General features: G+C 50.0%; 1 protein-coding gene and 1 long non-coding RNA gene across 2 annotated transcripts in view; one reads left to right on the forward strand and one right to left on the reverse strand.

The window, feature by feature from the left end:
- The first annotated feature begins 3,789 nt into the window (after window positions 1-3,789).
- Window positions 3,790-35,350, forward strand: LOC140403647 (acyl-CoA desaturase-like). Its single transcript, XM_072491796.1, has 5 exons — window positions 3,790-4,579; window positions 5,465-5,595; window positions 14,924-15,129; window positions 22,771-23,003; window positions 28,872-35,350. Exons 1-5 carry the CDS (start codon window positions 4,324-4,326, stop codon window positions 29,069-29,071), a joined length of 1,026 nt encoding a protein of 341 aa, XP_072347897.1. The 5' UTR covers window positions 3,790-4,323; the 3' UTR covers window positions 29,072-35,350.
- A 34,287-nt stretch (window positions 35,351-69,637) lies between these two features.
- LOC140403648 (uncharacterized) overlaps window positions 69,638-71,223 on the reverse strand; it is a 4,826-nt gene continuing 3,240 nt past the window's right edge. The window contains exon 3 of the long non-coding RNA XR_011938370.1: window positions 69,638-69,910. This is a non-coding gene — a long non-coding RNA (uncharacterized lncRNA). The remainder of the gene's footprint in view (window positions 69,911-71,223) is intronic.

Below are 71,223 nucleotides of genomic sequence, written 5' to 3' on the forward strand. Positions count from 1 at the left end.
GAGATAGAGAACCAAGTGACGTGGTGTAACGACAACAATCAACATCAGCAAAACTAAAGAGCTGGTCATTAACTTGGGAAGTGAAGTGTTGTACACACCCCTGTCAACATCAACGGGGCCGAAGTGGAGATGGTTGACAGCTTCAAATTCCTAGGGGTGCACATCATCAACAATCTGTCCTGGTCCACCCACATCAACGCTACCACCAAGAAAGTACAACAGCGCCTATACTTCCAAAATTCGGAATATCCACATTGATTCTTACCAATTTTTAAGATGCACCACAAAACGCATCCTATTTGGCTGCATCACAGCCTGTTATGGCAACAGCTCGGCCCAAGACCTTAAGAAACTACAGAGAGTTGGGAACACAGCCCAGTCCATCATGCGAACCCACCTCCCATCCATTGACTCTGTCTACACCTCCCACTGCCTTGGGAAAGGGGGCAGCATAATCAAAGACCCCTCCCACACGGGTTATTCTCTCTTCCAACTTCTTCCATCAGGCAGGAGATACAAAAGTCTGAGAACACGCATTAACAGGTTCAAAAACAGCTTCTTCCCCGCTGTTACCAGACTCCTGAATGACCTTTCTATGGACTGAACTGATCTCTTCACACATCTTCTCTACTGTGTAGTACTAAATCCGCATGCTCGCCCGATGCCTGTACCCATGTATTTACATTGTGTATTTATGTATGTTCTATGTTTTTTTGTGTATTGAATGATCTGACTGGACTGTACGCAGAACAATACTTTTCACCATACCTCGGTACACGTGACAATAAATCAAATCCAAATCCGGTAGTAGTAAACAGAATCTAGAGGGGCGTTCAAGGGAAGGACACTGGAATAGACATTCAGCAACATTTAGTGCTGAAGTAGAGGCTCTAAGGGAGCGAGCTGATTGGTATCAGTAGTGGGTAAGATTTTTTTTCTCCAATTTGAAGCTACATTAAGGAAAAGCAAGAGTTCTAGCTTTTTTAAAATAACTCAAATAATTATTCTACCTGGAATAAATTTAACGTAAGCATTTTTTAACTTAAAGTGTGACTGGGGAGCTCAGTGCCTTGTTTTGCATGGCCTGCAGTATGTGGGAAATCTTAGACGCTCTGTGCTGTCTGGATGACCTCATATGCAGAAAATGCCACTGGTTTGACCAGTTTGAGAGCCGGGTTTTGGGGTTTGAGCTGGAGGCACAGCGGTGCATCCCCGCGGTGCTGAGAGTTTCGTGGATAACACGTTTTCATGTGCGGTCACCCCACAGTTTATGGAAATGCAGCCAGAGAGGGAATGGGAGACTATCAGTCAGAAGAGTTTGGGAGCAGGTAGCTGGTCAGGAGTGCATCTCGCTCAAGAACTGTTTTTCCGTGTTGGGAAATGCTGAGAATGACGGTTTCTCTGGGGAGCGCATCAAGAGCCAGGTTCACGGCACTGTGAGTGGCTCAGCTGAGCAAGGGGGAAGGGTAAGACTGGAAGAGCAACAGTGGTAGGAGACTCGATAGTGAGGGGGCAGACAGGCCTTTCTATGGCCGCTGACGTAACTCCAGGACGGTGTGTTGCCTCCCTGATGCCAGGGTCCAGGATGTCACTGAATGGCTGCAGGGCATTCTGAAGGGGGAGAGTGAACAGTCAGGGGTCGTGGTTCACATTGGTACCAAAGCATAGGCAGAATGAGGGATGAGGTCCTACATCAAGAATTTATGGAGCTGCACGACACAGTTGCACAGTGGTTAGCATTGCTGCCCAACAGCGCCAGGGACTTTCCTCCGGGTGCTCAGGTTTCCTCCCACAGTCCAAAGATGTGTAGGTTAGGTGGATTGGCTGTGCTAAATTGCCCCTTAAAAAGTTTATGGAGCTGGTAGCAGATTGAAAAGCAGGACCTCAAAGGTTGTAATCTCTGGATTACTTCCAGTGCCACATGCTGGGGAGTACAGGAATAGGAGGACAGAGCAGACCAATGTGTGGCTGAAGAGATGGTGTAGGAGGGAGGCCTTTAGTTTCCTGGGTCACTGAGTCCTTTTCTGAGGAAGGTGGGACCTGTACAAGTCGGACACATGACCAATTCACCTATCCTGCACATCTTTGGGTTGTGGGAGTGATACCCACACAGACACGGGGAGAATGTGCAAACTCCACATGGACAGTGACCCGGGGCCGGGATCGAACCTGGGTCCTTGGCGGCGTGTGGAACTGCGGCGCCACCGTGCCACCCTTAAACGATCAACGAAGCAGCAAAGCGTTTGAAATTTCGGGAGAGCTGACACCCATTCAGATCCACCCCTTAGAATCTCAATTTAAGGGAATCAAAGTTTATCGAGGGGTAGGCGGGGAATGTGGAGATGAGATTACAATTGCATAAAGCCACAACCTTATCGAATGGCGGAGCAGACTAGATGGGCCAGATGGCCTACTCCTGTTTCTAATTCCTTTGTCCATACCTTTGTTAAATGTGTGGTATAAATGTAAGTCGTCAGTGTTTACAATCTGTGGAGGGGAGGGGGTTTAAATCATTTTTAGCTACCACATCCACAGGTTTCGAAGTCACACAGCAAGGTACACAATGATTCCAACAAACAACCCGTTTCCGCTGTACCCCTGAGATTAGATTACCAGCATTTTCCAGGGACAAAACAGCAAGAGCTGTCAACATTGGAGATCAAGGTTAGCACAAGAGGTTTAGCTCTTTAAAAAGAGGGAGGGAGGGCTGAATATGCATCCATTTGAAACACTGAGATCTGGGGTTTTTTAAAGTGTAAGGGGGTGCTTGAAAAATCAGAGGCTTTTCCTTTAATAAGCAAGACGTGACAATGATCAAGTTTTCTCTCTCCCTCGTTTTAGCTTCCCTGCAGGAAGGGAAGTCCCGCCCCAGATGATCTTATGACGAATGAATGAAGGGGTTACTGTCGGGCAAGCAGGAGTTAGCTTTAGCTAAATGCAGGAACTCAGGGAGAACAATCTGGCTTTTGATTGCAAAAGATCAAAGTGAATGGGAGGACGTTGCTCCCTTCCATCTTGTCAGTACATATCATTAAACCCCCTCACTACTCCAGGGTTACATGTTCATTAATGTTCACAGCTTTGGGGAATATTCAGATTCATACACTGAAGTGCATTGAATCACGTAGCTTTCATTAACTGGCTGAGAAATTAGCTCTTTGTACAGTAGGAAACATTAGAGTATGTGTTTTCCCAGACAATTCCACTCATTATAATGTGCCCAAACTTAAATGTATCGAATTCTTGGCATTGGAAAATAGCCCCTTGCTCTCTTTTCCTCCCTATTTAATAACTTTGGAGTTTCTGAGAGTCGGTTCGAATTCCCAATTTTTAATTCTCATTACAGTGGGACCAACTCTCAAAACCAGTCAATTTAAAACCTGTCTGATTTTGGGGTATAGCAAAAAGAATGTATCCGGTTAAAACAACCGGGCTGAAAAAGTTGAGGTTTCAATCTTATATCCTGGGTGTTTGTTTGCATGATCGAATTTCGGGGTTAAGGGTGAAATAAAGAACCAATATTTTTTTTTAAAGACAAGGGGGTGAAATGGACTATTTTGACGCCCACCCCGAAACGAAACCCTTTTAAAATTGCAACTTAAAAATCACAGGTTGCTGAATTGGTGAGCGCTAGGACCTGCAGGAAATCCTGGCACAATGACCTACATTTCCTTGGGTTTACTGCAGGCCATTGACTTCTCTTAAAGTACAGTAATGAGATGTTAACTTGCCTGGAAGAGTCGGGTTGCCTTAGAGGTGGGTAGGGGAAGGGCTAGAGAGGGGGCAGTAGCATTGAGGGAAATTGCAGCCTCCCAGAGTCAGATATGCTGCATTTATTTTCCTTACTAAATTGACGGCAGTGGATTTTTTATTTCCTCCCCCCCCCCAAAAAAAAAAGCAGCAAGGCATGGATTGAAAATTTGAATTAATTCCACCCTCCCATGTCTTGCGTTGCGCATATATTAGACTAAAATGTATGTGTGAGAGTGTTGCAAGTGTAACATGCCACCGTGTAGAACCAATCAGGGCTAGGGTGTGGTGGTACTAAACCCAGCAAGACCAATGAAATGCAATGCAGTTCTGTCTTCCGAAAAGTAACAGCTCAGTTGCTTTATTGATCATCTTGCTATATTTCTTCTGCTTTATTTATCCAGCCCTCTCGATTTTCTTCCTTTTCACCAACAGCATAGCCAGGAGAGAATTGCAATTACTCGAGCGTGGTCTGGTGCTTTTTAAAAACATTTTTGTTGGTTAGTTGGGGGAAGGAAAGAGCTGCAGATTTGCAGCTTTTTTTTGTGTGTGCCTGTGTGTGTCTATGGGTGTATGCCCATTCCTTTCCCCTCTGTGTGCAACATGCCCAGCGACCCCAGCAGCACCGAGCCCGCCGCCTCGCCGCCCGAGTTCGTGGATGAGCGGCCGGTGGACGACTTCTTCGATACCACCTACAAGGAGAAGCTCGGGGCCAAGCCGCCCATGAAGCTGGTCTGGCGGAATATCATCCTGATGGGAGCTCTTCACTTCGCCGCCTTCTACTCCCTCGTCTTGGTACCTTTCGTTAAACCTCTAACCTGGCTCTGGGGTAAGATCGCCTCCTCCAGTTGATTCTCCCTCCCCCAAATTTGGATTCACTTTCCAAACCCCCTCCTATTTTTTAAAAATGCAACGTATCACAAAATGCAATTGTGTGTGTGTGTATTCTTCAACTGTTTAAAAAAAAACTGCAATTGCATTTCTTAAACTAAATACAATTGCATTTCCTTCAAAAGAGGGGAGGGGGGCTGCAATTTTAACTCTCTCAAATTAAACAATTGTATTTTTGTTTAATTCCATTTTTAAATTGCAATTGCTTTCCCCCTTATTTAAATTGAAAGCATTTCCCCCCCTCTATCCCTTGTTTGAGATGACTGCAATGTATTTGTTTTCTCTTCCCCCCCCCCCCCCGTATCCCCTTAAGATAAATGCAATTTCTGTTTGTACCCCCCCCCCCATCCCTTATTTAAGATAAATGCAATTTCTGTTGTTTCCCCCCCCCCCAAAAAAAAAGAGAAATCCTGTAAAAATGATGCATCCTATAAACATTGGCTCTCTCTTTTTAAAAATAAATGCAGAGCTAACACTTGACCGTTGAATATGTATTCAGTAGGAAGTCTCAGAAATGAGGCTGCTGCTTTACAGAGAGAGAAGGCTGTGTTTCAGTCTGATCTGTGCAGCTTCCTCAATGGCGCATGCTTTTCATATTTTTGCTGCGTATTCCGAGAGCCTTCGCTTTTGTTCTCTCTTAAAGGGATGGGAATGGCCTGCTGCAGGCTGTCGAGACAAAATGGTTGCATGTTTGCACGAAGCTTTAACCTGTGTTTTTTTGCACATTGCTCCATTTTTTTTCCCCCTCCCTCCAAAATTAAAATAAAATGTAATTTGTGTGTTTCTTTCCCCTCTCTCTCTCTCTCTCTCATTCCCTGTGCAGCCGCCGGTTGTTTCTTGATTAGTGCCCTTGGAGTAACAGCTGGAGCTCATCGACTATGGAGCCACCGGTCCTATACAGCCTCCACACCTCTCAGGGTGTTCCTGGCCATTGCTAACTCGATGGCTTTCCAGGTAATAGACCCCGGGGATGTGGCCTGCTTGCTTTAGTTACAATGCATGAGAGGGGGGGGGGGCAGTCTCCTGGTTAATAAGATTTGAGTATTGGGGGGGAATATAAACCACTGCCCCAAAAATAATTAAATGTGTGGGGTTGGGGTTGGGGTTGGGGTTGGGGGGGGGGGGGGGGGGGGGGGGGTGAAACTCTCCTCCCACTGGCAGTTGCTGTTTCTGAGAGTAACCTTGATAAAAAGAACTCTGTATGCTGCAGAATGTGCAATGAAGGGCTTCAAATGCAAAACAAAAGTTCCATTCCCCACGTTATCTGCTGTTCGATGTTAGATAACGCATAATTTAAATGCAATTGATAAATCTGGAATTATGAAGCTAATCTCAGTAATGGTGACCATGACAACTTTGTGGGCAGCACGGTAGCATAGTTATTAGCACAATTGCTTCACCACTCCAGGGTCCCAGGTTCGATTCCCAGCTTGGGTCACTGACTGTGCGGAGTCTGCACGTTCTCCCCGTGTCTGCGTGGGTTTCCTCCGGGTGCTCCGGTTTCCTCCCGCAGTCCAAAGATGTGCAGATTAGGTGGATTGGCCATGCTAAATTGTCCTTGGTGTCTAAAATTGCCCACGAGTGTTGGGTGGGATTACTGGGTTATGGGGATAGGGTGGAGGTGTGGGCTTGGGTAGGGTGCTCTTTCCAAGAGCTGGTGCAGACTCGATGGGTTTAATGGCCTCCTTCTGCACTGTAAATTCTATGATAATCGCAATCTGATTCCTGTGTTCACTTCCCACACAGCAGACACTGGTAAACATTCCCACTATTTTATGTTTATCAGTAACTTCCACCCCATCGTCGCACCTGGATTCCTGAAACCCCTCGTGCTCGCTCGTCTTCTAAACCCTACAGGGGCTGGAAGCGATTCCGAGATGGTTTACCAGATTAATCCCTGGATTGGGCGGGTTGTTTTATGAGGAATGGTTGGACAGGTTGGGTGTGTATCTGCTACGCCGAGGTCCCAGGTTCTATCCGGGCTCTGGGTCACTGTCCATGTGGAGTTTGCACATTCTTCCCCCTGTCTGCGTAGGTTTCGCCCCCACAACCCAAAGATGTGCAGGCTAGGTGGATTGGCCACGCTAAATTGCCCCTTAATTGGAAAAATGAATTGGGTATTCTACATTTTTTCTAAAAAGGTTTGTATATGCTAGAGTTTAGATGAGTTAAGAGGCGACTTGATCAAAACTTTTTAAGATACTGAGGGTTTTTGGCAGGGTGGGTGCGGAGAGGATGTTTTCTCCTGTGGGAGAATCTAGAACTGGCGGGCGGGGGGGGGGGGGGGGTTTATGAGGTGAAATCTTTTCTTGAGGGTTTGACGTTCTTTGGGTCGCTCATCCTGAAAAGGTGATGGAAGTAGAGCTTCTGAAGGAAGAAGTGGACAGATTCTTGGTGTGCAAGGGGGTGAAAGGTTACAGGGGATAGGCTGGATGGAGATTGGAGGTTACTATCCGATCAGCCTGAGCTTGTCGAATGGCAGAGCAGGCTTGAGGGGCTGAATGGCCCCAGCTCCATGTTCACCCTATCACTTGCTCCAGCCCCCTCCGATCTGTGTCCCTCTGATCCTGATAGCTTGCGCACGCGTGCACACCACCTTTTCTTTGCTCCTCTGCCAGCCGTCTCAAAGTTCTGGAATTGTCTCAAATGGCACCTTAAATCCCCCCCCCCCCCCCCCCCCCCGAGCTTTTGCTATCTCCTGTTTTTGTTTCAATACCTTGTGTGCTTCTACATGAATGCAAGTTCCATGAATAATCCGCCGTGTTGTGGCTGAGGTGCTTGGCTGGCTTGTGCACCTTGGCAACTGCGAGTCGCGTGGGGACCCCCCCCCCCCCCACCCCCCTTTCGATGGGCCCAGCATTAGTGCAGATCATTATCTGATTGGTCCGCAGCCTAGGCTGCAAAAATATTTTTTCAATTTTTCCAAAACTGTTGGGGTGGGACAAATCTGACATCCTGTGTTATCAACATCATGCATGTGATGGGGGGGGGGGGCAATTGGAGGGGGACGGTGTGTGTGTGGCGGTTGGAGGGGGGGTAGGAGTGTGGCAGTTGGAGGGAGGGTGTAGGAGTGTGTGATGGTTGGAGGAGGGTGTAGGAGTGTGTGATGGTTGGTGGGTGTGTGATGGTTGGTGAGAGGGTGTAGGAGTGTGTGGCAGTTGGAGGGAGGATGTAGGAGTGTGTGACGGTTGGAGGGGGGTGTAGGAGTGTGTGACGGTTGGAGGGGGGTGTAGGAGTGTGACGGTTGGAGGGGGGTGTAGGAGTGTGACGGTTGGAGGGGGGTGTAGGAGTGTGACGGTTGGAGGGGGGTGTAGGAGTGTGACGGTTGGAGGGGGGTGTAGGAGTGTGACGGTTGGAGGGGGGTGTAGGAGTGTGACGGTTGGAGGGGGGTGTAGGAGTGTGACGGTTGGAGGGGGGTGTAGGAGTGTGACGGTTGGAGGGAGGGTGTAGGAGTGTGTGGCGGTTGGAGGGGGCGTGTAGGAGTGTGGTGGTTGGAGGGGGGTGTAGGAGAGTGTGACGGTTGGGGGGGTGTAGGAGTGTGTGGCGGTTGGTGGGGAGTAAGGAGAGTGACGGTTGGAGGGGGGTGTAGGATAGTGACGATTGGAGGGGGCATGAAGTGTGTGGAGGTTGGAGGGGGGGTGTAGGAGAGTGACGGTTGGAGGGAGTGTGGAGGTGAGGGTGTAGGAGTGTGTGGAGATTGGAGGGGGGGTGTAGGAGAGTGTGACGGTTGGAGGGAGTGTGGAGGTGAGGGTGTAGGAGTGTGTGGCGGTTGGAGGGGGGTAGGAGAGTGTGACGGTTGGATGGAGTGTGGAGGTGAGGGTGTAGGAGTGTGACGGTTGGAGGGGGGTGTAGGAGAGTGTGGCGGTTGGAGGGAGGGTGTGAGAGTGGCGGTTGGAGGGAGGGTGTAGGAGTGTGGCGGTTGGAGGGAGGGTGTAGGAGTGGGATGGTTGGAGGGGGGTGTAGGAGTGGGATGGTTGGAGGGGGGTGTAGGAGTGTGGTGGTTGGAGGGGGGTGTAGAAGTGTGGTGGTTGAAGGGGGGTGTAGGAGTGTGTGATGGTTGGAAGGGGGTGTAGGAGTGTGGTGGTTGGAGGGGGGTGTAGGAGTGTGTGGTGGTTGGAGGGAGGGTGTAGGAGTGTGTGGTGGTTGGAGGGAGGGTGTAGGAGTGTGTGGTGGTTGGAGGGGGGTGTAGGAGTGTGGTGGTTGGAGGGGGGTGTAGGAGTGTGGTGGTTGGAGGGGGGTGTAGGAGTGTGGTGGTTGGAGGGGGGTGTAGGAGTGTGTGATGGTTGGAAGGGGGTGTAGGAGTGTGGTGGTTGGAGGGGGGTGTAGGAGTGTGTGGTGGTTGGAGGGAGGGTGTAGGAGTGTGTGGTGGTTGGAGGGGGGTGTAGGAGTGTGTGGTGGTTGGAGGGGGGGTAGGAGTGTGTGACGGTTGGAGGGAGGGGGCAGGAGTGTGTGACGGTTGGAGGGGGGGTTTACGAGTGTGTGACGGATGGAGGGGGGGGTTTAGGAGTGTGAGACGGTTGGAGGGAGGGGGCAGGAGCGTGTGACGGTTGGAGGGAGGGGGCAGGAGCGTGTGGCGGCGGGAGGGAGGGGGTAGGAGCGTGTGACGGTTGGAGGGAGGGGGCAGGAGCGTGTGGCGGTTGGAGGGAGGGGGCAGGAGCGTGTGACGGTTGGAGGGAGGGGGCAGGAGCGTGTGGCGGTTGGAGGGAGGGGGCAGGAGCGTGTGGCGGTTGGAGGGAGGGGGCAGGAGCGTGTGGCGGTTGGAGGGAGGGGGCAGGAGCGTGTGGCGGTTGGAGGGAGGGGGCAGGAGCGTGTGGCGGAGGGGGCAGGAGCGTGTGGCGGTTGGAGGGAGGGGGGCAGGAGCGTGTGGCGGCTGGAGGGAGGGGGGTAGGAGCGTGTGGCGGTTGGAGGGGGGTGTAGGAGTGTGTGGCGGTTGGAGGGGGGGGATGTAGGAGTGTGTGACGGTTGGTTGGAGTGTGTGGCAGTTGAAGGGAGGGTGTAGGAGTGTGTGGCAGTTGGAGGGAGGGTGAACGAGTGTGGCGGTTGGAGGGGGGTAGTAGTGTGGCGGTTGGAGGGGGGTAGTAGTGTGGCGGTTGGAGGGGGGTAGGAGTGTGGCGGTTGGAGGGGGGTAGGAGTGTGGCGGTTGGAGGGGGGTAGGAGTGTGGCGCGGTTGGAGGGGGGGTAGGAGAGTGGCGGTTGGAGGGGGGATGTAGGAGTGTGTGGCGGTTGGAGGGGGGATGTAGGAGTGTGTGGCGGTTGGAGGGGGGATGTAGGAGTGTGGCGGTTGGAGGGGGGATGTAGGAGTGTGGCGGTTGGAGGGGGGATGTAGGAATGTGTGGCGGTTGGTGGGAGTGTGTGGCAGTTGGGGGGAGGGTGAAGGAGTGTGGCGGTTGGAGCGAGGGTGTAGGAGTGTGTGGCGGTTGGAGGGGCGTGTAGGAGCGTGTGGCGGTCGGAGGGGGGTAGGAGTGTGGCGGTCGGAGGGGAGGGTGTAGGAGTGTGTGGCGGTTGGAGGGGGGTGTAGGAGTGTGTGGCGGTTGGAGTGGCGTGTAGGAGCGTGTGGCGGTCGGAGGGGGGTAGGAGTGTGGCGGTCGGAGGGGAGGGTGTAGGAGTGTGTGGCGGTTGGAGCGAGGGTGTAGGAGTGTGTGGCGGTTGGAGGGGCGTGTAGGAGCGTGTGGCGGTCGGAGGGGGGTAGGAGTGTGGCGGTCGGAGGGGGCGTGTAGGAGTGTGTGACGGTTGGAGGGGGGTGTAGGAGTGTGACGGTTGGAGGGGGGTGTAGGAGTGTGACGGTTGGAGGGGGGTGTAGGAGTGTGTGGCGGTTGGGGGGGATGTAGGAGTGTGGGGGGTGTAGGAGAGTGTGGCTGTTGGAGGGAGGGTGAAGGAGTGTGTGGCGGTTGGAGGGGGGGTGTAGGAGTGGGTGGCGGTTGGAGGGGGGGTGTAGGAGTGTGTGGCGGTTGGAGGGGGGGGTGTAGGAGTGTGTGGCGGTTGGAGGTGGGTAGGAGTGTGGCGGTTGGAGGTGGGTAGGAGTGTGGCGGTTGGAGGTGGGTAGGAGTGTGGCGGTTGGAGGTGGGTAGGAGTGTGGCGGTTGGAGGTGGGTAGGAGTGTGGCGGTTGGAGGTGGGTAGGAGTGTGGCAGTTGGAGGTGGGTAGGAGTGTGGCGGTTGGAGGTGGGTAGGAGTGTGGCGGTTGGAGGTGGGTAGGAGTGTGGCGGTTGGAGGTGGGTAGGAGTGTGGCGGTTGGAGGTGGGTAGGAGTGTGGCGGTTGGAGGTGGGTAGGAGTGTGGCGGTTGGAGGTGGGTAGGAGTGTGGCGGTTGGAGGTGGGTAGGAGTGTGGCGGTTGGAGGTGGGTAGGAGTGTGGCGGTTGGAGGTGGGTAGGAGTGTGGCGGTTGGAGGTGGGTAGGAGTGTGGCGGTTGGAGGTGGGTAGGAGTGTGGCGGTTGGAGGTGGGTAGGAGTGTGGCGGTTGGAGGTGGGTAGGAGTGTGGCGGTTGGAGGTGGGTAGGAGTGTGGCGGTTGGAGGTGGGTAGGAGTGTGGCGGTTGGAGGTGGGTAGGAGTGTGGCGGTTGGAGGTGGGTAGGAGTGTGGCGGTTGGAGGTGGGTAGGAGTGTGGCGGTTGGAGGTGGGGGGTAGGAGTGTGGCGGTTGGAGGTGGGGGGTAGGAGTGTGGGGCGGTTGGAGGTGGGGGGTAGGAGTGTGGGGCGGTTGGAGGTGGGGTGTAGGAGTGTGGGGCGGTTGGAGGTGGGGTGTAGGAGTGTGGGGCGGTTGGAGGTGGGGTGTAGGAGTGTGGGGCGGTTGGAGGTGGGGTGTAGGAGTGTGGGGCGGTTGGAGGTGGGGTGTAGGAGTGTGGGGCGGTTGGAGGTGGGGTGTAGGAGTGTGGGGCGGTTGGAGGTGGGGTGTAGGAGTGTGGGGCGGTTGGAGGTGGGGTGTAGGAGTGTGGGGCGGTTGGAGGTGGGGTGTAGGAGTGTGGGGCGGTTGGAGGTGGGGTGTAGGAGTGTGGGGCGGTTGGAGGTGGGGTGTAGGAGTGTGGGGCGGTTGGAGGTGGGGTGTAGGAGTGTGGGGCGGTTGGAGGTGGGGTGTAGGAGTGTGGGGCGGTTGGAGGTGGGGTGTAGGAGTGTGGGGCGGTTGGAGGTGGGGTGTAGGAGTGTGGGGCGGTTGGAGGTGGGGTGTAGGAGTGTGGGGCGGTTGGAGGTGGGGTGTAGGAGTGTGGGGCGGTTGGAGGTGGGGTGTAGGAGTGTGGGGCGGTTGGAGGTGGGGTGTAGGAGTGTGGGGCGGTTGGAGGTGGGGTGTAGGAGTGTGGGGCGGTTGGAGGTGGGGTGTAGGAGTGTGGGGCGGTTGGAGGTGGGGTGTAGGAGTGTGGGGCGGTTGGAGGTGGGGTGTAGGAGTGTGGGGCGGTTGGAGGTGGGGTGTAGGAGTGTGGGGCGGTTGGAGGTGGGGTGTAGGAGTGTGGGGCGGTTGGAGGTGGGGTGTAGGAGTGTGGGGCGGTTGGAGGTGGGGTGTAGGAGTGTGGGGCGGTTGGAGGGAGTGTGGCAGTTAGAGGGAGGGTGTAGAAGTGTGTGGCGGTTGGAGGGGGGTGTAGGAGTGTGTGGCGGTTGGAGGGGGGTGTAGCAGTGTGTGGCGGTTGGAGGTGGGTAGGAGTGTGGCGGTTGGAGGGAGGGTGTAGGAGTGTGGCGGTTGGAGGGAGGGTGTAGGAGTGTGGCGGTTGGAGGGAGGGTGTAGGAGTGTGGCGGTTGGAGGGAGGGTGTAGGAGTGTGGCGGTTGGAGGGAGGGTGTAGGAGTGTGGCGGTTGGAGGGAGGGTGTAGGAGTGTGGCGGTTGGAGGGTGAGTTTAGGAGTGTGTGGCGGTTGGAGGGGGGTGTAGGAGTGTGTGGCGGTTGGAGGGGGGTGTAGCAGTGTGTGGCGGTTGGAGGGGGGTGTAGCAGTGTGTGGCGGTTGGGGGGTAGGAGTGTGGCGGTTGGAGGTGGTTAGGAGTGTGGCGGTTGGAGGGGGGTTGGAGAGTGGCGGTTGGAGGGGGGTAGGAGAGTGGCGGTTGGAGAGAGGGTAGAAGTGTGTGGCGGTTGGAGGGGGGATAGGAGTGTGTGGCGGTTGGAGGGGGGTAGGAGTGTGTGGCGGTTGGAGGGGGGTAGGAGTGTGTGGCGGTTGGAGGGGGGTAGGAGTGTGTGGCGGTTGGAGGGGGGGTAGGAGAATGTGATGGTTCGGGGGGGGGGATAAGTGTGTTTTTGTGGCAACAGTTCCCTGTGAAATATACACCAGATGATGTACTGCCTGTAAAAGGTGGACATGATGTTCTCTGGGACGTTGTACAGGAGCCTGATGTAAACAGGCATGGCCCCTCCATCTTGTACAGTGCCTCATATTGTGTCCTATATAAATAGATTGTGGTACTGCAACCTAGCAACAAAAAGTGCGGCATACATGTAAAATCTATGCAATCTGCAGTACTCTTGTATCGGTAAGGCCCTTGGGTTTATAAATGTAATTCAAGTTTGATGTAGACAAATTGCAGTGTTATATTTTAAATTTTATGGGATCTACAGGGAGACTGGTGCAGATTGTGATCGAGACATGGCACCTTTATACCATCAACCTATGTAAACTCCTGCCTACAATGTCAGATTTGACTTCAATTAGTGGGTTTGAGTGCACATCAGAACATAGCAAAACAGAAAATAGAAGCAGGGGAAGGCCATTCGGCCCTTAGAGCCTGCTCCACCATTCCACATGATTATGGCCGATCCTCTATCTCGACACCCTACTCCCTCTCTCTCTCCTTTAGAGTCGAGATTTATATCCTCCTTAAATATATCCATCGATTCGCCCCCTCAATCTTCTAAATTCCAATGAATGCAGGTGCAGTGGTCCCAATCTCTCCTCGTACAATACTGCTGCCATCCCAGAACACTAAATATGAGCTGGGTTTTTTTTTTAAAGTGGTAATCAACTCCGACAAGCTATTGAGATGGAAAATAGAGCAATATGTGTCGGTGTAGTTGAGCGGCGTTTTCCTGAGGTTGAGATAGATTGCCTGGAGTCCAGTCCATGCTGTACACATCCTGGGATTGAGCAATGAGGCAGCATAGTGAGCCTTGTACTGTGTGATGTTGCCTCGTTTCTGTGCATGCTTTATTGTGAGCCCTGTATTGCAATGAAATCTGTGTCCATTAATCAGTGTGCATCTATCTGGGCTTGCTGATGCCACCAGATCCAGGTGTTTCAGGAGTTATTCCCCAGTGAGGCAAGAGCATTAAATACATCCCTTTTCAAACTTGCAGGCTACTCAAAATAAGAAAAACTTGTGCCAGTAGAACTGATGTTGTGTGGGCATTGCCAGCTTGGGCGCCAGCACTCGGGTACTCAAACTCCTGGAATTTGGGCTATCGTAGAATCCCTACAGTGCGGAAGGGGGCCATTCGGCCCTTCAAGTCTACACTGACCCTCCGAAAGAGCACCGTACCTAGGCCCGCTCCCCCGCCCTATCCCTGTTACCCCACAATTCCACCCAACCTTTTTGGACACTATAAAGGAACGTTTTATCATGGCTAATCGACCTAACCTGCACATTCTTGGGCTGTGGGAGGAAACTGGAGCACCCGGAGGAAACCCACACAGACACTGGGAGAACGTGCAGACTCCGCACAGGCAGTCACCCGAGTCTGGAATTGAACCTGAGCCCCTGGCGCTGTGGTGCTAACCACTGTACCGCCCCCTGGTATTTCCCTGCCTCGGCTGAGGCACCTGACCTTGAAGCACTTCGGCAAACTCTCAATGTCCCCTACTGAACCAACAAGTCACTAGGGGTCAGTTTGCTAGTTTCTAAGTTAGCATTGTCTGTTTAATATGTCAAGTTAAATCCGTGTGAACTTTGGTTGTTGCTTGGAGAAGGCCCATGCAAAACCATTTCGGCTACTTGAGAGCATACTCGCTTGTCCCAGCTGTCTTGGTTTCAGCTTTGGTTGGGGGGAGCGGGAGGAAACGCAGAGATGGTTGTCTTTTAACTGCCCTCTGAAATGGCCCAGGGAAGCCGCTCAGTTAAAGGGCAATTAGGGAAGGGCAACAATTTTTTTTTTTTTTTTTAAAGTCCAGCCCTCTGTGTTGAAAGGGTGCTCTTTGACAAGAACCACAGAACTCCAAACGTGGATTTTAATGCTAGTACCACACTGCTATCTGTGGTCTCCCGACCTACTGGGGGTGGGAATAGTGGACAGCGGAGCAAGATGAGACTGCGCCTCCCGCCCCCCCAACCCTGAGGTTGCAGTTAAACTAATAAACTTTCCTTCCTCCTTAACTTTTTTTTAGAATCATATTTATGAATGGGCCCGCGACCATCGCGCACATCACAAGTTCTCCGAAACAGATGCCGACCCTCACAATGCCACCCGTGGCTTTTTCTTCTCGCACGTTGGGTGGCTGATGGTCAGGAAGCACCCGGATGTGATCGACAAGGGGAGCAAGCTGGACCTCAGTGACCTGAAAGCAGACCCCGTTGTCATGTTGCAGAGAAAGTGAGTACTCTTTTTATTTTTTTTATTTTAGAGTACCCAATTCATTTTTTCCAATTAAGGGGCAATTTAGCGTGGCCAATTGGCCAATCCACCTAGCCTGCACACCTTTGGGTTGTGGGGGTGAAACCCACACAAAACACGGGGAGAATGTGCAAACTCCACACAGACAGTGACCCAGAGCCGGGATCGAACCTGGGACATCGGCGCCGTGAGGCTGCAGGGCTAACCCACTGTGAAAGTGAGTACTCTTAACTGTTGACACGCGGGAGTTGGCTCCGTGCCTGGCCTGGGTGACGTGGCTGCAAAGAGTCCTCCGTGAAATGGGTCTGGTCAAGTCACAGTCCAGTTCCCCCAACTGAGCCTGTGACATTCCTTCCCTGCCGCAAAGTTAATCCACCAGCCCCTGAGTTAACCATTGACTTGGGCGATCAATGTGTCCCATTCTTGGTCACAGGATTAGCTTCTGCGAACTGAGCTTCACAAAGATAAGATACTGGCCTGTGCTTCGACCTTGGCATGTAAAGCGGGTGACCTCGATATCCCCAGGTTGAGGGAGGGTTGATCGGTGTTAGTCACTGCCACTGAGCAGGAATCAGTTGATTGGCGAGAGCCTTCACGGGCATGTAACCTTTTCCACCTTCTGCACCGAGATTCGCCTATAAAGAGCCGGTGAGGTGGATGCTAGCTTTAAAAAGGGCCATCTCACGAACAAGAGTGAGCATCTTCGGAATAGAGAGCTTCATTTGCTTGGACCTTCCACAACCCTGGGGTATTTCAAAAGTCGCCATGACACGGTGAAGTCATAACATGCAAACAGCCATGAGGTCATGGCTAAGTTTTATTTTAGTTTTTTTGAAATGATACTTGTTGAGGGTGGGTGTTTGCAAAGCGGCCACAGAGAAAAGGAGAGGTGGGGAAGTGGAAAACAAAATTGTCCCATCTTGTCAGCTTCTTGTCGACTCATGAGGTACTTTTTTGAGTACATTTTTGTCATGATTTGAGAATTGGGATGGGCTTTGCGTATTTCATCCCAGTGCCAACATTTAGGAGTGGTGATTTAAGAACTGCAGTCCAATCAAGCATTTGTCAACTGGATATAGAATTGACTAGAGTGAAGCTATTTTCTAGAATCTGCCTTTGAAGCGGTTGAGTAACAGTGCACTGCCAGTGAAGGGCGGTGTTCCCTCTACAGTTCCTATTCCAATTCTCCCCCACACCTAGTGCGCAAAGACAGACTTTGTCTGTTCCCATAGCTAATTCCCGGGACAGATCGCAGGTCATTGGTCTGTCACCAGAGGCTTGGGGACTCCACATGGTGGTTGACCAGGAGTCTCAGCCATTGGCGTGTTTGGAAGGATTTTGCGGGTTGATACTCAACCTGTTTGGCTGAGAGGGCGACATGGCGGTGCAGTGGTTAGCACTGCTGCCTTACGGGGTCGATCCAGGCCCCGAGTCACTGTCTGTCTGGCGTTTGAACGTTCTCCCCATGTCTGTGTGGGTCTCGCCTCCACAACCCCAAAGATGTGCAGGTTAGGTGGATTGGACTGCATTATGAACTCTCCTTACTTGGCCATCAAGTCCTGGGGTGGGACACGAACCCTGAGCTTCTGGCTCGGGGGAAGGGATGCTAACCCACTGCGCTACAAGACCTCCCCTGTATACTGTACCTTAACTAGTCCAAACTGATGTTAGATGCCTGTTGGATTAACTGCATGATTTAAAAAGTGCCTTCATTTCCACACACCCAAACACACTCTGGGTGCCTTTCTATTCTCGTCCTCGATTTACGCGTCTAGCCAGTCTGGCACAGCGTGGAGTGCCAAGTAGGCCTCCCTCCGTGTGACTCTGTCAAACATTCTCAGGTCACAGATAAGATAGATGCGAGAAGAGAACACTCACTGGTTTGCCCAGACAGTGTTGTCTCCTTTACTCCATAGCTGTGAGGGCATCTCCCAACGTTGAAAATGGCTTTTCGCGACATCATCAGTGCGGAAGGAGGCCATTCGGCCCATCAAGCCTGCACCGGCCCTTGGAAAGAGCACCCTACTTTAAAAAAAAAAAAAAAAAATTTTTATTTTTTTTTTAAAGAGTACCCAATTTTTTTTTTTTTCAATTAAGGGACAATTTAGCGTGGCCAATCCAACTTCCCTGCACATCTTTGGGTTGTGGGGGCGAAACTCACGCAAACACGGGGCAAATGCGCAAACTCCACACACAGTGACCCGAGGCCGGAATTGAACCCGAGACCATGGAGCTGTGAGGCAACAGTGCTAACCACCGTGCCACCCAAGCCGTGGGTAGCACTCTTGCTTCACAGCTCCAGGGTCTCTGGTTCGATTCCCGGCTTTGGGTCACTGCGGAGTCTGCACGTTCTCCCCGTGTCTGCGTGGGTTTCCTCCGGGTGCTCCGATTTCCTCTCACTAGCCCCGAAAGACGTACTGTTAGGTAATTTGGACATTCTGAATTCTCCCTCTGTGTACCGGAACAGGTGCCGGAATGAGGTCACTAAGGGCTTTTCACAGTAACTTCATTGCAGTGTTTAATGTAAGCCTACTTGTGACAAAGATTATTATTATTATTAGTAGTACATTAGTATCAAGTCTGGATGAAATGACCAAAGTGGAGCTCATATCTGGGAGTGTGCCCATTTTGAAGCACGCGTCCATGTAGAGGGAGATGACTTTTATCATCTCAATTGCCCCTGAAGATGGCATTGACCTCCCCAGGACCAGGAAGTGCTTCCGAATTTGGAGCAAAAGCCTGATTTGTGCACAGTATCGACTTGCACTCGGCTCCCAGAAGGTCCTATTAGCAGATTAAGTCCAGTGCTGATGCTGCCTGGCTGGTGGTTAGAGTTTGAAGAGGGGAAGGAGGTAAAATTAGACAAACATTTTGACCTTTGCCTGGTAGAAAAGGAGCTTCGGCAAGAGTTCAAAATCAGGGTGGCCGAGTGATTTGGGTCCTTCCTTCCCTGCTCCATCTGCCCCAGAGTTTTCTGGACCCAGGTACTGAGCGGCAACCTCCGAAATTCATTGCGCCACCGAGATGGCAATAGGTCGTGCTCCCACCCTCATCCCGATACATGTTGACCAGGTCCAGCCCTCAAAAATGGAGCGGGCCTCTTGCCACCGGCATGGGCCAGCCGTGATGAAGCAGATTTCCCAGTCACTGGGCGGCCCCAGTGCCTACAGAGGAAAGGTAGTTTTCTTTGAGGGTCAGAGAATCTCTCCTCTTCCTTCGTGGTACAGTTACTAGATAAGCAATCCAGAGACCCAGGCCAATTGCCGGGTTCCGAATCCCACCACGGCAGGTGGTAAAATTTGAACTCCGTGCAAATCTGGAATTCAGTCTGATGATGACCAAAAAACCCATCTGGTTCACTCATGTCCTTTTAGGGAAGGAAATCTGCCATCCTGACCTGGTCTGGTCTACATTAGACTGTGGCTGACTCTGAAATGGAGGGCAGTTAGGGATGGGCGATAAATACTGGCCAAGCCAGTGAAACCCACATCCCATAAATCAGGGTCGCAGGGGCAGCACGGTGGCGCAGTAGTTAGCACTGTTGCCTCATGGCAGCGAGGATCCGGGTTCAATTCCGGCCCTGGGTCCCTGTCCATGTGGAGTTTGCACATTCTCCCCGTGCCTGTGTGAGTCTCGCCCCCACAACCCAAAACGATGTGCAGGGTAGGTGGATTGGCTACACTAAAATTGACCCTTAATTAGAAAATAAAGAATTGAAAACTCCAAATTTATATATTTTTAAAAATGTTTTCCTGAGCAGAGGCCATATGGTCATGGGGTTTGGATTTGCATGATTTCTGCATTATTTTCTCGAGGCTTCTACTTAAACCTGAAACATGAAAATGGTCAAATTTGAATCCTGAATTTCAGCCAGGTCCCATGAACTGCAATGTGCTCACAGGTGCTCTATAGCTGTTAGTTTAGGGATTAAAAATATTAACTAGGACATGGGAGGAGCTCCTGTTTGTTTGTTTTTTTTTGAAATAATGCCAAGGAACGTTGTGTTCACCTGAGGGCAGTTGGAGCCTCGGTTTATTTATTTTTTTATTTTTAAAAAATAAATTTAGAGTACCCAATTCATTTTTTCCAATTAAGAGGCAATTTAGCGTGGCCAATCCACCTACCCTGCACATCTTTGGGTTGTGGGGGTGAAACCCACGCAGACACTGGGAGAATGTGCAAACTCCACACGGACAGTGATCCGATGCCGGGATCGAACCTGGGACCTCGGCGCCGTGAGACAACAGGGCTAACCCACTGTGCTACCGTGCTGCCCTCCCCGGAACCTCAGTTTATTGCCCATTGCACCTCCGATTGGCACCCCATCCATCACCACTGACACGCAAGTGGTAGCAGGGTGTACCCATCTACACGATGCATTGCGGCAACTCCCCAAGGCTCCTTTGGTGCCTTCTTACCCCACGGCCTCCACCACCCAGAAGGGCAAGGGCAGCAGACGGATGGGAGCACCGTCACTTTTAGGTTTCCCCTTTACAAGGGACACACCATCCTGACTTGGAAATATATTGCCATTTCTTGGGTCAAAATCCTGGAACTCGCTCCCCAACAGCGCTGTGGGTGCACCTACACCAACTCTATATTGCAGCGGCTCAAAAAGGCAGCTCATCACCACCACCCCGAGGGTAACAAATGCTGGCCTAGCCTGTGATGCCCATTGGAATAAAAAAACAATTGAAGCCGTGGAATTCACTTCCAGGGTTAGTTAGTGATTGAGACAGCAACATTCAAAACTAATTTAGATTAAGAATCTGAGGGGATTTGGGAACAATGTGGATATGACAGCGTGGCCTGGCTGGGACAAAAGGCCTCGTTCTGCGTTGTAAACTCTATTTGAATAAATTGTTGCCCTCTGGTTGAACAGGTAGGGATAATTGCATACATAGAAATATATGTAAACAATAGAAGTAGGAGATGGCCATTCGGCCTTCGACCCTATTCCGCCATTCATTATAATCATGGCTGTTCATCAAGTTCATACCTGATCCCGCCACCTTTCTTTTCTTCACCCGCCCATACCCCTTGACCCCTTTAACCCCAAGAGCTATATCTAATTCTTTCTTGAAATCGTACAACGTTTTGGCCTCAACTACTTTGTGGTACCGAATTCCACAGATTCACCACTCTGGGTGAAGAAATTTCTCCTCACCTCAGTCTGAAAACATTTACCCCTCATCCTCAAACTATGACCCCTACTTCTTTTTTTTAAAAAAATTAAGAGTACCCAATTCATTTTTTCCTACTAAGATCAATTTAGCGTGGCCAATCCACTGACCTGCACATTTTTGGGTTGTGGGGGTGAAACCCACACAGACACGGGGAGAATGTGCAAACTCCACACGGACAGTGACCCAGAGCCGGGATCAAACCTGGGGCCTCAGCGCCGTGAGACAGCAATGCTAACCACTGCACCACCATGCTGCCCTTATGACCCCTAGTTCTGACCTCCCCCACCATCGAACATTCTTTCATGAATCTACCCCGTCTAATCCGGTTAGAATTTTTAGAAGTTTCCCTGAGGTCCCCCCTCACTTTTTTAAACTCCAATCCTAACTGACTTAGTCTCTCCTCATATGACAGTCCCGGCATCCCAGGAATCAGCCTGGTAAACCTTTGCTGCACTCCCTCCATAGCAAGAACATCCTTCCTCGGATAAGGACACCAAAACTGCCCACAATACTCCAGGTGTGGCCTCACCAATGCCCTATACAATTGCAGTAAAATCTATTCCTATACTCAAATCCTCTCGCTATGAAGGCCAACGTACCATTTGCTTTCCACTGCCTGCTGTACCTCCGCGCTTGCTTTCAGCGACTGATGCACGAGGACACCAAGGTCTCGCTGAGAATCCATCTCTCAATTTACTCCCTTTCAAATAATCTGCCTTCCTATTTTTGCTACCGAAGCGCATAACCTCACATTTACCCACATTATACTGCATCTGCCATGCATATGCCCACTCACTCAGCCTGTCCAAATCCTGCTAAAGCATCTCTGCATCCTCCTCACAGCTCACCCTCCCACCCAACTTTGTATCATCTGATGGGAATACATTTAGTTTCCTTGTCCAAATCTTTAATATATAATGTGAACAGTTGGGGTCCTGGCACAGATCCCTGCGGTACCCCGCTAGTCACTGCCTGCCAATCAGAAAAAGACCCATTTATTCCACCGTTTTGCTTCCTGTCTGCTAACCAGCTTTCTATCCATCTCATCAAGACACTATCCGCAATCCCATGTGCTTTAACTTTACATATCTGCTATGCAAGACCTTGTTGAAAGCCTTCTGAAAGTCTAAATAAGCTAGCTCCCGGTACTGGTCCTCCCTCGTTACCTCTACTAGTTACATCTTCAAAGAATTCTAGTTGATTTGTCAAGCATGATTTCTCTGCCAACTTTGTCTGATTACACCACTGCTTTCCAAATGCTGTGCCATGAAATCCTTGATAATGGACTCTAGCAACTTCCCTGCTACTGACATTAGGCTCACTGGTCTATAATTTCCTGTTTTCTCTTTCCCTCTCTTTTTGAATAGAGGGGTTACATTTGCTACCCTCCAATCTGTAGGAACCATTCCAGAGTCCAAAGAATTTGGGAAATGACCAGGAAAGGGTGTACTATATCAAGGGCCACTTCTTTAAATACTATGGGATGAAGATTATCAGGCTCTGGAAATTTATCTGCCTTCAATCCAATTATAATAATCTTTATTAGTGTCACAAGTAGGCTTGCAATGAAGTTACTGTGAAAATCCCCTAGTTTCCACACACCGGTGCCTGTTCAGGTACACAGAGGGAGAAATCCGAATGTCCAATTCACCTAACAAGCACGTCTTTTGGGACTTGTGGGAGGAAACCGGAGCATTAATTTTCCCTGAAACCATTTCTTTACTAATACTAATTTCCTTCAGCTCCTCACTGAAACTTCTCAGAACATCCGGTACCTTATTCAAGTCTTCCCTTGTGAAGACAGAGCAAAGGGTCCAGAAAAGGTTCACCAGAATGATGCCTGGATTGAAGAGCTTGTCGTATGAGGAACAGTTGAGGACTCTGGGTCTGTACTCGTTGGGAGTTTAGAAGGATGAGGGGGGGATCTTATTGAAACGTGCAGAATACTGCATGGCCTGGATATAATGGACGTGGAGAGGATGTTTCCACTTGAGGAAAAACTAGAAGCAGAGAACACCATCTCAGACTAACGGGACAATCCTATAAAACAGAGATGAGGAGGAATTTCTTCAGCCAGAGGGTGGTGAATCTGTGGAATTCTTTGCCGCAGAACACTGGAGGCCAAATCACTGAGTGTCTTTAAGACCGAGAAAGATAGGTTTTTGATCACAGGGATTATGGGGAGAAGGCAGGAGAATGGGGATGAGAAAAATATCAGCACGATTGAATGGCGGAGCAGACTCTGGGCCAAGTGGCCTAATCCTGCTCCTATGTCTTATGGTCTAAAGTATGAATTTTGTTCCTCAGCCATTTCTTTGTTCCCCGTGATGAATATTGACCTTGGAGAAGCCTGCTGTGTGCCCTCGGCTGTGTTGCTGATAACTGAGAAGTGACTCTGGTTGTAACCTGTGTCTTTCCCCTTTCTTTCTTTCAGGTACTACAAGCGTTCCGTGTTGTTGATGTGCTTCATCATCCCCACAGTCGTCCCCTGGTACTTCTGGGACGAATCGCTCTGGAACTCGTACTTTGTCGCTGCCATCCTGCGATACACGTTGGTGTTAAATGCCACCTGGCTGGTGAACAGCGCTGCCCACATGTTTGGGAACCGGCCCTACGACCGATGGATCAATCCCCGCGAGAATCGATTTGTCGCTTTTGGAGCAATAGGTGAGGGCCGTGATTCATTTATTTATTTTTTTACTCCCAGGAGTTCTTTTCCCAATGTATATTCGTGTTCAGGCATCTGTGGCCCAGTTGGCAACGTTCTCGTCCCAGGAGTCGAAACCTTGTGCCTTTGAGTCTTGCGTCAGAGGTGTGAGCTCGCGATCTGAGCTACCATTCTGGGAGCAGTACTGAGGGCGCGCCCTGTTGTTGGAGGTGCCAACTTTAGGATGACACGAAAAAATGAGGGCCCCATCTGCCATCTGTGGCCAATATTTATCATTCCAGAAACGTGACAGCAATAAGAGTATTCTTATTGAAACTTACAGGATACTGCGAGGCCTAGATAGAGTTGAGTAGGAGAGACTAGAACCCCAGGGCACAGCCTCAGACTGAAGGGACGATCCTTTGAAACTGAGATGAGGAGGAATTTCTTCAGCCAGTGGGTGGTGAATCTGTGGAACTCTTTGCCGCAGAAGGCTGTGGGGACCAAATCACGAGTGTCTTTAAGACAGAGATAGATGGGTTCTTGACTAATAAGGGGATTGGGGGTTATGGGGAGAAGGGAGGAGAATGGGGATGAGAAACCTATCAGCCATGATTGAATGGCAGAGCAGACTTGATGGGCCAAGTGGCCTAATTCTGCTCCCATGTCATATGGTCTTATGCTCGGTATCACGTTGCCATTTGTAGGGTCTTGCAGCGTGCAAATTTGATGCTGCATTTATCGCATTGCAACGATGACTACATTGGCAAAAATGTACTTCATTGGGCAGCACAGTGGTTAGCACTGCGGCCTACGGCGCTGCGGACCTGGGTTCAATCCCAGCCCCAAGTCACCGTCCGTGTTGAGTTTGCACATTCTCCATGTGTCTACATGGGTTTCACCCCCAAACCCCAAAGATGTGGAGGTTGGGTGGATTGGCCACGCTAAATTGCCCCTTTAATTGGGGGGAAAAATAATTGGGTGCTCTAAATGTTTTTAAAAATGTACTAAATTGGTAGTTAAGCACTGGGGGATGTCCAGTGATTGTCAAAGGTGTTATATGAAGCAAGTCATTTCTATCGCGTCTCGGGTTCTTCAAGAAGAAAGCATAATGGATATTTGCCTTTATTAGTCCAGAATAAGAGCAGGGAAATCATGTTGGAACTGTTATGGGGCAGCACTATAGCGCAGTGGGTAGCACTGCTGTCTCACGACGCTGAGGTCCCAGGTTCGATCCTGGCTCTGGGTCACTGTCTGTGTGGAGTTTGCACATTCTCCCCGTGTCTGCGTGGGTTTCTCCCCCCCCCCCCCCCCCCCCCCCCCACAACCCAAAGATGCGCAGGGTAGGTGGATTGGCCACGCTAAATTGCCCCTTAATTGTAAAAAATAATTGGGTACTCAATTTTTTTTTTTTTTTTTTTTTTAATGCTGAAACTGTTAAAATGCTGGTAGGCTACAACTGGAGTACTGCGTGCAGTTCTGGTCACCACATAGGAAGGATGTGATTGCACCGGAGAGGGTGCAGAGGAGTTCACCCAGGATGCTGCCTGGGCTGGAGGCTCTGAGCTTTGATGAAAGATTGGATAGGCTGGGGCTGTTTTCCTTGGAGCAGCGAAGGTTGAGGGGGGACTGGTTCTAGGTGTGTAAGATTGAGGGGCATAGATGGGGTGGATAGGGAGGCACTTTTTCCACGAGAGGGGTCAATAACCAGGGGGGGGGAGACGACGACGACACAGATTTGAGGTAAGAGGTAAAAGGCAAAGAGTGGAGTTGAGGAGAAACGTCACGAGGGTGGTGGGAGTCTGGAGCTGAGCCTGAAAGGGCGATTGAGTCAGAAACTCATAACATTTGAGTATTTAGATATTCACTTACGCTGCCATAACCTCCAGGGCTATGGGCCAAGCGCTGGAAAATGGGATTAGTGTTGTCAGATCTTTGTTGACCAGCGTGGATGGGCCGAATGGTCTGCTGCTTTGTGCATGACTGAATCAAGGATGCCATGCCGGCGTCTCCAGCTTTCATCCAAGCTTTTCCAAATCTATTTTAACTCCCGATTGCGGTTCAGATTCCTTTTCATTCCAGCCCTCGGGACTTTCATTTACATAGCACCTTTTAACAAAGTAAAAACAGCACTGGAGTGATGGTGGACAGAATCGATATTGGGAGAGTTGGTCAAAAAGCCAGGGTTTGAGCTGCACCTCAAAAGGAGGGGAAGAGGTTTTGGGGGGGTGGGGGGTGGGGCAACAACGTTTTCGAATGAGCTTGAGTTTCCGGATGGTGCAAGGTAGAGGGCTCAGCCAAGAACACTATTGTAGCAGCGAGCAAGTTCCACATTGATTCTGGCAGACTGATGGGCTGCACCTCTGCCCCAGGCACCTCTGCAGTGTCCGGGTTGTTTGACAGCACTGGCTGATTCGGGGAGCAGCAAATTCTGATGCTGCTCGTCTCGCGATGTAACCCAAGGTTAAAGCTCGGGTGTTTTTACTGCAAAAATGGAGGGGGGAAACCCCAAAATAATGCGGATGCTGGAAATCTTGAATTACGCACAGAAAATGCTCCCGGTGGGTCTGGGAGCATTTTGTGGAGGGCAAAACAAGAGTTAAATGTTTCACCACTCGGCTCTGCTCGTGAGTTGTTGACCTGAACCGTTAACCCTTTCCTTCTCCACCGATGCTGCCATCAGCAGTTTCTAGAATTTCCCTCTTTTCAGATTTGGATTTTGGTGAAAGGTGGCTTGGTGTTGGATGCGTTGCAGCATTCTAAGTTGACCTGGGGATGGGGGGGGGGGGCGGTCACTCGCACACATGGGGTGTCGACAATGTGAGGATGTTTTAATTTAAAATGTACAAGGGGAAAGTGGAATGTGGGGTGGCCATTTTGTTGTTCAGCCTCCTTCTCTCTCCGACGTGCTTGCAGCTCCACCCATCCAAATCCCCTCGGAATGCTCTCCCTGTTCCCCAAGGTAACCCTGGCAAACTTCTAGAATATTCATCTCTTATTACATCTGAAACTCGTAGTCTCGCCCCCACAACCCAAAGATGTGTAGGCTAGGTGGATTGGCCATGCTAAATTGGGGGGGAAAAAATAATTGGGTACTCAAATTTTTTTTAAAAATTAGATAGGCTTTGACCTCCACTTGAATGAACCAGTATATTTCTCCATCTCTTTCCCCCCCCCCCCCCCCCTCCCCCCAAACCAACCCAGTCCAGGAGCTGTCGTCGCCATGACCAGGAACAAAATTAAAGTCCTTTCCTTTTCTCTCTTTTCCCCCCCCCCCCCTTTTCTTGTTTTTTGTTGAGAAAACCACTTGCAAATTAAAAGTTAGATTGATGTAGATGCCCCCACCCCCCTCAAGAGATGACCGGATGCGAGAATGGTAAATAAAGGGGGAGTAGGCCATTCGGTCACCTCAAGTCTGCCCCACCATCAAAGTAGATCATGGCTGAAGTGCCTACCTCAAAACGCTATTTTCCTGCACTATCCCTTGATGCCTTTGATATCAAGTAATCTGTCGATCTCTGTCTTTAACATGCTGAATGACTGAGCCTCTGAGGGGCAGAGAATTCAAAGATTCTCCCCCCCCCCCCCCCCCCCCCCCCCAAGCCTTGGAGTTTGATTAATTCAAGGGTTGTGGGCGTCACGGGTAATTGCCCCTTGGGAAGTTGATGGCCTTCTTGAACCTCTGCAATCTCCATGGTGCACCCACGGTGCTGTTAGGGGTAGAGTTCTAGGGTTCTAACCCAGTGACCATGGAACGGCGATACATTTCCAGTATGTGGGTTGGAGGGGAACTTCCATGTGTTGTTCCCCATGCATGCTGCCCTTGTCCTTCTAGATGGTAGAGGTCACGGGTTTGGAAGATACTGTCTCAGCAGCCTTTGTGAGTTCCTGCAGTGCACGGAGAGAGCGAATGTTTGTGGATGGCGTGCCGATGGAGAGAGCGAATGTTTGTGGCTGTGATGCCAATCAATGGGGCTGCTTTTTCATGAATGGTGTTGTGCTTCGTTTCTTGATGGTGGCCAGGCTTTGGAAAGTTGGGAGGCGAATTACTCACTCCAGTGAAGAGATTCCTCCTCATCGGAGTCCAAAATGGCCTGCTTCTTATTCTGAAGCTGTCCCCTGGTTCTAGACCCCACCCCAACCAGGGGAAAGATCCTTCCTGCATCGGGCAGCATGGTGACACAGCTGTTCGCACTGCTGCCTCAATGCCAGGGATCCGGGTTCAATTCCAGCCTTTGGTCACTGTCTGTGTACAGTCTGCACGTTCTCCCTGTGTCTGTGTGGATTTCCTCCAGGTGCTCCGGTTTCCTCCCACAGTTCAAAGATGTGCAGGTTTGGTGAATTGGCCATGCTCAATTGCCCCTTAGTGTCCAAAAGGGTAGGTGGGGTTACTGTTTTATGGGGATAGGGTGAGGGTGTGGATCTAGATAGGTAGCTCGTTCAGAGGGCCAGTGCAGACACGATGGGCCGAATGGCCTCTTTCTACACTATTGATTCTATCTACTCGTGTCGAGCCCTGTAAGAAGTTTGTAGACTTCAATGAGATTGTCTCTCATTCTTCAAGACACCAGAGAAATACAGGCCCGAGTCGTCTCAATCTCTCCTCATGGGACAGCAATGTCGTAATTTGATACCAAGCCACATTGAGATACTGGGGGCAAGTGACCAAAAGCTTGGCAAGATGTTGGTTTCAACAATTCCCTTAAAGGCAGCAGAGGTGGCGACTGCTAAGGAGGGAAATTCCAGAGCCTAGGCCCAAGGCAGCTGATAGCCAGTGGGTGCAGCAAACGTTGGGAGTGCGCAAGAGGCTGGAATTGGAAGGCTGTAGGGCTGGGTTTGTTTATCAAGTAAACGTTTTAGTCTCCAATGATGCGAACGGTAATTGATGGGCCTCATTGATGGGGCACATAATCCTTCTCACAGTTATTAACCCAGTCTAAATATTTGAATTGAGAAATTATTAACCAGGGTCCCATTGACCATTAGTTTGAAGTGACTGCACCTCAAGGTTAGGCCAGCCCTGAGCTAGTTTCAGTTATTTACTCTTCCATTAGTAGAATCTTGTTTTTGATACATACAACCGACAGGGTTTTATAGGGGGGAAGGCTGTTGCCTGGATCAGTGTAAAATGTATGTAAAACACCATTAGTGATTTGGTGCTGCTGTGGAGAAATACAAGCCTTCAATAGCAAGGCCCTTGTAGTATTGGGGTTCTCGTGTGGAATACTGGGATCAATCGTATTGAGAAGCTACTGAAAAAAATGCTTTTTAAAATTCATTCAAGAGAGGGCGACACGGCAGTGGTTAGCACTGCTGCCTACGGCACTGAGGACCCAGTTCGATCCCGGCCCCGGTCACTGTCTGTGTGAAGTTTGCTCATTCTCCCCGTGTCTGTGGGTCTCACCCCTACAACCCAAAGATGTGCCGGTTGGGTGGATTGGCCACGCTAAATTGTCCCTTAATTGGCGGGGGGGGAATTGGCAGCACTGTTGCCTCATGGTGCCAGGGACCGGGTTCAATTCCGGCCTTGGGTGACTTCATGTACTCTGCGTGGGTTTCCTCCGGGTTCTCCAGTTTCCTCCCACAGTCCAAAGATGTGCAGGTTAGGTGGGTTGGCCATGCAAAATTGCCCTTTTTTAGATGTGTGGGTTACGTGGTCCATGATCAGTGTATGGGGATAGGGCAGGGGAGTAGGCCTGGGTAGAGTGCCCTTTCCAAAGGTTGCTGCATAAGTGATGGGCTGAATGGCCTCCCACACGGTAGGATTCTTATGGGTTGGAATAGTCGGGCCTAGAGCTAATATAGAGATGTTTTGAGTGTTTGAATTTGCTGTAAACCATGTCCTCCATGAGTGACTTGACCAATTTCCCCATCTTGCCTTCCTGCAGGAGAAGGGTTCCACAACTACCACCACACGTTCCCGTATGACTATTCGACCAGTGAGTACGGCTGGAGAGGGAACATCACCACCTGCTTCATCGACGCTGTGCGTTATCTCGGACTGGCCAGTAACTGTAAGAGCGTGTCCAAGGAGGTCATCCTGGCCCGCAGGAGGCGAACAGGCGACGGGAGCATTCGGAGTGGCTGAGCCCGCTCGGGAGTGTGCAGACTGTCGAGTCACTGACGCACCCCTCATGCCAAAGACACGACCGGTCACGAAGGCAATTTTTGTCAACAGCTAAAACGTTTTTTGTTTTTTTTAAGGTGGAATCTTTAATTTCGGATCAATAAATCTCACCTGACTGCGTCCCGGATAAACTGATGAAAAAAAAAGACTTGAGAATAAGTTGGGGCAGCTTTTTAATTCTTAACAATTATGCTTCGTTGTTGACAGTTAAGAGATGGTTCATCCTGAATTTTGGAATTAACATCTTGCTGAATGGTAATCTTTGGGGCCATTTTATGTAAAACCTTCCCTCGTCGTTGTTTTTTTTACCAGCGCTGTTTTAGTACCAGTGTTAAAATGTTCTGAATTCACCATGTAACATTCCCCCACCCCACCCCCCAAAAAAAAAGATTCCTCACACCAGTAAAGATTCCACCTTAAAAACAATTCCATCTTAACTCTCTCCTCGGCCATGTGCTGGAGACGCATAACACACACAAAGAAAAACAGTCTAGGCAGCAGGAAGTTCTTTTGCAGATGTTTGGCGCTTCATGGCGTACCTGTCACGCGGGAATTATTTGATCGAGGCAGTGGGGGGGGGGGGGGGGGGGGGGGGGAGGAGAGGCCGGCCACTCTTAATTCCGGCTGATCCCGCATAATCTTTTTCTGTTGGGAGGAAAGGGTTAATTGACAGGTGGCCGCGCGTTGCCGCCAGTCGCGCGCGTTTTTCAATTGCGGGATCGGGGGTACGACAGCTGCGAGGTATATACTCTACGCCCATTTTGCCTTCCGTAAATTAATGAGCTGATGGATTTTTAAAACCTTTGCCACAGTAAACCCTGCGCCCGGGATCGGGAGCCTTGTGCCTTTTTTCCCTCGGTGCTCGAGGGGGTCTATCGACCGGGGTTGGGGAGGGGGGGGGGGGTCGTCCATTGAGCTCAACCCCCCCCTTCTGAAAAGCCACAGCCTCCCATCCATTCCTAAGTGCTGACCCAGTAACATTCTATATTCACCCCGCTGACACAAAAGTAAGCTAGTTTTGTGCAGAGTGAGATTTCTATTTAAAAAATAAAATAAAATAAAATAATTGGTTTCCTGCCCCCACTGCCCTCTTGCCTTCACCGCTGTTCACATAAGCCATCATTCGTTCCAGTAGCAACATACTATGTCTGAAAATCGGAGATCGGCCTTCTGCTTCTTAATGGAGGGACAAGGGTGGGGGGAGGGAGGGGGGGGGGGGGGGGGAGAGGAGAATCAACCATTGGCACACATTGTGCCCCTTTAATATTGACTGCAATTACAAGAGAGCCAATTTGCACCTTCAGCATCAGAACATAACAGCACCAAACCAATCCTCGTTTCCAATAACCCAATGTTTCCACAGGGTGGCCTATGGAATTTTTCTGGTATTGGCATTTTAGATGGTTGGGACTGTACCCACATGAAGTTTGCGTTTGGGAAAAAAGCTCTTTGATTCTTGAGATTTTTCAGCCTTCGAATGTGTTTGTTGTATGGTATGATGTTGTATTGTCACTAAATGTTCCTGTGCTTCAATAATCATGCTGCAAATTAATAGTAATATAATTAAAACACTAGAGGAAAAAAAACTGTATCCGACTGTCCCGAGTATCCAGAACCAATTCATACGTTTGTCCCCTCAAGCCATGGATCTGAACGGGTGTCAGCTCTCCCAAAATTTCAAACGCTTTGCTGCTTCGTTGATCGTTTAAGGGCGGCACGGTGGCGCCGTGGTTAGCACTGCTGCCTCACGGCGCCGGGGACCCGGGTTCGATCCCGGCCCCAGATCACTGTCCCTGTGGACTTTACAGAATCTCCCTGTGTCTGCGTGGGTTTCACCCCCACAACCCAAAATGATGTGCAGGGTAGGTGGATTGGCCACACTAAATTGCCCCTTTAATTGGAAACAAAAGAATTGGATGCTTTTTTTTTTTTAAAGAAAAAAATTAAATCAAACTCCTCAAAACAGGCCCCTCAGACGAGGCCAAATGCCTACGGTTAGTCAGAGGCCATGTTTTGAACTCGTTTGGAACTTTCATGAGGCATGATTCCCTGTCATTGCTTCCTTTCCCGCTGCCATGAAGCCTTCGCGATAGGCCTTGGTTCTAGTTTGAACTACTTGGGCCTCGACTTAATCGCAGCATGTGGGGTCAGGGCGTTGTTGTAAGCCCATCTTGGGGAAACCTTGACAGCCCTATTTAGTCATAATGAAAACATTTCTGTCAGTAACTTGACTCCATTGACACGGACTCCGAAAATAATTGGGGAGATTAACAGTCCCAGCTCTCTCCTCTTCCCCCACTCCTCGTGCTGTGGTCATTGTCTGAGCCAAAATGGTGATTCAGGCAGGCTGTTCGAACATGGTGGAACCCCAGCCCGACATGAACTCCTCCCTCTTCCCCACTCTCTCTCTCTCTCTCTCTCTCTCTCTCTCTCTCACACACACACACCTCTGCCTGATGGATTCATTTCACCCAAAGCTTGCTTGCCTGCACTCTGCGGGCTGTCCAGCTGCGATCACTTTGACTCCAAAGAAAATTGTCAGAAGTCTGTATCGGTCATCTTCACCGACACTGGTCTGAAACTTGTACTGTCTGCACATACATTGTTGCACCTGGAGTGTTGTCCCTCGTTGCCTATTTAACAAGCATTGTCCCCTTTTCGCTGCTCCTTCCGTTCAGGCCTCTAGGTATGACTGTGCTGAGAACGGGTGAGTAGAGTTGGTTTTAGCAAGCTGTGGAATGCCAAAACATTTGGGCGGGGATTGGGAGTGAAGGCGCGCACACGCAGATGTTCACTGTTGGGTGTCCCAGGGAAGGGAGCATCCAGTGTCTCTTTAGGATATTTTGAGGAACATACACTTGCCAGGAATTTATTGATAATTCAAGCAAAAAGCATTGCAACTCTGATCCAGGAGAAAGGTCTGCCATTTTGAGAGGTGTTTTCATATCTCTGATGCAGCTTCTGTGGCGCACCTTGCCTGATGGGTGGCAGTGGGCATGTGCCAGGGCAAGGACTGCATCACCAGGCCTCCTGGACGAGGCGGTAGAGCGAGCTTCACGGGTTTGGTGGTGAATTGCGAAGGAGCTTTGGAAAGTGCCCCCCCCCCGAGGGAGCAGTAGGCGGGGAAGGCTCCCAAATCCCAAAAGGTGAAAGAAAGGCCAGTCCGGGGAGGGTAGAGAACTGGTGGCACTCATGCCAATTGCTGCCTTTGACACTTGCACATCACACCTCCACCATACGAGGGACAATAATTCACTTGTGTCTCCTACCACCTTCCAACTTGGTCCTGGGGAACTGTTTCAAAACGACACACCTTGTTCTTAAAATGACTCCCAGCATTCCTGCTGAAGAACCTCCTGAGCAGGTCAGTGAGCTGGAATGTTCCTTGATTTTACATGGAATTTACATTTGGGGAGGAAGCTCATTTGCCCTGATTGCTCCATCCCAGTGGTTGTGGGCCTTCGACCATACCATTCTACCTCACCGTCCCAACATAGCTTCTATTTCTTTCTCCCTCCTCTGCCCCTCAAATGATTGAAAGTTGGCCTTTTCTTGTCCTCTTTCAGTCTGGGTTCAGTACCATTTCCAATAATACAGTGATGCCCAGGCTGTGACTCTCACTGATCTTCCTTTCAGCCACTCGGCCCATCCCTTTGTAGACATGAAATTTTGAAGTGCTTTCTTTCGATTTATTAATGATGTGATTGGCAGCTCCTGACCGACGTGTATTCTACTGAAATAGTTATATAAAATCTTGCATCATTCTTTCATAGGATGGGGGTGTCGCTAGCTAGTCCCTAATTAACCTTGAGGTGGTGGTCTTGAACCGCTGCAGTCCATGTGGTGTAAGTACACCTGAGATGCTGTTAGGAAGTTTCAGGATTTTTACCCAGTGACAGCGAAGGAACGGCGATATAGCTTCAAGTCGGGATGGTGTATGACTTTGTGAGGAACTTGCGGATGCTGGTGTTCCCATATGCCCACTGCTGGTGTCCTTCGAGAAGATGGCATCGAAGGGGCCTTGGCGAGTTGCTGCAGTACATCGTGTACATGGTACACATGGCTGCCACTGTGGTGCTGTAGAGACTGGATGTTGAAGGTGGGGGATGGGGTGCCAATCAAGCAGGGCTGCTTTGTCCTGGATGATGTTAAGGGTCTTGTGTTGAAGCTCTCATCCAGGCAGGTATTCCATGTCACTCCTGGCTTGCGTCTTGTCTACGATGGGTAGTCTTTGGGGAGTCAGGAAGAATGCACGATTTGAGTGGAGGGGTTGGCATGTACAACTGACGCTTTGAGTATTTTGAACATTTTATTCCACCCCTTATTCCAATCCAATGGTTTACCTCTGACTTTCAACATGCGTTACTAGATTACAGCTATTCAGAGACTGGGGAGTAGGGGAGATAGATCAGAGCTGTGCATCAATCCAACAATTCTGGTGAATTGAACGCAAACATATCGTCCTTCCATCACAGGACAAGATCTACAGAACCACTCACTCACTGTAGTGGAAGTAGTGTTATTTAACAGTCCGCAGTCGCCAGGAAGACTAAGTGAAACAGCCGCAAACGTGCGGACACACCCTATGATGTGTGCTCCAGTTAGCTGTGGGCTCAAGACAAGGGATGTTAATGATGGTACCGTTCCTCAGAAAAAGCTGAACCAGGAACCATGTGAGGAAAGTGTTCCCTGTGAATAAAATATGTAAATTTAATAGCTGCTGGGTTCCAACGCATTTTGGAACCCGTTTAGAAGGAAATCCTTGCAATAATTGAAACCGGGAAATGGTGCCAATGGAGATCAGTTCATTGGGTAAATGGCCCTGAGTACATTGTGTGGTGTTGGTCCTGCGATTCCGGGCTGAATCCTAGTTACTCAACTCTGCACTCGACTGTAATGTAAACCATTGTTGCGTAATATTTTATTTAAGTTTGTGAAGCGTTCCAATGTTTCACCCTGCTGCCAAAGTGACTGTCCTCGCCTAGGCCTATGGTCTGGTTTACTGTCACGCAGCCTGCACTGTACAAACGGTTCACGTGGTTGGCGTAGCGGGGCTTGGATTGTGGCGCGAATAAGTGGAACTGCGCTGGTCACCTGTTAGCCAACGAGGGGGGAGATAAATCGTTGGGAGTGCTGATTAGGGGTGAGAGAGGGCCTGTTGTGGGCTTACAGACACCGGCGTGGCTCAGTCCTGTGCCAGAGTAATTGTCACGTGACACAGCAGACATTTGTATCCCCTTTTCAGTTATTTAAAAGACCTATTGTTGCACTTTCATTTGCACTTCAGCCCTACGCTGATCTACAGGCACCCGTATGGGGGGGGGGGGGGGGGGGGGTAAGGAAGTAGGAGCACCTCCTCATGAAGCTGGGCTTGGCCAAACTCGCCATAAACAGGTCCATGCAGCGGGCGACCGAGGGGGTCGTCCGACCTGACTGTCTGCTCCTTTGTGAACATGGCTACATTTATGGCCAGGTGCCCCGAGAGGATTCCACCGGAACCGTCGACGCCTTCCATGCCAGGTGGGAACCGCAGGGACTGAGGTGCCTATCGACCTCCTTAATCACATTTTAGTTTGTTTTTAAGTTGTCATTTGTTTTTGTTTAAGGCAAGATCCCTTTAAGGGGCTGTCCCTCTCGTTTGTCCCTCGGCGTGTTTGACCGAGTTCCCTTGGTTATTTGATTTGCACCGGAATAGTTGTCTCCGGTGGAGTTGGTGGACTCTGATTATCAGGCAGAGGGCATTACATGGAACCAATGCGACGCTGCCTGTTCTACACTGCCCCGCCAGTGTACAATTCCACCCGTACACACCCAGGCACCAATGTACATTCCTGTTGTACCATCACCCAGCTCTGCGGAGGGCTTGGTAAACACTTCTCGCACCAGAAACGGGGACATTTCTGCCCCAATGAAAGAGTTAAAATGAAAAGTAAATTAAAATAATACTAATAAAAATATTAAGTCCAATTCTCAATACAAACAGACTCCAACTAAGTGAGGCTCTTCTGATGTGCAATCTTTACTCTGGGTGAGAAGGCCCATTGAGCTGGTATTTTATTTTATTATTGTGTTTTATGGCACGTGTTACCCATAGATAGGAATTGCATCCAATGCTTTGGTGTGTTGGAAATGCTATTGAAATGACTCCCAACAATCATGCTGTTTGCCCTCTCCGAACTGATTTTGCCAATTTGTGTGTGTGATTATGAGCAGAAGAAATAAAATTATGCAGAGGGAAAATCTCAGTGGAGTCTTTTATTTATGCCATGGGCGAGCCAAAATCATATCTGCTGGATAATTTGTGGAACATTCTCACATTTCAGATACATGGGGAGGGGGGATTTAGTCCACACCCAGACCGGGGGAGTCACAGCCCAGGTGCTTTTAAACGAGTGGTTCCCAACTGGTGTGTCGTGAAGACCACCCCTCTTTCTTCCCCCCCCCTGCCCAAGTGTGCTGCGAAAAAAGATTCAACATTCATGTAATTAGACTAAAGCTATCCTTTGTCTTCAACTCTGTGCTTGGCATCTCCAACACCTGATGAATCCTGGGCCTCCCGCGCATGGGCAGGCTGAGAAAGGGCCGCATAATAATAGCTTATTGTCACAAGTAGGCTTCAATTAAGTTACTGTGAAAAGCCCCTAGTCGCCACATTCCGGCACCTGTTCGGGGAGGTCGGTATGGGAATTGAACCCGCGCTGCTGGCCTTGTTCTGCATTACAAGCCAGTTGTTTAGCCCACTATGCTAAGCCAACCCCTTGTGCCACATATGTGGGGTTTATATTTTTTGTGTTGGTCAGATGCCCAAGCGCACGACCAACGGGAATTGGAGCTGAAGGGAAAGGTCTCATGCACCTGCCTTAAAAGCAGAAACTCAAAAAGGGCGCAAAAACCCATTTGGAGTATTGTGAGCAGTTTTGGGCCCCGTATCTAAGGAAGGATGTGCTGGCCTTGGAGAGGGTCCAGAGGAGGTTCACAAGAATGATCCCCGGAATGAAGGTATTGTTATATGAGGAGCTGTTAATGACTGGGTCTGTACTCGATGGAGTTTAGAAGGATTAGGAGAGATCTCATTGAAACAGGATACTGAGAGGCCTGAATAGAGTGGACACGGAGGGGATGTTTCCACTAGAAGGAAAAACTAAAACCAGAATGTACAGCCTCAGGCTGAAGGGACGATCATTTAAAACCGAGATGAGGGGGAATTTGTTCAGCCAGAGGGTGGTGAACTCTGTGCCGCAGAAGGCTGCGGAGGCCAAGTCACAGAGCTAGATAGGTTCTTGATTAATAAGGGGATCTGGAGTCATGGGGAGAAGACAGGAAAATGAGGATGAGAAAAAAAATCAGCCATGATTGAATGGAGGAGCACACACATGGGCCGAATGGCTTAATTCTGCTCCTATGTCTTAGAGATAGGGAGAGGTTATAGAAGAACTGGAGGAAGGATGGGGAGAAGTTCAGAAATGAAGTTACCAGCCAGAGAAGGAAACAGAAAATTGGAGGTGTACCTCAATTCTTTTTATAGTATAGAGATGTGCCATGAAATATAAACGGGTGATCCATGATTTAAGCTGATCCGTGATTTCAGCGCAGCTCCTCGACAGAGATTTTCTCCAAGGTGTCAGAATGAAGCGTTGCCAGGTCAGGTGTAGCACAGGTATCGGCTGAGGTTCCGTGGGGAGCACTTTCACTCGGTGAGTCAGGGAGTCACAGGCTTAGGCTCTACTGCAGTGACTTGAATAACACCACCCCCCCCCCCTCCCCCAATCCAGCAATTCACTGGCTGGGGTGTTCTATTTTGCATGAAGCACTTAATTAAGGCCTGCCCTCGGGTGCATGTAAAGAACCCATGGCACGATTTCAAAGAACGAGGCAGGAAAGTTGTTCCTCAATGTCCTGGCCAATAATTGTCCCTCAATCAAGATCCCTATCACTGATAGTGGGCAGTACAGCGGCGCAGTGGTTAGCACTGCTGCCTTGCAGTGGCAGGGACCCGGGTTCAATTTCGGCCTTGGGTGACTGCATGGCATTTGCACGTTCTCCCTGTGTCTGCGTGGGTTTCCTCCGGGAGCTCCAGTTTCCTCTCGCACTCCAAAGATGTGTAGGTTATGGCAGGTGGGGGTGTGGGCCTAGGTGGAGTGCTCTTTTGGAGGGTCAATGCGGGCTCGATGTGCCAAATGCCCTCCTCCTGCACTTTAGGGATTCTATGATTATCTGCACACTGTTGGGTTGCTCATAGTCTTTCGGCTGCTGTTTCCCACATTGCGAAAGGTGACTGCATTTCAAAAGTATTTTGCAGGTGGTAAATTGCTGTGGGAAGGTGATGCAATGTGAAAAACCCTTTGTCAATAAAGGTTCTTTTTCATGTTTCTGTCATGATATTCAGGTGAACATAGCACATACATACATACATAATGATGGACAGATCAACGGACCAATCAACACACACAACATGACAGCCAATCACAGACAAGAGCATACACAGTACAAAACAGGGAACACGACACTTCCTGGGCACTCGAGCAGGAGACGGCTCAGGGCACAGACCTCATTGCCAGCCACTCAGACATTCACCATGTGCTGAGTACCAGAGTTTACTATGTTAATAGTTGATTGAAATAAAACTGCGTTGTACCATTCGCAACCGTGTTGGTTCGTCTGTGTATCAGAGTACCCAACACTTCAGTTTCAAAGGTGGCTGAATGGGGAGATGGTGGCGTAGCGGTAATCACGCTGGACTCATACTCCTGAAACCCAGGCTAATGTTCTAGTGTCAAGACTTCAAATCCCACCATGCCAGCTTTTGGAAATTGAATTCAGATAATAAACCTAGAAATGAAAGCTAGTCTCGGTAACTGGCGACTAGAAAACTATCATTGATTGTTTTTAAAAAACCCGTCTGGTTCACTAATGTCCCTTTAGGGAAGGAAATCTGCCGTCCTTACCCGGTCTGGCCTACATGTGTCTCCAGATCCACAGCAATGTGGTTGACTCCTAACTGCCCTTCTGAAGTGATCGAACGAGCTGCTCAGTTTAAGGACAATTAGGGATGAGCGACAATCGCCAGGCCTTGCCAGCGACACCCACATCCCATGAAAATGAATAGCTGTCTCATTCTGATGTTCCCATTCTCAATCCAGCCAGCCTTGTGTTTTCACTGAAGGCAATTGCCAGTTTGAGGGCAGACCTCACTCACACCCACAACAGGCTAGACTTGAAGCTGCGCGGTTTCAGGAAGAGCTGACAGACAATGGACGATTTTGCACATATACAGATCAGTTAAGCGTTTTTAGTTTACGATCTGAATTGGAACCTTGGGCAGGTGCAGGTTTTAGTGATTGGGAATCGGGGTGGAGTCCTCTGATGTGCAAAGTTTCAAAACCATTGGATGTCGGAATAAGAGGAGGCTATTTAACCTCGTGTACCTGTTCACCTGTTCCATCATTCAATCAGATCATGGTTGGGGCAGCATGATAGCGCAGTGGTTAGCACTGCTGCCTCACAGCACGGAGGTCCCAGGTTCGACTCCAGCTCTGGGTCACTGTCCGTGTGGAGTTTGCACATTCTCCCCGTGTCTGCGTGGGTTTCGCCCCCCAACCCGAAAGATGTGCAGGATAGGTGGATTGGCCAGACTAAATTGCCCCTTAATTGGAAAAAATAATTGGCTTGCTAAATTTATAAGAAAAAAAGAGAAAATAGTTAAAATACATTTTTTTAAATTTAAATTTTTTTTTAAAAACAGGCTAGACTTGAAGCTGCGCGGTTTCAGGAAGAGCTGACAGACAATGGACGATTTTGCACATATACAGATCAGTTAAGCGTTTTTAGTTTACGATCTGAATTGGAACCTTGGGCAGGTGCAGGTTTTAGTGATTGGGAATCGGGGTGGAGTCCTCTAAAGTGCAAAGTTTCAAAATCATTGGATGTCGGAATAAGAGGAGGCTATTTAACCTTGTGTACCTGTTCACCTGTTCCATCATTCAATCATGATGTGGCGATGCCGGCGTTGGACTGGGGTGAGCACAGTAAGAAGTCTTACAACACCAGGTTAAAGTCCAACAGGTTTGTTTCGATGTCACTAGCTTTCGGAGCGCTGCTCCTTCCTCAGGTGAATGAAGAGGTATGTTCCAGAAACATATATATAGACAGATTCAAAGATGCCGGACAATGCTTGGAATGCGACCATTAGCAGGTGATTAAATCTTTACAGATCCAAGATGGGGTAACCCCAGGTTATAGAGGTGTGAATTGTGTCAAGGCAGGACTGTTGGTAGGATTTCGCAGGCCAGATGGTGGGGGATGAATGTAATCATTCAATCAGATTATGGTTGGGGCAGCACACTGGCGCAGTGGTTAGCACTGCTGCCTCACAGCACCGAGGTCCCAGGTTCGATTCCGGCTCTGGGTCACTGTCCGTGTGGAGTTTGCACATTCTCCCCGCGTTTTTGTGCCCCACAACCCAAAGATGTGCAAGGAAGGTGGATTGGCCACGCTGAACTGCCCCTTAATTGGAAAAATGAATTGGGTACTCTAAATTTATAAAAGGAAAATCAGATCACGGTTGACCTGTCCCTCAACTCCAGTTGCCTACTTTGATCCATATCCTTTAACACCTTGACACAGTGGGAGTCCATTGATCATAGTCCTAAAAGCTAAAATTAACCCCCGGCATCCATAGTTTTGTGAGAGAAAGAGTTCCAGATTTCTCCCACCCCTTGTGCAAATAGTGTGCAGCGCAGTAGTATACAGTCGAGAGGGAGCGACCCTCGGGAATCATCAACATTGAGTCTGGGCCCCATGAAGTGTTGTGACATCAGGTCAAACGTGAGCAGGAAAGCCTCTTGCTGGTTACCATCTCCCTCCCTCAGCTGAGGAATCAATACTCCTCCATATTGAACACTAAAGAGCGGGTCAAAGACTGAGAATTCCGTGGGGAGTAACTCATCTCCTGACTCCCCAAAGCCGGTCCGCCATCTACAAGGCACATGTCAGGAGTGTGATGGAATACTCTCCACTTGCCTGGATGAGTGCAGCTCCAATAACACTCAAGATGCTCGACAACATCAAGGATAATCCATCGCTTCATTGACACCTCTCCAACATCTTAAACGTTCACTCCCACCGCCGATGCACAGTGTCAGCCGTGTGTACCATCTTCAAGATTCACTGGCAGGAACTCATCGAGGCTTCTTAGACAGCAGCTTCCAAACCCACATCCACTATCATCTAAAAGGACAAGGGCAGCAGTTACCTGGAAATACCACCACCTGGAGGTTCCCCTCCGAGCCACTCACTACCCTGACTTGGAAATATATTGCCTACTTCAGTCGCTGGGTCAAAATCCTGGAACACCCTCCCTAACAGCACTGTGGATGTACCTACACCACATGGTCTGTAGCGGTTCAAGAAAGCACCACCACCTCCTCAAGAGGCAATTAGGGATGGGCAATAAATGCTGCTCTAGCCAACGATGGCCACATCCCATGAACAAAATAAGAAGTTTTATGGGGAGAAAGCAGGATTAGGCTATTGAGTTGGATGACCAGCCATGATCGTGATGAATGGCGGAGCAGGCTCAAAGGGCCAAAAGGCCGCCTCCTGCACCTATCTTCTATGTATCTACGTAAACAGACTAGCACGAATTTGAACTTTATGCTCGCTTTTTCTGGATTCCCTGACCAGTGGAAATCATTTGGCTGTTTCTACCCGACTGAATTCCTTCACGATTTTAAACCCTCTGATTAGATAAACCCTCAAACCTCTAAACACAAGAGAATACAAACCTGGAGTACATTCCAAGCTGTGATTCTAAGTAAAATGGGGAAGCGGTGCCATCGTGGTATTTTCACTGGACTAGTAACCCAGAGACCCAGGGTAATGATCTGGGGTCCTGGGTTTGAATCCCACCAGCACAGATGGTGAAATTTGAATTCAATAAAAATCTGGAATTAAAAGTCTAATGATGACCATGAAACCATTGTCGTAAAAACCCGTTTGTTTCACTAATGCCCTTTGGGGAAGGAAATCTGCCGTTCTTACCCAGTCTGGCCTACATGTGACCCATAGCGATGCGGTTGACTCTTCATCGTGCCCCCCCCCCAAACTGAAATAGCCTAATAAGCCACTCAGTTCAAGGGCAATTAGGGATGGTCAACAAATGCTGGCCTAACCAGCGACGTCCACATAAAAGGAACAAATAAAAAAACAAGTCAGCCAGGCTCAGGATGTAAATCAGCTTCTGTCAACAACATGGAGGAAACAAATCAACCTCTTTACAGTCCATTAAATTATTTTTCAAGGGCAGCACGGTGACGCAGTGGGTTAGCCCTGCATCCTCAAGGCGCCGAGGTCCCAGGTTCGATCCCGACTCTGGGTCACTCTCCGTGTGGAGTTTGCACATTCTCCCCGTGTTTGCGTGGGTTTCGCCCCCACAACCCAAAGATGTGCAGGGTAGGTGGATTGGCCACGCTAAATTGCCCCTTAATTGGAAAAAATGAATCGGGTACTCTAAATTTTTTTTTTAAAATATATATTTTTCAAACAGCTTCACACCCACGTGGTCCTAATAGAAGAGATGTGAGAAATAGTGCAGATGAAGAGAATTTGTTGATTTTCCTTTCAAAATGAGGCGAGTTCTGAGCTATGAGTAAAGTGGGGCAGGGTGAGTCATTCCAGGTGGGCGTTACATAGAATTATCAATTATTTGCAACACAGAAACAGACCATTCAGCTCAACAGTTCAATCCTGGTGTTTATGTTCAACATGAGCCTCTCCCCCTCAAATCCTATCAACAAAACCTCCCTAACTCTTTCTCCCTCCGGCATTTATCTGGCTTCCCCTAAATGCATCTCGGCTATGCGCCTCAACTGCTCATTGTACAGTTAGTTCCACATTCTAACAACCCTTTGAGTAAATAGGTTTGTTGCCCCCCTAGTTCTGCTCTTGATCACAACTTGAAACAACATCTCTATGTGTCTATCCAATCAAAGTGTGGCACGGTAGCACAGTGGTTAGCACAGTTGCTTCACAGCTCCAGGGTCCCAGGTTCGATTCCCAGCTTGGGCCACTGTCTGTGCAGAGTCTGCATGTTCTCCCCGTGTCTGCGTGGGTTTCCTCCGGGTGCTCCGGTTTCCTCCCACAGTCCAAAGTTGTGCAGGTTAGGTGGATTGGCCATGCTGAACTGTCCTTCGTGTCCAAAAAAGGTTAGATGGGGGCTACTGGATTATGGGGATAGGGTGGAGGTGTGGGTTTAATTAAGGTGCCCTTTCCAAGCGCCGGTGCAGACTCGATGGGCCGAATGGCCTCCTTCTGCACTGTAAATTCTACTCTAAACTCTATCTGGCTCTCTCAGCCTACCCCTTTCCAGAGTTGTTCAACCTTGACTGATTGGTATGACCTCGCACTCCTGGTATTCTTGGAAATCTTATTTGCAACTTTGCTCTATATCCTTTATAGAGTAACAAGAACTCTGCACAGTTCTTCGGCAAAAAAAAAAATCAGTTTGTAAAACGGTACAATTCCAGATTGTTGATTTCACCTCTTTGTGCACAAGAGCCTTGACAAAGTTTAATATTTTCATGAATGTTTTGTTCACATCTACTTTCCAAATCTTGACTTTAACAAATCCACTGACTATGGCATCATGCAGCAAGGAAGGAGGCCATCCTGTCCATTGCCCTGTGCTTGCAATTAATCTCACTGCGTGTTCAAGGATCCCAGATTTGATTCCCGGCTTGGGTCACTGTCTGTGAGGAGTTTGCACGTTCTCCCTGTGTCTACGTGGGTTTCCTCCGGGCGCACCGGTTTCCTCCCACAAGGCGCTTGTTAGGTAATTTGGACATTCTAAATTCTCCCTCAGTGTACTCGAACAGGCGCCGGTGTGTGGCGACTAGGGGATTTTCACAGTAACCTCATTGCAGTGTTAATTTAAGCCTACTCGTGACATTAAATATTATTATTATTATTTTCCTAATGCTGAGAAAACATCGCCTTTTCAAGTACAGAGAACACTACACAGGAACAGGCCCTTCGGCCCTCCAAGCCTTAACCGATCATAATGCCTGCATAAATAAAACCTTCTGCACTTCCGGGGTCCGAATCCCTCTATTCCCATCCTGTTCATGTATTCGCCAAGATGCCTCTTAAAGGCTGCTATCGTAACTCTAGTATTTATTTTATTCTCTTTTAAAAACTGCTTTCACCACCCTTTCCGGTCCCTCTCTCAAGCATTCCCTCAAAGTGAGAATATTTGGCAGGGGGTGCAGCCTGGGGCAAGAGTTTGCGCATGGAGTCTTTGAACATGGGGAGACTGTTGCACTACAGCTGCCCCACAATTCAGGCTGAGCAGGAAACAATCCTGCTCTTCTTGCCTGACATGGGGGAGATGGTGGCCAAATGGCAATGTCGCTAACTCGTAATCCAGAGGCCCAGGCTAATGCTCTGGGGACACGGGTTCAAATCCCACCACAATGGAATTTAAATTCAGCCGATTAAAATCAACTATCTTTGATTGTCATAAAAACCCATTCACCTGGTTCACTAATGTCCTTTTGGGAATAAAATCTGCCGTCCATACCCGGTCTGGCCTCCATGTGACTGCAGACCCAGAACAATGCGGCTGACACTTAATAGTCCTCTAGCCTATCTAGCCTTTCAGTTCAAGGGCAATTAGGGATGGGCGACAAATGTTGGCCTTGCCAGCGACGGCCACATCCCATGAAAGAATATATCATTAAATAAGGTGTAACAGGCTATATTCACTCCCCCCCCCCGGCCATCAAGCGCTGGGGCAGGACTCAAACCCAGAGCGAGAGGCAGGGCACTTCCGACTGTGACACTAGATTTCCTTCTACTTAGCTCTAATAATAATAATCTTTATTGTCACAAGTAGGCTTACATTAACACTGCAATGAAGTTACTGTGAAAAGCCCCTAGTCACCACATTCCGGCGCCTGTTCAAGTACGCAGAGGGAGAATTCAGAATGCCCAAATTACCTAACAAGCACGTCTTTCGGGACTTGTGGGAAGAAACCGGAGCACCCGGAGGAAACCCACGCAGACTCATGAATAGGATGGGAATAGAGGGATACGGACCCAGGAAGTGTAGAAGATTGTAGTTTAGTCGGGCAGCATGGTCGGCACGGGCTTGGAGGGCCGAAGGGCCTGTTCCTGTGCTGTACATTTCTTTGTTCTTTGTTCTTTGTTTGTTGACTCGGGGAGAACGTGCAGATTCCGCACAGTGACCCAAGCCGGTGAATCAAACCTGGGACCCTGGCGCTGTGAAGCACTGTGCTTAAATCAGTGATGCAACAATACAAGGTCTGCTCAGTTTGCCAAACATATTGGATCCACCATAACCCTATCTAGGGGACGGCACGGTGGTGCAGTGGTTAGCACTGCTGCCTCACGGTGCCGAGGATCCGGGTTCAATCCCGGCCCCGGGTCACTGTCTGTGTGGAGTTTGCACATTCTCCCCGTGTATGCGTGGGTCTCACCCCCACAGCCCAAAAATGTGCAGGGTAGGTGGATTGGCCACACTAAATTGCCCCTTAATTGGAAAAGAAAATAATTGGAGACTCTAAATTCTAGGACACAGGTCTACACAGGATTGGATCCACCACAATCTATCCGGGACACAGGTCTGTACCGGATTGGATCCACCACGATCTATCCAGGACACAGGTCTGTTCCAGACCATCCTTCTCTGTAAATCTCTGAAATCACATCAGCCTGTTGAGCTCGTGGGAACAGCCTTGAGGTCAGCTTTGTGTCACTTCTCTCAGTGGTTTGGTTACACTGTTCACCAAAGTCCCATATAGTCATAGTGAGTGGATTGTATCATTATTAATGGGTAGTTAGAAACTTTAAGATATCCCTTCATACAGGGAATGTTTGAGTTCCCTATACTCTATAGTTCAGCTGAAAATATTTGGGTGTGTTATGTCACCTTTCTTGACCCTTCAACTCTCCCTGCGTTCGTGTTTTACTCATTATACACTGATTCATTCCAATAGGTTCTATTCAGAGCAGGTTTGCAAACATCACTTTGGCCTCCAACCTCAACTCTGATCTCATCACCATCGACTTTGTTCCTCACGCCAACCACTGTCTCAAGATGAGCAAACTTTGGAGATCCCGAGTTTCAGACCTCATGTTCTCCAAAGTCTCTTTATCCCAAAACTGCCAAAACCTCAGGAGAAACGACACTCACTCTTTCAGAGGAGAAAAGAAGGGCCCGGTTTGCCAGAGAGAGGGAGAGGTGTTTAGGCCTGGGCTCTGTGACTGTCAGGGAACACAGGGGCCTTGACCTGGTGCTGACATGTGGGCAGATTTTTTTTTTCTGTCACGGCCACACTAACACACAGAGCCACAATCCGACTGAGACCAGTGCTTCCGGAAGCTGCTTCTATTATCAGGCTGATTGGGCAAAGGGAGCTGAGGATTGAGGCTAAAAGGGTTGACTGGATTATGAGGGAGAGTAGAGGAGCTGAGACCTGAAAGGAAAGTTGTTGTGGGGATGGAGCCTTGGGTTAGTTGGAAGCATGGACTACGCCTGGCCCAGGAAAGGATCGGGGGGGGGGGGGGGGGGGGGGGAGTAAGCATTAGGGATAGGAACAATTGGTGAGCTCACAGACAAATACAGGAGGGATCAGAATGGCTGAACCTGTATCTGAGACTGATCCAGGGCCGAGCTCTGGGAGACTAGGGCACAGCTCTGGGTCTGGGTCTGAATCTGACTCTGGATTTGGGACCTGGACTTGTTCATGATCTGGGTGAGGTTCATAGAGCATAGAACATACAGTGCAGAAGGAGGCCATTCGGCCCATCGAGTCAGCACCGACCCACTTAAGCCCTCTTCCACCCTATCCCCGTAACCCAATAACCCCTCCTAACCTTTTTTGGACACTAAGGTCAATTTAGCACAGCCAGTCAACCTAACCTGCACGTCTTTGAACTGTGGGAGGAAACAGGAACACCCGGAGGAAACCCACGCAGGGTTCTGGTTCTGAATTTGGTTCTGGGTCTGGTTCTTGGTTGGGGTCAAGTTCTGGATCTGATTTTGGATCTTGGACTTGGTTGGAGTCAGGTTCTAGATCTGGTTTTAAATCTGGTTCTTGGTTGGAGTCAAGTTCTAGATCTGGTTTTTAATCTGGTTCTTAGTTGGAGTCATGTTCTAGATCTGGTTTTGGATCTGAAGTTCAGTCTAATTCTGGATCAAGGTCAGCAGAAACTTCTTTTGGTTGAGCTGCAATCCTCCCGCTTTCCTGTGGAGGTGCACCCAGTTCTGATGGGCAGTGCCATTAATGACAGCTCGCTCACTTACCTTCTCCAAGTAGCAATTCTTCTGATATCATCCTAGGGGCTGTTGAAATTTGTGAGGCATCACAACTGACCTCAAACCTGGTTCTTACTCAATGTGCAAACGCAATGAGTCATTGAGGAACATTTGGGAGCGAGAACCTTGACCAATTGGCTCGCCTCTCTACACTGGGGCACATTGGATACTCTGGTAAATATGAGCTAACTCGCAACTGACTTTGTAGTAAGTGTGAGCACCAGGCAATGTGGGTTGCATCCTCTTTGAACACATTATTAAAAGCATTAACAGAGACACAATCAACTTTTTCAAATGGAGAGTTTTGATTCCTTTTTGAAACAGGCCAAACAATGTGAAGGAAACTTCAAATCTGTTGCAAAAATAATAGGGCAACGTATTAGCTACTAAAGTCTTTCACATTTAACCTTAATTATTTTTTGTTTCATAGAATCATAGAATTTACAGTGCAGTAGGAGGCCCATCAGCCCATCGAGTCTGCACTGGCCCTTGGAAAGAGCACCCCACTTAAGCCCACGCCTCCACCCTGTCCCTGTAACCCAGTAACCCCACATAACCTTTTGGACACTAAGGGGCAATTTATCATGGCCAATCCACCTAACCTGCACATCTTTGGACTGTGGGAGGAAACCGGAGCATCCGCAGGAAACCCACGCAAACTCCACATAGAAGGTCACCCGAGGTTGGAATTGAACCCTGGACCCTGGAGCTGTGGGGCAGCAGTGCTAACCACTGTGACACCGTGCTGCCCATTTGTACATGGAGAATTCACTGCCTGACCTCATGTTTCCAATCAGTTTGTCACCTCTGACTGTCAGATGGGTTGGAACTGCATTGGAGTTGGGAGCAGTTGGGTTAATTGGACAATAGTCCCAGCTGATTTTGGTAGATCAAATCAGGGCAGGTCCTATTCAGTTAATGGTAGGGTGTTGGGGAGAGTCACAGAACAAAGAGATCTAGGAGTACAGGTTCATAGCTCCTTGAAGGCGGAGTCACAGGTGGACAGGGTGGTGAAGAAGGCATTCAGCATGCTACATTTTATTGGTCAGAATATTGAATACAGGTACTGGGACGTCTTGTTGAAGTTGTACAAGACATTGGTAAGACCACACATGGAATACTGTGTTCAGTTCTGGTCACCCTATTATATTATTAAACTAGAAAGAGTGCAGAAGAGATTGACGAGGATGCTACCAGGACTTGATGGTCTGAGTTATAAGGTGAGGCTGGATAGGCTGGGGCTTTTTTCCCTGGAGCGTAGGAGGTTTAGGGGTGATCTTATAGAGGTCTATAAAATAATGAGGAACATAGATAAGGTAGATAGTCAACATCTTTTCCCAAAGGTAGAGGAGTTTAGAACTAGAGGGCATAGGTTTAAGGTGAAAGGGGACAGATACAAGAGACCGGAGGGAAAATTTCTTCACACAGAGTGTGGTGAGCATCTGGAACGGGCTGCCAGAGGCAGTGGTAGAGGCGGGTAGGATTTTGTCTTTTAAAAAGCAGTTAGACAGTTACATGTGCAGGGTGGGTATAGAGGGATGTGGGCCAAATGCAGACAAGTAGGACTAGCTTAGTGGGCGGCATGGACAAGCTGGGCCGAAGGGCCTGTTTCCATGCTGTAAACATTTATGACTCTACAGACCAACTGAAGCTAAACGAGTAATCTCGCCCACATGTTGCTAGGCCACGGAGTCTTTTGGGGATTGTTGCTATGGTAGCAAGTCCCTGGGGGGAAGCTATGGCGTCTCTGGGTGCTGTCGTGTTACTCAATCCCTCGTTTGTGTGGCTGCACAGCTGAGTCCGTGGAGCTCTTGCTTCTGCCAAATCAAGGAATGCTCCCGCTCGCAAAAACAAATGTCTTCCCTGACATTATTCCACTCCAGTGAAAATTGCGCCCCTCCTCCTCCCCCCCCCCCCCCCCCCCCCCCATTCAGCTTGGTGGTACCTCGTCTGAAGGCCGTGCTTTAGACACAAACCCGGGGAGCTGGGTGTGGTGAAGGGTATCCTTCGCACACACAAACATTCACACAATTCCCAATCGGAGTCACGTGAGCGGTGGCAGAATTCGCAAAGCTTTGTTCATGATAGGTTTGGACAATTCAGCCACCATCGCCAAAGCACCATCTTCGGGCTTTCCCATTGAACCAACTTCAGGCATTAGTTACTACATCAAGTGTCGAAAACAGCAGCCTCGCCTGCAAAGGCAAACCTCAACAGATGGGGAAAAAGTATCAGTTTATCTACAAAACGCGACAGCCATTTTCTCGTCGATAAACTGCTAGAAATCTGAAATAGGAACAGAAAATGCTGGGAAATATTCTGAAGTTGGTGGCAGTATCTGTGGAGAGAGAAACGGAGTTAGCGTTTCAGCTCCCTGACACTTCAACAGAACTGGAAAGGTTAGAGAGGTCAACGTAGCCACTTTCTTGCAATTGTTCCTGAGGTGTGGACGAGCCTGGAATGGCAGTGATTACAGCCCATCCCTCCTTGCCCTGGGGGTGTTTAGTGTAAACCATGCAGTGTGAGCTTGGATGCATGTCTGGGTAAAATTGGTGGAGCAATTCGATCTCCGTAGTAAATCGGTTTACTGGACGGCTGGTTCATGACGCGAAGCAATGCCAACAGCGCGAGTTCAATTCCCGTACCGGCTGAGGTTATCCATGAAGGCCCCACCTTCTCAACTTTGCCCCTTGCCCAAGGTGTGGTGACCCTCAGGCTAAACCACCACCAGTCAGCTCTTCCCCTCAAAAGTGGTGAGCCGCCAGTGGTCCTCAGGGACTATTGCGACTTTCAATTTTCAAAACTAGTAACCCAGTCCTCTTCATGGACACTAGGCCACAAATTACCAAGTTTATTGAAGTTTATTTCCTAATTTGTTCCTGATGGGAATTGAATTCGCCATTTGGTTACTAATCCAGTGCCATAACTGCTAGACCAAATAGCAAAGCTATTTTGAATGCGTTATAAAAGGAAGCAGCAGCCAATTACTGGTGAGACACGGTGATTCCATGTTCAATTCCGGGCATCCTTTCCTTCGCCCACCCCAGTGGCTCCCGCACTGTAGCCACCTAAAATGGCTGATTCCCGATTAGAATGGTCAAACCCCGATCTAAAATGGCGAACGAAAGAGGCTGATGGGAAAATCAGCCAACAGGACTCAAACGGACAGCTGCAGGTAAAACAGTGTATTCGCCTCTGGGGAAGTCGACCCAGACCGATACCTGCAGCCATCAACATCACAACAACCCAGCCATCTGCATATTAAGCAGCCATCCCCGGGAACAATTGCTACACATTAGCAACATAAAGCCGATCCAGACCTTTCGGCGCCAGCAGGGGCTGACGCAAAGGAAGGTAGACGACCACCCCCCGATCAAGGAATCGCCTCATTATTGGAGCATATCGAACCAAGTGATTGGGACCAAGTCCAATCACTTGGAACCAGGTACGAGGTCCGCCCCAAGAGGCGGGAAGCCCCTGGGAACTATAAGAATAGGGGCCAAGTTCAGATCGACCCTTCTCTTCCTGCTCGCGACCTTCGAGACCCTTCGACAAAGAAAACAGTAAGTCTTACTCCAGCGATCGCTACCAGATAGGTGCTCCTGACTATCGACTTGTGCCAGCTTTGAATCCTGCAGGCTCAGACTCAATTCGAAAGACCATTCATTTCCCTGACCTGGTGGGCCATTTCCAAAGTTAAGTATTGGCCTTTAGTGGTAGGTAGTAGTCTAGAAGTAGGATTATTGTATAAGTATTTATTGCTGTATATAATAAATGATCGTTGATTTAACTTTTACTAAGCGGTGTGCTGCATTATTAATCATTACTTGAGCTTGAACCACATGGCGGTATCAGAAAGATACCTGGCGACTCGTGAGCAAAGGTGACAGAATTAGAGCTAATAAAACTAAGGCTAATAAGAACAACATTTTGGCGACATCCTGACGGGACCCGATCTAGAAGTGGAAAACCACTCCGGGAGAACCCAAGAAATTTTGAACAAAAAACCACAAGTGTTCAAGCAGTTCTGATTAATAAGTCATAATTCGGAAGTGTGTGTATGCATGCGTAACTAACAGGGCTATAAGGTAAAACTGATAATTTTGTTGCGTCAAAACTGTCGGAAGTCTGTATTTTCGGAAATTAGCGCAAGCCGTACCCGCATCTACGACACCACCTTAGCCCCCTGTTCCAAATTTAAACGAAGCAAGCGGATAGGAAAGATGGCCATTCAGGCAATGCAACGCCTCATGAACCCCAAGGAATTTGTGGTCGCAGCGACCAGCAGCAGTAGAGTGGGACAGTGTCCCATTTGGGAAGAGGAAATCCGGAAATATCTCAAGGGCAAAGGATGGCCCATGTGGAATGATTTCTGCGATAATGAAGAATCAGGTCCCGGAAGTATAGGACATACTTGGTGGGAGAACCTGAGTGAGATCCATAAAAAGAGCTTAGCAAAAGCTCGCAAGCCGATGGCAATTGTGTCCTGTCTGGCACAATTGCGAGGCACAGAGGAGGTCGTCAAGATGCTCCGCAAAGAAGTAGAGGGTATACATCGTATGAGTAAAGTCGATGTATGCGAGGTTGAGAAAGAGAATCTGGAATTAAGGAGGAAATTAGCAGCAAAGGACGAAGAGGTGGCTGACGCCAAACGGGGTCACCAGTCTTGTCTGGCGCATTTGAGTAGTTTCCAGTCCCAGTATGAAAAGGCTTATCAGGACACGCAGCGTGCAGTCCTGGTAAGGAAAGAAACAGAGAAGCAGGTGGAGACGTTACAGAAACAATGTAGTGATCTCAAGGCAGCCTTTTTTAAAAATATTTTTTATTAAGGTTTTTTAACAACACAATTTTTTTCCCCTTACAAACAATCACCCCCCCCCCCCCCCCCCGTAACAAAATAACGCAAATTCTCCCTGAGCAAGATATACACATGGCAAGATGGTATATTTACATAGCTTTATACACTGGCTCTTGGCCGCGCGTACCGTTTCCCCCCACCCTCCATGCTATCTCCCGCTCGTCCATCCCCTCAAACAGTCTCTCGTTCCCCCCCCCCCCGGGTTGCTGCTGCTGCTGAACGACCTTCTTCTAACGCTCCGCGAGATATTCTAGGAACAGTTGCCACTGCCTGTAGAACCCCTGTGCAGACCCTCTCAAAGCGAACTTAATTCTCTCCAATTTTATGAACCTCGCCATGTCGTTAATCCAGGCCTCCAGGCTAGGGGGCTTCGCCTCCTTCCACAATAGCAAGACCCTTCGCCGGGCTACTAGGGACGCAAAGGCCAGAATTCCGGCCTCTTTCGCCTCCTGCACTCCCGGCTCATCCACCACTCCAAATATTGCTAGCCCCCAGCTTGGCTTGACCCGGACTTTCACCACCTGGGATATTACTCCCGCCACTCCTCTCCAGAACCCCTCCAACGCCGGGCATGACCAAAACATATGGACATGGTTCGCCGGGCTCCCTGAACATCTTTCACATCTATTCTCTACCCCAAAGAACCTACTCAGCCTCGCTCTCGTCAGATGCGCTCTGTGAACCACCTTAAATTGCATCAGACTGAGCCTGGCACACGAGGAGGAGGAATTAACCCTACCCAGGGCGCCGGCCCATAGCCCTTCCTCAATCTCCTCCCCCAGCTCCTCCTCCCATTTACCTTTCAGTTCTTCTACTAGCGCTTCCCCCTCTTCTTTCATCTCTTGGTATATTTCCGACACCTTGCCCTCCCCGACCCATACCCCCGAGATCACCCTATCTTGAACTTCTTGTGCCGGGAGCAACGGAAATTCCCTCACCGGTCGCCTCACAAAATCCCTCACCTGCATATATCTAAATGCATTTCCCGGGGGTAACTCAAATTTCTCCTCCAGTGCCCCCAGGCTCGCAAATGTCCCGTCAATTCTTCTTATCCCCGCCCGATGCCAGCCTTGGAACCCCCCGTCCACCTTCCCCGGGACAAACCGGTGGTTACCCCTGATCGGGGACCACACCGATGCTCCCATTGCACCCCTGTGTCTTCTCCACTGGCCCCAGATCTTTAGTGTTGCTGCCACCACCGGGCTTGTGGTGTATTTTGTCAGCGAGAGCGGCAGCGGTGCCGTTACCAACGCCCCCAGGTTCGTTCCTTTACAGGACGCCATCTCCATCCTCTTCCATGCCGCCCCCTCTCCCTCCATAACCCACTTACAGACCATCGCCACATTTGCTGCCCAGTAGTAACTCTCTAGGTTTGGCAAAGCCAACCCTCCTCGGTCCCTGTTGCGTTCCAAGAACCCTCTCCTAACCCTCGGGGTCTTATTTGCCCACACATACCCCATGATACTCCTACCTACTCTCTTGAAAAAGCCCTTGGTGATCACGATGGGGAGGCACTGAAACACGAACAAAAACCTCGGAAGGACCACCATTTTGACCGACTGCACCCTACCCGCCAACGAGAGCGGGAGCATGTCCCATCTTTTAAAATCCTCCTCCATTTGCTCCACCACCCTCGTCAAATTCAGTTTATGTAGGGCCCCCCAACTTCTGGCTATCTGGATCCCCAGATACCGAAAACTCCTCTCCGCCCTCCTCAGCGGTAGGTCCCCTCTCCCTCTTTCTTGGTCCCCTGCCTGTAATACAAAAAGCTCACTCTTCTCTACATTAAGCTTGTAGCCCGAGAACTCTCCAAACTCCTTCAGAGTCTGCATGACCTCCACCATCCCCTCCATTTGGTCCGCCACGTATAGCAGCAGGTCATCCGCATATAGCGATACCCGATGCTCCTCTCCCCCGCGGACTATCCCCCTCCATTTCTGAGACTCCCTAAGTGATATGGCCAAGGGTTTGATCGCTAATGCAAACAAGAGGGAGGACAGGGGGCACCCCTGTCTCGTCCCTCGGTACAGCCGAAAGTACTCCGACCTCCGCCGGTTTGTCACTACGCTCGCCACCAGGGCGCTGTAAAGGAGCTTAACCCATCTAATAAACCCTCCCCCGAACCCAAACCTGCGCAATACCTCCCAGAGGTACTCCCACTCTACTCGGTCAAAGGCTTTTTCCGCGTCCATTTCTGCCACTATCTCCGCCTCTCCCTCCTCCGATGTCATCGTTATCACGTTTAAGAGCCGCCGCACATTGGTATTTAACTGCCTGCCCTTTACGAATCCCGTTTGGTCTTCGTGAATCACCCCCGGGACACAGTCCTCAATCCTAGTGGCCAGTACCTTCGCCAATAGCTTAGCATCTACATTGAGGAGCAAAATCGGCCTGTACGATCCACATTGCTGTGGATCCTTGTCTCGCTTTAGAATCAGGGAGATTGTCGCCTCCGACATTGTCTGGGGCAGGGTTCCTTCCTCTCTTGCCTCGTTGAAGGTCCTCACTAGTAGCGGGGCCAGCAGGTCCACATATTTTCTATAGAATTCCACCGGGAACCCGTCCGGCCCCGGGGCCTTCCCCGCCTGCATGCTCCCCAAACCCTTACTCAACTCCTCCAACCCAATTGGTGCCCCCAAACCAACCGCCTCCTGCTCCTCCACCCTCGGGAACCCCAGCTGGTCCAGGAATCGCCTCATCCCCCCTTCCCCCCCTGGGGGCTGGGATCTGTACAGCTCTTCATAGAAGTCCTTAAATACCTTATTTATTTCCATTGCCCTTCGAACCGTGGCTCCCCTTCCATCTTTGATTCCCCCTATTTCCCTCGCTGCCGGCCTCTTACGGAGCTGGTGCGCCAGCATCCGACTAGCCTTTTCCCCGTACTCGTAAGTCGCCCCTTGCGCCTTCCTCCACTGTGCCTCCGCCTTGCCCGTGGTCAGCAGGTCAAACTCCGTCTGGAGCCGTCGCCTTTCCCCAAGTAATCTTTCCTCTGGGGCCTCTGCGTATCTCCTGTCCACCCGCAAGATCTCCCCCACTAGCCTCTCCCTTTCCATTCCCTCTATCTTCTCCCTATAAGCCCTGATGGAGATCAGCTCTCCCCTGATCACCGCCTTCAACGCCTCCCATACCACCCCCACTCGCACCTCCCCGTTGTCGTTGGCCTCCAAGTACCTTTCAATACACCCCCTCACCTTCCCACACACCACCTCATCTGCCAGCAGTCCCACATCCAGCCGCCACAGCGGGCGTTGGTCCCTCTCCTCTCCCAGCTCCAGTTCCACCCAGTGCGGGGCATGGTCCGAAACAGCTATGGCCGAATACTCCGTCCCCCCCTCTCGGGATGAGCGCCCTGCCCAGAACAAAGAAATCTATCCGGGAGTAAGCCTTATGCACGTGGGAGAAAAAAAAAAATTCCCTGGCCTGCGGTCTTGCAAACCTCCATGGGTCCACTCCCCCCATCTGATCCATAAACCCCCTAAGTACCTTGGCCGCCGCCAGCCTCCTTCCCGTCCTTGATCTGGAGCGGTCCAGTGCTGGGTCCAGCACCGTATTGAAATCCCCTCCCATTATTAGTCCTCCTACCTCCAGGTCCGGAATGCGCCCCAACATGCGCTTCATGAATCCAGCATCATCCCAGTTCGGGGCGTATACATTTACCAACACCACCCATGTCCCTTGCAACCTACCACTCACCATCACATATATCCCTCCATTATCCGCTACGATAGTCTTGGCCTCAAATGACACATGCTTTCCCACCAGAATTGCCACCCCTCTATTTTTTGCGTCCAATCCCGAGTGAAATACCTGTCCTACCCATCCCTTTCTTAACCTGATCTCCTTTTCTGGGCCAGTCCCTTGTCCGCGTCTCCCTCACTCTCCAGTCCCCCAGCTGGGGGACCCCCGCCCCAGCCACCTCTTCTGTTTCCCGTTCTCTTTCGGCCAGTGCAGCAGCAACCCTTTCCCCCCCCCCCTTCCCCCCCCCCTCTCCCCTCCCTTTCCCCCCCCGCCCCCCCCCCGCTAGATCCCCGTCAAGCTTTTTTGCTCCCTCCATATCCCTCCCGTAAGTCAGCTGACACCTGCTGACCCCGGCTTCCCCGCCATCCCTTTAACCCCCCCGTGTGGGAATCTCCCAATCAATGTACATTCCTTTGTTTCCCTTCCCGCCTTTTTTTGCCGCGCGCGGGAAAAACAACGCCGCGCTTCCCAAAGCCTGCCCCGCCTCCCATGGCGCAGCTCCTGTCATGGCCTTGTCCCTCTCCCCCAGCCCATATATCCTTTCCTGCGCGTGGTTGACCCCCTATGTACAACAACCGTCATACTTCAACCCTCAAACACCCCCCTCCCACACAAACCCTCAATTAGAGTCCAATTTTTCAGCTAGTATAAAGGTCCACGCCTCTTCGGGCTTTTCGAAGTAGTGGTGTTGGCCATTATGTGTAACCCACAGTCGCGCTGGCTGCAGCATTCCAAATTTCACTCCTTTCCGATGCAGCACCGCTTTGGCCCGGTTGAAACCCGATCTCCGCTTAGCGACCTCCGCGCTCCAGTCCGGGTATATTCTGATCTCCGCATTGTCCCACTTGCTGCTCCGTTCCTTCTTGGCCCATTTCAGGACCCTCTCTCTGTCCGTAAACCGGTGAAATCTCACCACCATCGCCCTTGGCGGCTCTTTTGTCTTGGGCTTCCTCGCTAGCACTCGGTGCGCCCCATCCAGCTCCAGCAATCCCGGGGGGGCCTCCGCACCCATCAGCGTCCCGATCATTGTGCCCGCATATGCCGCGGCATCGGCCCCCTCCACTCCTTCTGGGAGACCCAGGATCCTCAAGTTGTTTCTCCTTGATCTGTTCTCCAGGTCTTCGAGTCTTCCCGCCCATGTCCTGTGCAGCGCCCCGTGCCGCTCCACTCTCTCCGCCAGGCCCACGAGCTCGTCGTCGTTCTCACTCACTTTTTCCTGGATCTCCTGAATCTTCACCTCTTGGGCTTTCTGGGTTGCTCCAAGTTTTTCCACCATTGCCAGTATAGGCGCCACCATCTCCTTACGCAGCTCCTCGAAGCAGCCCTTGATGAACTCTTTCATCTCCTCTCTGTCCATGGGTGCCACCATTTTGTTTTTTTCTTCTTTCTTCTCCCGCTGCTCCAGGGCCGCTTTCCTCGCCGTTTCACTGCGGGTCCGGTCCATGCAGGTCTGATGGGGACTTCCTCCGTTCTTCCCCATGGGTTGATTTTTTTTAAAAAGGTCTGTTGGGGCTCCGTTAGCGGGCCCAAAAGTCCGTTTCTGCGGGAGCTGCCGACTCGCGCGGCTTAGCTCCGCATCGCCACAACCCGGAAGTCATCTCAAGGCAGCCTTGAGAGCGCTCCACGCTGCAACCACAGAACAAAGACAGAGCACCATAGACCATGCAAAGTGCCGGAAGCAAATTGCAGACCTGCAGTCACTGCTTTCTGTCCAGAAGGGATTTCAAGAAACCTTTGGGGAAAAGTTAGACCAGGAAGACGGCCCTGATTGGGAAGAATTACAGGAAACAGCGCAGAGATATGTTCAGGGAACATGTGCGCAGGGAAAGCCCCAAAGGAGAAAAGCACCCCCACCCCCCACACAGCAGGTAGTTCAGGCTCCCATGAACCCTGTAACAACCCACCGCACAGCCACATCAGACGAGGCGGAATTCCTATATTCCACCCCCCTAACAGTGACCCAATTACGGGACGCGTGTGCAAAAATCACACCGTTCCTCCCCGCTTCAGACCCACATCATTTCTTTGCCACCGTCAAACATCAGACGACCATGTACGGCCTGGATGAGAGAGAGCATGTAAAGCTCATGGTTCTAAGTTTGGATCCATCGGTAGCAGCAGCCCTTCCCAACCCACAGAACGTAGGAGGAGGCACCCTTGCAGAAATGCATACCGCAATCCTGGATGCGATCGGGTATAACTAGGGTGACCCCGTAGATGGCCTAAATAAGTGTAGGCAGAAGAAGTCTGAGCACTCCACAGCGTTTGCAGGATGCCTGTGGATTCACTGAAGCCGTTTTTGGAGACGTAGACCATGCCCATTTGTGCCCAGACAATATGGCCAAATGGACACGCACCTTATCTCCCATGCCACAGAGGCAGGACAGAATGCCTGCAATAGTTATGATCCCTCGGAGGAGGCTCATAACGAGAAGTGGGTGGTTAAAAGATTGTCCCGCGTTTGGGAGCAGTCTGTTCACAATAGACCCACCGCTAAAACCACCGAGGAAAAGCAAGCCGCCGCAGACATGCAGGCAGTAAAAGCCACACCTCACAACCCCGCCTGGGTAAATGAGGGAAAGAACAGCCCCCCACCCAAATCACAAGAATGTTACAACTGCGGACAGTTGGGACATTTTGCAAAAGAGTACAATGGCCCCAAAAAGCCACAGAAAGCCCAACAAACAGGCACTCTGAGTAAGAAAAGGCAGAGCCCATCCATTGCGTTAGCGCCCGTTCGGATCAGACGGACTTGACCAAAATGGACTGACGGTGTACGGGCTCCCCCAGTTGGGTCTGTGACACCCTTTGGGATAGGTCAGGACGACCCGTAGTCGCAGCGAAGATTCGGGGACAGCCTATTGAGTTTCTTTGGGACACAGGAGGGTCCCGCACCACCATAAATTCCTCCACCCTTTTTCAGAAGGACACGTGGCCCACTACAGCCACTATCACCCTCAGCGGCTTTACAGGCCACTCGCAGCAGGGGCACATCACAGCCCCTGTATCCATTCAAATCGGAACCATAACCACAAAGCATCCCGTAGTTTTAGTAGACCTGCCCCACACAGCAGAACACATCCTGGGGATTGATTTTATGAATTCCCACCACCTATCCTTCGATCCAGTCAACCAGTGTCTGGAAGATGGCGAAATCCGCTAGAGCCCCCGCAACGCTCAACATAGGGGACTATATGAACAAAATTAGCGCAGTAGGTGAGTTTTGGTTCAACCCCACCACGCTTAGCACGGACAGGCAGGTTAGGGCAGTCCTGCAAAAGAACAGGGCAGCATTCGCAACCCACAAGCACGACTGTGGACGGATGACTGGCTCCGTACAAGTAACAGGACCGGACCCTAGACCCCCAAAACAGTACGGATTCCCCCTAGAAGCAGAGGGAGAAATCCTAAAAGTTATTGAGAGCTTATTAGAGCAGGGCGTACTAAGATCAGTAGCCTCTACTAATAATGCCCCGATTTGGCCAGTAAGAAAGCCCGATGGATCATGGCGCCTGACCATTGATTATCGGGGATTCAATAAAGTCACCCCCGCAGCAGCCCCCACCGTAGCAACAAGTCCCGAGACCATGCTCAAACAGGGACTCAACCCCCGCTATTTCACGGTTTTGGACATCAGTAATGGATTCTGGTCCATTCCATTGGCAAAGGCGTGCCAGTATAAATTTGCCTTCACTTTTAGAGCGCAGCAGTACATGCCTGCCACAAGGCTTCCACAACTCCCCCTCCATTTTCCACCGACAGCTGGCAAATGGACTAGCGAAATTTTCTCGTCCCGAATGTCTGGTACAGTATGTAGATGACCTCCTACTGCAGACAGACACTAAGGAAGAGCACATTGAGCTTCTGTCCGAACTCCTGGAATTGTTACATTCCATTTGTTTGTAAAGTCAACCCCAAAAAGGCCCAGATATTGGAAGAAAAAGTGGTATATTTGGGTACAATTATCACACACGGCAAACGCGAGATCGAGCATAAAAGAATTGACTCGATCGCTAAATTGCCCCTTCCCCAGAACGTTTCAGCCCTCCGGTTGTTTTTAGGACTGGTTGGCTACTGCCAAAACCACATTGACGGTTTCGCCAGCAAGGCAGCGCCCCTCTCAGACCTCCTAAAGAAAGGAGCCCCCTGGGAATGGCTTCCGCAGCATACGGATGCTGTGGACTCGTTAAAACAGGCACTCATAGCCGCCCCCGCACTACAAGTTCCAGACCCGCTTTCCCCTTACGCAATAGAGGTAGCGACCCTTTCAGCAGTGCTCCTCCAGGAACGGCACGACCAGTTAAGACCCGTAGCTTACGCCTCCCGACTTTTAGATGCTGTGGAGCAGGGATTTTCAGCCTGTGAGAGGCACCTGCTCGCAGTTTTTTGGGCAGTCCAGTACTTTTCATACATTACCGGACTGAACCCCATCACCATTCTGACCGAACATACCCCCACCCAACTTTTACTGGATGGACGACTCAAGGACGGTACCGTCAGCCAAATACGCGCAGCTAGATGGACCCTTCTCTTGCAAGGACGGGACATCACAGTAAAACGGACAAAGACTCACACATACTTAGCGGACAATTTGCAGTACCCTGGAATCCCCCATGAATGTGAAATCATCTCTCCACACCACAACACAGGCCCCTTTATAGCAAAAACACTCCCCAGAAAAATAGGTAATCCATCTCAGAGCCCCCCCCCCCTACCCGGACACGTGTGAACCCATTAAGATTTACGTGGCTGGATCTTCCACAGTCTTAGATGGGTAACGCATTACAGGTTGCAGGATTTAGGTTGAGGACGCGCAGGGACGCGCCCTCGAGGAAATAGCATTAAAACTCCCCGAACACTTAGGCGCGCAGGCAGCAGAGCTTGCGGCCATCGCATACATAGTAGAGCACCCAGATTCCTTCCCCAGCCCAGCAGATATATACTCAGACAGCCTCTATGTCTGTAACAGCCGTACAGAATTTCTGCCCCTGTGGGAAACAAGAGGATTTGTTTCCGCGGATGGGAAACCCCTCCCCTCAGCCCCATTACTCCGCCATATTTTACAAAAAGCCCAGAACAGGACTTTTGGCACCATAAAAGTCCGCAGCCACCATCGTTCCTCCCCCCCTGGAAATGTAAAAGCCGACGCACTGGCTAAGGCAGGATCCAGGCATGGGTATTTTTGGAAACCCCCCGAAAGCGCGCCAGTGAGTGCGCCAGTGAGTGCAGTTCAGGTCACGCAGACTAGGATCGAGGATCTAGTCGAGGCCCAGAAGCAGGATAGCGCTCTCACTGAGATTGTGAAAGGGAAGTTTCCAACCTCCTACGAGAGGTTCAGAAATACACTAACCACACATGACGGTGTGGTGTTAAAGGACACCCTTTATATAGTTCCTGAGCAGGATAGGAACCAATTAATTTGTTTATTCCATGATGGTCATGGACACCAGGGAATCGATCCCACTACAGCCCACCTGAAACAGCTTTGTTGGTGGCCAAATCTCAAGGAAGATGTAAGCCATTACATTGAGAATTGCCTTATCTGTGCGCAGAACAACCCCGATAGATATGCCAAAAAGGCCCAACTCAGCCACACCCGACCCGTTAACGGCCCCTGGACTAACCTCCAGATTGATTTTTTAGGTCCATTGCCCCCTTGCAGGAATGGCTATAAATATGTTCTGGTGGTCATAGACACTTTTACAAAGTGGGTGGAAGCATTTCCAGTCGGCACCAACACCGCGAAAACCACAGCCAAGATCCTAACCCACCACATCTTTACAAGATGGGGATACCCCTGCAGCATCGAATCGGACCAAGATTCTCACTTTACGGGACGTGTCATGCAGAACGTCCTCACGATATTTGGCATCACCCAAAACTTCCACATTGCGTACCACCCACAGTCCTCCCTTTTGCGCTAATGCTTTTGCGTAACACTGTTTCCACCTCCACAGTTTACACCCCACACACTCTTATGACCGGACGCCCCATGAAAGGGACAGAATACTTGTTAGGTTTAGACCTGACCAGCCCTGAAGTATCGGCCCTCACCCACGAGAAAGCCGTGGAGCAATTAGTTGCTAATGTCAAAACGGCTCAGCTAGCAGCCGCTGTAAAACTGGGCACCAAAAAGAAACAGAGCAAGGCCTGTTTCGATAAGGCAGTGCATGCAACGGAGTATGATATCGGACAGCAAGTGATGTTGTCTGTATATAACCCCAGCACATTCCTGTCTCCAAAATACTCGGGTCCGTACTCCATTTCGGATAAAGTAAGCCCATCAGTTTACAAAATAAAATACCCAAATGGTAAGACTGCGTGGTTTCATATAAACCAGTTAAAGGCTTATGGAACACAGTCAAACCACACACACCACGTCATACTTGACGCAGCAGACCACACCCCGCCCACAGCCAATGTAACCCGACCAACCCCCACCATGTCCAGCCCAGCCACGGACTCGACCTCGACTCCACCCCCAAAATATACACTCCGCCCCGGAACGCCCACAGACTGCAGCAGCAGAGACAGCGACTGTGACTCGGACGATGGCCACAGCACGCCTCCCTACTATCCCCATGCAACAGGACCCACCCCCAGCGACTCCGACTACGATCCCAGTGATCCCTTCCTGATCACTTTGCTAAATAAATCCCACCACCGACCACCGAACCACACGGACGACCCCGACTTTGTCCCCACACAACTCGACACAACTCATTGGCACTGCGACAACTCCTACAGACTCGTCTGCAACGACAAGAGCAACCCCAACTCACACCAAGCAGCCCTTTCAGCCCTAATTCACTCCAGAGTTTGGCACCCGGGAGAAGGTGACGACCTCGAGTCTGACTCCCAAGCCGCCAACCGCTTTGCGACCCTTTCGCAACAGAGAACTGAGGTGTCCACATGATGTTTAAAGGAAACGCTTGGGAGAAGTGTTGTCCTTCCTGATGGAACCTGCAGGATGTTTTATGTTGTTCGTACGTTTGTTTAGTGTTGTTCGTCCGACAGGAGAATTTTTTTCCCAGCCGCTTGTTCAGTGGTACCAACTTATCTGCAGATACCTGGTCAACAGACCAGACGCTTGTTCAGCGGAACTAGCTTGTCTATAGACACTGGTCAAGAGACCACACGCTTGTTCAGTGGAACTAGCTTTTCAGCTGATACTGGTTCGGGTATCAGACGCCCGATCGTAACTGCTCTTCTGATTCAAGGATAGAATCACTATAGCAGCCCCACCACGATGACTACATTTTTGCCCGTTCTTGTCGGTTGCTCAGGCAGTGGAGAAACGGCGTGAGACCCGCCCTGCCTGGGGACCCCCCCCCCCCCCCCCCCCCCCCCCCCCGTTGGTCAAACACGCTCGGGTAGGGGAGATATGGCATTGGTAGCCGTCCTACCCGGGGACTCCATCCAAATCTTACCCGTCGCGGTCCATACGCACCTCATTTGACATTCTTTCATTTCAAAAAGTTTTTTTTATTTGTTTAGGCGACCTTTACGTTGCTGCCATCTGCTATTTACATCCTGGAACATTTGGATGGTAAATAAGCACTGGTCCGTCATTGGGAAGTGTGCCGTGTCCTAACATTTGTTTTGAAAAAAAATGAGGGAGTCACACATAGTGACCAATTATAAGGGAATAATCGGCCCCAAAGGACAGACACACTAACATACCGCATATTAAACCAAGGTAGTTACAGATACTATGCTTGTTTTTACATAACTCCAGAAGCTCCAGGACCGGAGAAAATACAAGAGCACACACAGAAAGAAAAGGAAAGAGGACAGCCATGAGGACCCCCTTCATCGTGCTCAACATTCTTTTTGTGGACATTTGGTTGCGCGGGAACGCGAACCCCATTACTTCAAACCTCCCTGCCGTTAATGTTTCACTGCTCCGCAGTACCCAGAGCCCAGTCACCAGTGACACTGCATCTTCCTGGTGTGCCAAGTTCATAACCTGGTACTCCCTGTCCTACGTGATCGAAGCACTGTTAGCGTTGACGATACTCTGCTGTGTAGTGCAGACTATGCGCCTACGTAAATGGAGAAGGAGAGCGTACCGCGCTCGAACCCTGGTATATCGGATCAGATCCCCTATATTCGGTTACGACCAGACCTCCGACCCCCGCGATCTATAACAAAATAATAAAGAACACTCACTTGCGTTATTACTGTGAATAAAGAAATGTACAAATTTTTCATGAAAAAAATACTGTATGATCTTGAGCTTGACTGCCAAGCCAGGAAAGATTATGGAATTATGTGATTTTTGTTGTATGTTTTAGGAAGATAGGATAATGCAATGTTTAGTGAGTATAGTGTAATACAGTTAAAATAGAGGTTCCAAGTTTGTTATTTTGTAAATGCATGCCCCTGCCTGACATAGCGCCCCTAGAATTGATAGGTAAAAATTTTTGTGAATAGCTAGGGTCAGAGCAGAGGCCATGTAGGTGCCCCCCCCCGGTCAGGGAATGGAAAGAACAACATTTATGTGATCCTTCACGCTTCGCGTTAGGATCACAAGGAGGGATTGTAGCCACCTAAAATGGCTGATTCCCGATTAGAATGGTCAAACCCCGATCTAAAATGGTGAACGAAAGAGGCTGATGGGAAAATCAGCCAACAGGACTCAAACGGACAGCTGCAGGTAAAACAGTGTATTCGCCTCTGGGGAAGTCGGCCCAGACCGATACCTGCAGCCATCAACATCACAACAACCCAGCCATCTGCATATTAAGCAGCCATCCCCGGGAACAATTGCTACACATTAGCAACATAAAGCCGATCCAGACCTTTCGGCGCCAGCAGGGGCTGACACAAAGGAAGGTAGACGACCACCCCCCGATCAAGGAATCGCCCCATTATTGGAGCATATCGAACCAAGTGATTGGGACCAAGTCCAATCACTTGGAACCAGGTACGAGGTCCGCCCCGAGAGGCGGGAAGCCCCTGGGAGACCCTTCGACAAAGAAAACAGTAAGTCTTACTCCAGCGATCGCTACCAGATAGGTGCTCCTGACTATCGACTTGTACCAGCTTTGAATCCCGCAGGCTCAGACCCAATTCGAAAGACCATTCGTTTCCCTGACCTGGTGGGCCATTTCCAAAGTTAAGTATTGGCCTTTAGTGGTAGGTAGTAGTCTAGAAGTAGGATTATTGTATAAGTATTTATTGCTGTATATAATAAATGATCGTTGATTTAACTTTTACTAAGCGGTGTGCTACATTATTAATCATTACTTGAGCTTGAACCACGTGGCGGTATCAGAAAGATACCTGGCGACTCGTGAGCAAAGGTGACAGAATTAGAGCTAATAAAACTAAGGCTAATAAGAGCAACAGCACTGAAAAGTGAGACTGTGGAGGGTAATTGAGCTCGAGATCAGACTCCATACAGTCAAAGAGTTTGCAAATCTCCAGTTCCAGTCTCACACACCAGGAGGGCTGTTTGGATCAAACCGAGGAGGTGCTGCTGACTAGTGATCCAGCGGCCCAGGTTAATACTCTGGGGACACGGATTCAAATCCCACCATGGAATTTGAATGCTATTTTTTTTTAAAATCTGGAATTAAAAGCTGATCTCAGTAATGGTATGGTGACCCACAAATCCCTTGTTAGTTGTTGTAAAAACCCATCCTGTTCATTTAGGTCCATATCAGGCGGCACGGTAGGACAGTGGTTAGCACTGTTGCTTCACAGTGCCAGGGTCCATGTTTGATTCCAGGCTTGGGTCACAGTCTGTGCGGAGTCTGCACGTTCTCCCCGTGTCTGCGTGGGTTTCCTCCGGGTGCTCCAGTTTCCTCCCACAAGTCCCAAAAGACGTGCTTGTTAGGTGAATTGGACGTCCTGAATTCTCCCTCTGTGTACCCGAACAAGCGCCTGAATATGGCGGCTGGGAGCTTTTCACAGTAACTTCATTGCTGCAGTGTTAATGAAGCTTACTTGTGACAATAAAGATCATTATTATTATCTAGGTCTGGCCTACAGGTGACTCCAGGTCCACAGCAATGTAGTTGACTCTTAGCTGAAATGGCTGAGCAAGCCAGTTGTACCAAACTGCTACATTGTCAAAAAGGAACATCAGAACCACCTAGCACCGGCCTAGATATCGGCGACATCAATGGCACATACCACCCTGTCGACGCTGCAAAGACTCCCTTACCAACATCTGGCGGGAGGGCTTGTGCCAAAATTGGGAGGGTTGCCTCACAGACTGGTCAAACAACCAGCTGACATAAAAACAAAATATATACTGTGAATGCTGGAATTCTGAAATCAAAACAGAAAAAGCTGGATATTGGTAGGATAAACTACAGTGCAGTTCTTGTGGAGATGATGCCCTGTCGTCACGTTGGGGATTACCTTCCATCGTGTTGTGTGGCACTACCATCGTGCTAAATGGAACAGATTTCAAACAGATCTTGCAACACAAGACTGGGTATCCATGAGACGCTGTGGGCCATCAGCAGCAGCAGAATTGTACCCAACCACAATGTGTAACCTCATGGGCTGGCATATCCCACATTCTACCATCACCACCGAGCCAGGGGATCAACCCCGGTTCCATGAGCAGTGCTGGAGTGCATATCTGGAGCAACACCAGGCCTACATAAAATGGGATGTCAACCTGGTGAAGTTACAACACAGGACTAAACAAGTACAAAACAGCGGAAGCAGTACGCGATAGACAGAACTAAGCAATCCACAACCAACAGATCAGATCCAAGCTCTGCAGTCCTGCCACATCCAGTCGTGAATGGTGGTGGGCAATGCTGCGCTCCAGCCACTCTGTTTGGTGCTCCGCCTTCCACTCAAGGCGGTTGATTTTTTCACCAGGTTGCGTAGGGCCGTGGTGTGTGTGGCCAAAAACTTGCCAAGGAAATTGACCATTCCCAGAAAGCGCAGTACTGCCTTCTTGTCCTTGGGGACTTTCATTGCCGCGCTGGCTTTAATTTTGTCTGTGTCCGGGCACACACCGTGTTGCAAAATCTGATTGCCCAGAAACTTTAGCGTGGATGTCCCAAAACATCACTTGGACTTGTTTAGCTTGAGGCCATGTTCATGTATGCGTCAGCATACTTTCTTGAGTCGCGACACATGTTCCTCTGGGGTTGTGGACCAGATTATGATATCGTCAACGTAGACACGAACCCCTTCTATTCCCTCCATCATCTGTTCTATGATGCTATGGAAAATCTCTGATGCCGAGATGATGCCAAATGGCATTCGGTTGTAGCAGAATCTGCCAAAAGGCATGTTGAAGGTGCAGAGCCTCCTGCTGGATTCTTCAAGTTGGATTTGCCAATATCCTTGGGATGCATCCAATTTCGTGAAGAAGTGCGTGTATGCCATCTCACTTGTGATTTCTTCCCTCTTCGGGATGGGGTAATGTTCCCGCATAATGTTTTTGTTTAGATCCTTGGGGTCAATGAAGATGCGTAGGTCCCCCAAAGGCTTCTTTATGCACACCATGGAGCTGACCCAGTCGGTTGGTACAGTGACCTTGGAGATGATGCCTTTTTGTTGTAGACTCGTGAGCTCTGCCTTCAGGCGCTCTCTTAGTGGAGCAGGGACACGTCTTGGTGCGTGGACCACTGGCTTGGCATCAGGCCGCAGTAGAATTTTGTACTCGTACGGCAGCCTGCCGAACCCGCTAAATACATCTGGGTACGGGGTTAGGATGTCGTCGATGCTGGCTTGAAGATTCCGAATGGGACGGCGTTGTGGTGTAGACCCTTTGAATGAGGTTCAGTTGCTTGCAGGCGTGCCCACCTAGCAGGGACGCCCTGTCTGGTTTAACAATCTCAAAGCTTAAGCTTGCTTGTGTGTGTCGGCTGGACACCTGCAGATGGCAGGACCCCAGTGCCTTGATTGTGTTTCCATTGTAGTCCAGGAGTTTGCAGGCAATTGGAAGAATTATGGGGGGCTTCTTGATTCTCTTGAAGTCCACCTGCGAAATCAGGTTGGTGGAGGCACCTGTGTCCAGTTTGAACTGGATGGGGCAGTGGTTGACCTTCATTACTGCATGCCATTCGTCCTCGGAATCCACGGCCAGGATTGATTGGACTTGCGATGTGTCCGGTGTGGCGTATTTGCACTTCGTAACAATGCCCACTCGGTAAGTGTTGTCCAGGTATTCATCATCTGGATCCATCGCACTGCCTAGATCAGAGTCATGCATTCGGTGTTGCACACTTCTGATGCGCCGCTGTCGGAATTGGGAGCGCTGGCTCCTGACTGGTGGTGCAGATCTGCACAGGGCTGCATAGTGGTTTGGTTTTCCACAGTTTAAACAGCGTTTGCCTCTTGCAGGGCAGTTTTTTAAAAAATGGGCGGTGTCACAGTTCGTTGGTGTCCACCTCGCAATGGCTGTCGAATTTGTCCAGGATGGTTTGGTACTTCGTTTTGTCCTGCCCTTCAGAAATGTGAAAGGAGTTGAAGATCTCTATCGCATGGTCACGCGCAGTGGTGAGTAGAAGAGCTATCTTCCGAGCATCGGTCGCGCCATTGAGGTCGGATGCTTCCACGTATTGTTGACATTTCTGTTGAATGATCGCCAGTTGGCACTAAGATTGCCGGTGGTCCTAAGCTGATGAGGAGCCTGAATCTTGTCCATTGTGCCTGTATTCAGTAGCTGGCTGTCACAGATCTTGCTGAGTTGAACTAAATAGATTGAACAGTGTTATGCTGCTTCGGATAACACAGGCTGCTACTTGATGCAGTCTTAACTAAAGGATGCTCCAGACTCTGAAATGAGTTCAACGTGTTTATTGAACTGTTAACACAGTTCTCAAATGAGTTCAACTCTCTGCTAAGCTAACTGTAGTAACTCAGTCTAACTGTACCAGCTTGCTCTAAGCCACGTGCTGGGGTGTGATGCTGCTGATCAACCCTGCCTAACTCTCTAGATGTCTGTCTGTGGAAAGAGACAGGGTGTGAGTGCCCCATCCCTTTTATAGTGTTTATGTCATGCTCCCTTGTGGTGATGCCACCTCTGAGTGGCCTGACTGCCCATTGGTTGTGTCCTATTCCGAGTGTTCATTGGTTGCATGTTTGCATATCATGACATGCAATTTATTAACAAACAGGAGAAGGAGGCTCCACAAATACCCCCATCCTCAATGATAGGGGAGCCCAGCCCAATAGTGCAAAAGATAAGGTGAAAGCATTTGTATCAATCTTCAGCCAGAAGTGCGGAGTGGATGATCCATCTTGGTCTCCTACAGAGGTATTGAGCATCACAGATGTCAGTCTTCAGCTATTTCATTTCACTCCACGTGATGTCAAGAAATGGCTGAAGGCACTGGATACTGCAAAGGCTATGGAACCTGACAATATCCCGGCAATAGTACTGAAGACTCTTGCTCCAGAACTTGCTGTACCTCTAGTCAAGCTGTTCCAGTGCAGCTATAACACTGGCATCTACCCGGCAATGTGGAAAATTGCCCAGGTATGTCCTGTCCACAAAAAGCATGACAAATCAACCTGGCCAATTACCGCCCCATCATACTACTCTCCACTTATTATCCTGACTTGGAAACACATCGACCGTTCCTTCACCATCATTGGGTCAAAATCCTGGAACTCCCTCCCTCACAGCACAGTGGGTGTACCTACACCACATGGTCCGCAGCGGTTAATGAAGGTAGCTCACCACCACCTTCTCGAGGGCAATTAGGGGTGAGCAACAGGGGCCTAGCCAGCGACATGGTGAGAGAATATGTTTATATTCCGAGGAGGGAGAGGCAGAGGCTGCTGAGGTTTCACCGCATTTGCGAAAGACGAGGAGGTTTGCAACTAGGCGGCGAAAGCCACGACGGGGTGAGGTCCACCGCTCAGCGGAGCAGGCAAGGGTGGTGGGTGGGGGTGGCGGGGGAGTCAGAAATGAAGGGGGGCAGCACGGTGGCACAGTGGGTTAGCCCTGCAGCCTCACGGCATTGAGATCCCAGGTTCGATCCCGGCTTTGGGTCACTGTCCGCGTGGAGCTTGCACATCCTCCCCGTGTTTGCGTGGGTTTCGCCCTCACAACCCAAAGATGTGCAGGGTAGGTGGATTGGCCGTGTTAAATTGCCCCTTAATTGAAAAAAATTAATTGGGTACACTAAATTTATAAAAACAAAAAAAGAAATGAAGGTGAGAGCAGGGCCACACAAACTGTAAGTCCGCCTCTGCCTTGAGGGCATTACAGAGATAGGGAAGGGAGGGATTTGAAGACAATTAGGATGGGAGCAGCTTCAGCCTGTATGTGAGTTTGCTCAAATGTGTCTGACAGTGAAACAGGTAAAGGTTGAAAAAAAAGGTCAACTGCTTCACGGTGACATTAGAACCATAAATAAGCTCGCCAGCAGGGTGATTCAGCACAAAAGCATTGTATTGTGGTGATCCCAATATGTACAATTAACATGGGACCAGAGGTCTACACGGTCACTTTTTATTGATCACTTGCATTTGAGATCTTGTAGCTGTAATAATAATAGTTGCCGCAAAGGCTCCTAGGTCTGTGCTGATGGGTGGCGTGTTTTATCCCAGCCCAGCGGTACGCTCAGGAGTCTGAATCGCTTCAGTCTGAGTCACCAGAAGGCAGGCTCCACCCTCTCAGAGAGGCCTCCGCTCTTTGATTTGCCTGCTGCAGATTGGCTCCCTCCGAAAGGTTACTCAAAGTCATTGCACTGAAACTGTAATTGCTGGGGAGCGAGGCCTTGTCTCGGCAGCCGTGGGGGAGGGAGGAAGGAAGAGGGGGATTGACAAGGCAGCCGGGATTACTCAGCATCGCCTGATGTTTCAGAGCTAAAAAAAAAACAGCACCACCCTATCATACCTTGTGCTGTGCCTGTAACGAACGATTCTCTCCAGTCATCTGTAAGGATGCAGAGCACAGAATCAGGCCACTTGACGCAATAGTGTTTATGCTGCACACAAACCTCCTCCCGCCCTCTTGCTCTCACCTCATTTATTTTTTGTTCTATTCCTTTCCCTCTCACATAACCACTGAGCTTTCCCCATGGACAGCACAGGAGCAAGCATTGTTGCTTCACTGCGGCAGGGTCCCAGGTTCGATTCCCGGCTTGGGTCACTGTCTGTGCGGAGGCTGCACGTTCTCCCCGTGTCTGCATGAGCTTCTTCCAGGTGCTCCGGTTTCCTCCCACAAGTCCCGAAAGGCGTGCTGTTAGGTGAATTGGACATTCTGAATTCTGAATATGACGCCACAGTGTTAACCACTGTTCTACCATGCTGTCCCATATAGTGTCCCGGTGGTTAGCACTGCTGCCTCATGGCGCTAAGGACACATGTCCGATCTCGGCCCTGGGTCACCGTCTGTGTGAAGTTTTCACATTGTCCCTGTGTCTGCATGGGTCTCACCCCTTCAGCCCAAAGGTGTGCAGGGTAGGTGGATTGGCCACGCTAAATTGCCCCTTAATTGGAAAAGAAAATTGGGTACTCTAAATTTCTTTTAAAATGGTGTCCCGATTTCTTTGGAGTCACATCCCAGCTGAATGAGGCCCATGATTCCTCGAGCAAACTGGTCTGTGCAACTGGAGTGTTACATGCCAGTTGTCTATATAACCTGACACTTTGCCAAATTCTGGTAAGGTTCTGCAATGTTCCAGTGAGATTGGTTGATTCACAGTGATTACTGATGTTATGGTGGGTTATTGAGAAATCTGCGGATTCTATCTTGGTTGCATCTGTCATTTATTGTGCAATGTGACTGTTCGACACAGCTTGCCTGTTAATTCACATGCACCTCATATCAACCTTTCCACATCTATCTTGTCTCGCCCTAAAGAAGTTTGTAGGTCCAGTCTCCTCAACCTCTCTTCATAGGTCAGAACCGCCATCCCAGGAATCAGCCTGGCGATCGACCGCTGCACTCTCTCAATGATAAGTATATCCATCCTTCATTAAGGGGGCCTGTAGCCATCTGGGATATCGAAACGGTATCGAAACCCCAACCGATTAGCATTTGATGGCCCATCTCCGGCAGACAAAGGACTGGTACTTGAGCGACCGGTACAGTCCCAGACATTTCGGCGCCACTCCCTGTACTAGGGAAGCGTAAACAACAGGGTCAATGACCGCTTGGGACACGCCCAGCCATCAAAGCACCCGCCCATTTATTGGTTCGAATCGAACGCAATGATCAGGAATCGCTCAATTAGTGGGGTCCAA

This window comes from Scyliorhinus torazame, chromosome 28 (assembly GCF_047496885.1).
Source record: "Scyliorhinus torazame isolate Kashiwa2021f chromosome 28, sScyTor2.1, whole genome shotgun sequence".
NCBI classification, from domain to species: domain Eukaryota; kingdom Metazoa; phylum Chordata; class Chondrichthyes; order Carcharhiniformes; family Scyliorhinidae; genus Scyliorhinus; species Scyliorhinus torazame.

Excerpts from the sequence above, each read along its gene's own strand:
- LOC140403647 (XM_072491796.1), top strand. The coding sequence starts at position 4,324 with ATGCCCATTCCTTTCCCCTCTGTGTGCAACATGCCCAGCGACCCCAGC. Across the intron at positions 4,580-5,464 it reads ACCTCTAACCTGGCTCTGGG|CCGCCGGTTGTTTCTTGATT; the intron begins GTAAGATCGCCT and ends TTCCCTGTGCAG. Across the intron at positions 15,130-22,770 it reads GTTGTCATGTTGCAGAGAAA|GTACTACAAGCGTTCCGTGT; the intron begins GTGAGTACTCTT and ends TCTTTCTTTCAG.